Consider the following 60948-nt stretch of genomic DNA (forward strand, 5'->3'; position numbering starts at 1 on the left):
AACCTTAGCAAAATGTTACAGTCATTGTCATCTGCTATCACTGTAAGAGCAGCCTTTGGCGACAAATGCCCGATGGACCGAGAAGAATTCATACCGGTTGTGCAGGAAGTTATAAGGATGATGTCCGGCCTTAGTATCGCTGATTTGTTTCCCTCTTTCAAATTGCTGCCAGTGATTACCGGTATTCGGTATAGAATCAACAAACTCCACAAAAAAGTTGATCATGTGCTTGAGAAGATAATCAATGGGCATAGAATCTCGAGAGCCGAAAATAGTATGGATGAAGATGTAGTCCATGTCCTGTTAAATCTTCAAGAACAAGGGAATCTTGAAATACCCTTTACAATCGACAGTATCAAAGCGGTTATACTGGTTAGTGTTTAATAAATTTGAAATTTCTTGCATTTTTGCGCGTGTTCTGAAACTAACAATCGTGGTACGCCCTGCAGGACATTTTCATGGCAGGGACTGATACGTCGTCTACAACTATAGAATGGGCCATGTCGGAATTAATAAAAAATCCAAAAGTGATGCAAAAGGCACAAGCAGAGGTTCGACAGGTTTTCGACAGTAAAAGAATTGTTGACGAAACATGTATCGAAGAATTAAAGTATTTAAAGTTAGTTATCAAAGAAACATTAAGATTACATCCTCCTGCTCCGCTCTTATTACCTAGAGAAGCTCGCGAGCAATGTCAAATCAATGGATTCGACATTCAAGCGAAAACTAGAGTTTTTGTAAATGCATGGGCAATCGGAAGGGATCCGAAGTATTGGTTTGAAGCCGAAAAGTTTTTTCCGGAGAGATTTATGGAGAGTCCAATCGAGTACAAGGGAGGAAATTTCGAGTATTTGCCATTTGGTTCGGGAAGGAGAATGTGTCCAGGCTCATTATTTGGCCTGGCGAATATGGAGCTTCCGCTGGCATACTTACTATACAAATTTGACTGGGAACTCCCCAATGGCAAGAAGATGGAACAACTAGACATGGCTGAAAACTTTGATTCTGTAGTCAGAAGAAAAAATGATTTATGCTTAATTCCTATTCTGCTGTAATTGTTTTTAAATTTTAACTTTTGAATTTTATTTTATTTCTATGTTATGTTATGTTGTGATTTTAAAATAAAAATCATATTTCATTTGGTCCATGAGCTGTTTAAGTTTGATAATGATTAGGGAAATCTACATATTCATTTAGAATAAAAGAATATTAATAAATTTTACCTTAATACGGAGAAATTAAAAAAAAACATCACGTTTTTGATGTTTTTATTCTCTATGTTTAAAAAATTCACGATTTTACTTCAAACATATAAACACATGCATTATGACAATACCTGATCTTTTTACCTCTTTCTTCTCTTACCATCCAATAATCGTGTAAATTTGCATTTTTCTTTAGACCATATGATATAGATTAATTAATTGATTTTTTTTTTCATTTGTTAGTTTACGTAGAAATACATAACAAAGGACTTATTTGGTTCAGCTGTTTCTTATAGCTGGTAGCTGTTGCTGATAGCTGATTGACTATAAGTGTTTAGAGATTTGATTATTTATTGTTGTTTATATATAAAATGATCGTAAATAACTTTTTATTTATTAAATTATAAATATACTATATAATGTAATATTTAATAAAAATATTAATAATGATTATTTTCATATAAGAAGCAACATTTAATTTAAACTTATTTAAATATATTTTTTTAATAAATTTATGATTTATTTTAAAAAATTATTGAATTATAGTTGTTTTAATATATATAAAATAATTTTATATAATTTATAAATGATTAGAGTATTTAAAGAAACGATATATCCTACTAGGAGTAATTTTATTTAAATATTTGAAAATATTGAAACAATTATTAGATGTTGGCAAAAAACTCTAAAATAGAGCTTTTCCAACAGCAACTTTGAGGTTAAAAAAACTCTTAAAAAAATCCCACCAAACGCCTTAGTGGAGCTGTTTGAAAAGCAAAAACTAAAACGTCCACCGAAAAACTGAACTAAACACCCCAGGAAAAAAAAATTGCCGAGGAAACCAATGGAATAAAAACAACGTCGAGAAAACCAGCGAAATAAAAACGACGTGGACGTCGAAAAGAGAAATCATGATTCCGTCAGTGAATTTTCATTGCTTTCGAACTTCATTCTTCGCACTAAGCTCTTACCATCAAGTTTGGTGCTCACAACAAACCTAACAAATTGTTCATGTGTTATCGACTTGTAATTGCCTTTATTGTTCTTCACAAGCTCTTCCAAAGGTCCTATAATGGTGTTCATATTTGGACTGTGAAATGCTGCAATTGAAAGGCGTTCCTTTTCTGCATTCACAACAGCTCTGTGCTCAATGCTCTTATACTCCCCATTGCTCATTATCTGTTTCCAAAATATTTCCATTCAATTTTACACATAAAATAACAAGAAAAATGTTATTTCGATCCATAAATTTGTTTGACATGATCAATTAAGTTCAATTTCATCCATGAGGGTAAAATAGATCCAGAAGTTTTTAATTTTAATTCAAATAGATTCAAGTTTTTTAAAATTTTATCTCGATTGGAATCTATTTATTTTCGTCACGCAAATTTATAGATCAAAATAAAGTGTATTAAATTTTTGGAGCCACTAAACTTTCGTGTTATTTAATTTTGGTTATGAAATTTTAATATTTCAATTTAAACATTGAATTTCACAATTATAAATGAACATAGTTTGTGATAATTTGAGGTCATATTGAATTTATGTACCAGATCTGCACAACTTCCAACATTTTACCATATTTTTAGAAAATAATTTAGATTTTTTGATACGTCAAATTTTGCAAATTGTGATAAATATATCGAACCTTCATTTTAAATTTATTTTCCGACACATAATTCTTTTTAACCGGTTCAAATTATTTATTAGAAATATATTTGGAAAAATAGTATAAACAAATTTTTTGTCAAAGTAAGATAACCTCAAAATTTGACAAGTTTCTCATAAAATAACATTAATGGATCAAATTGACTGTTAACTTACCTCAATGATGTCCCCAACATTGACTATGAATGCACCTGGAATGGGTTTGATGGGTACCCATTTACCATTATTCTTGATTTGTAATCCTTGGATTTCATTTAGTTGAGTTAACAAGGTTAATCCAGTGGCATCAGAATGTGTTGTGAGGCCCATAACCTTGTTGGGCTGACTGCATGGTGGATAATAATTCATTCTTATTCCTTGTACACCATCTTCATACATGCTCCCAATATTTTGGGGATCAACTCCTAAGTTCTTGGCCATCAATTTCAGAATGCATACTGCAACTCTTTGTAGTTCAAATGAATACTTTTCAATACTTGCCCTAATACAAGTAAAAATGCATTAGAGATGTTAAAATTATTGTTTTGGCCACCTAATAAGAGCTGTTTGATAAATCGGGTATAAGCTAGTCCGTCCAGATCTAGCTCGCTTGGATTTAATCGGATTTGGAAATTTAATTTTTTCCTTAATCCTGATTCAATTTTGAATTCATATAAATACAACAAATATTTTCCCTAAAACAAGTAAAATAAATGTAAATATTTGAATCCGTGATTTGGTTCCATATAACTCATTTTCAACCATTTTGATCAATTAAGAACTTATTTTTAGGTCAGTTAAACCAAACTTCAGTCATTTCGGTCTCTGAACTTGTTCATATTATATAAGTTTGTCCTCAGCTGATCTAAAAATAGAGAGTATTGTTCTTAATTGCTAAAAAATGACCGAAAGTGAATTATTTGATCTCGTGTCATAAGTTCAGAAACCGAATTAACCTTTTACTACGTTTTGTATTGTTTTAATTGGCTACAATTGCAACAAAACAAATCAAAATTTGCTACAAATGACACCATTGAAAAATTTGGATTTAGTTAGTCACTAAACCTTAAAATATTGGATGGAAAATGAGAAATTACCTAAATGATTTAGGAGTGGTAGGCCAAAATCTAAGATTTCTTTGGAATGTAGGAAGGGAAATAAGGAAGAGCATGTCACCCCAATCAAGCTTTTGGTCATCAGAAACAACAAAAGCTTGACCATATCCTTCAATATTATTTGGTATTTGACCAAACACCATCTTCTCCTCTAATGGCAATCTAAAGAATTCTTCAATGTACTTCTTCATATTCTTTATCACTTTTCTTTCCACCCCATGATTTATCAACTGTCTCAAGAACATATCATTCACAATTAAAATGTGTAACCAAATCAAATCAATAAATTTGATACATTCTGCTTCGTATTAAGTTTTTTTTGGTTCGGATAAGGTTATAAAAATAAATAATCGAGTTAGGTTTTGATATAGAGCGAATCGACCCATAAAGACCAACTGAACTAACTAGTTTATATTAATGCCAAATCGTTAATCTTAATTTAGTTCAATACCGAAACTTCAACTCGTATCGAAGTGTTACCGAAAATTTAGTTTATATTTTCGGCAATAGTATTTAGACAAATTTTTGACAAATTAAGAATAACATTAATATGGATTGAAGTTCCGATATGAAATTAAAATTAGAGAGAGAAATTTAGGGTACTTGATTAGGGGTACTATATTTTTCTACTTTTGCAGTTCTACCGTATTGTTCCTTTAATTCAGTCAATTTATGCTTCAATTTTCTCTCAATTCCGCATTAACTATACAAAATCAGAGTGATCACACCTTTTTACCATGTCATTTTCCCAATTCTTCTAAATTTGAAATTTTAGAGTTAAATTCAGCTGTCACATAGATATAAATTGACGGGGATTCATCAAAAATCTATGGGAGTCACTAAAAATATAGTACATTAATCAATTTGTTACTTTTTGAAATTCGGTAATTAAATCGCAAAAATGAGAAAGTACGGCAAACCCTTGAATCAATAACCCTAAATTTTTTGATACCATGCCAACTTATAACACTACTATTTACCTGAAAGAAGCCCCAGTTTTTACATGCCATATGCAGCTGAGCCAACTCATGTGACTGATCTTCCTCGAGCTTGCTCATATCGATGATCGGTATTTGGAGAGATTCATCCGTCGAAAGCTCGCCGAATTCGAGCTCTGGCCTTATATATCTGATCGGCAGTTCTCTTAAGTTGTTGGAAGAAAGAGCCTGAACATTCTCAACTGGAACAGAACCACCCAAGTCCTTAAGTTTATTCTCCATTAATTAATTTCTCTTCAATACTTTGGTCAGTCCACCAACATATATATATATATGTTACACATTTATTTCGTCATTTCCAATGATAGAAATTGTAATAGTATATGAAATTTTGAAAGTGATGCGAACTTGTTGGCATACGATTTATTCATCTCTATTCCATGAAATGGACTATTAATTATGCCATTTTCATAAATCATTATGGCCGGCAGCTTGCTTTATGAATTTTATAATCTTTTGATGGAGTGAAGATCTGAATTATTATAAATGAGAATTGTGTTTTTGATGTTCTTTCAATAACAATTGTTCAAAGATTCAATAGTCGGTTTGTCATTTAAAACAACCATTGAATACCGCTAAATTGTATAATTAAAGAGTCCTGTCTACGTGATCGAAGAATATCGATATTAATTCTTATTATTTGATTGAGATTTTAATTTCACACTTCTTAGAGGTGTTTTGTATGTAATTTTGAATCAAGTTGCATCTTAATTTTTTTCATTGACGAAATCTCATTATCAACGTAGAAGACCTATGCATAACCTTCTCTCTAAAAAAATCATCCTCCTTCTCACTAGAAACATAGAACCTAAATTATAATGATCTTTAAAGATGTAGTCTTTAAAGAACTCAATTTTACAGATTATATGATCTGTAGCTCCAGTGTCTAATATCCAGTTTTCTCTATAGCTTTTGGATGAAAAGTAGCAGGCATGAATAATACCTTGCTCCTCTGCCATTGGCTTGAATGTTGATGATAGAGAGTTGACATGTGCTGTGGTCTGGATTTCACCATCAGTGTGAATCAAGGACATTATTTTCTGGTACTGCTCAGGAGTAAAGGGGAAAATCTGTCATGTATGCACATTTTGCTGAGAGAATGTATCTGGCCTTTTATGCATAAATTGCTGAGATTGAGAAGGCAACTCTTGTCTGTGACTCATAAACTGCTGGGATTGAGAAGGCATATCTGATCTGTGACTCATAAATTGCTGAGTTTGATCAGTTCTATATGTATTCTGCTGTGGAATCTGTTCTTGATTATTCATATACTCCTGTTCCTCAAGCTGAACATTGTTAGCATATCCACTGTTGTTGGCATAACCACTACTCTCTCCTTTGAACCTTGGTTGAAAACCAGGAGGATATCCATGTTTCTTATAGCAGTAGTCAATGGTGTGGTTTGTCAATCCACAATGTGAACATAATTTCTGCTTAGTAAACTGATTAGGATTGTAACCACCTCTTCCTCTAAAAGCTCCCCCTCTATAGTTATTTACACCTTTACCTCTAGCATAGCAGACATTAGACTCATATCCAGACTCATCATTTTCATAGAATCCTTTTGCCATAAAGACATTGGAATCACCAGGCAAATTATTGCCATTATTATGCAGTTGCCTCTCAAACTGAATTACCATGGAGAAAGCTTTATTTATCTTTGGAAGTGGTTCCATCATTAAGATCTGAGTCTTAATGATGCCAAAATTCTCATTCAGTCCTTTCATAAAACGAATAACATGATCATTATCCAAATTCATCCTGTAGTTTGCTTTTTTGACTTCCAAGAAATCAAGGATGTACCAAGAAAGATACAATAACCTGAGATTGACTTCCTTGTATTAGGACAGGTGCCCCAATCTGCATCTGAAAATGCTGCAAGTTTAAGTTCAGAAGAAGATGAGAAGAATAAGCCTTTCCCTGGAGCTCCTTTTAAGTACCTTAGTACTCTATGTGCAGCAAGTAGATGAGTCTCTGTGGGGCAATCTAGAAACTGAGAAAGCTGTTGGATAGAGTAGGATATGTCTGGCCTTGTGTTGCATAAATACAACAACTTTCCTACAAGCTTTCTGTATGCAGTATTGTCTGAGAGTAAAGAATTTTCATCTTTAAGCAGTTTTTGAGAATTGAGCATTGGAGTAGGAACAGGTTTGGAGTCTAGAAATCCAGAATCTGTTAAGAGGTCTAATGTGTATTTCCTCTGTGTCAAATGAATGCCAGAAGAAGTCCTAGCCACTTCTAGGCCTAGGAAATATTTAAGAACACCTAGATCCTTAATACTAAACTCAGTATGCAAATAAGCCTTAATATCTGATATTGTTGAAACAGAATTGCTAGCTAATATGACATCATCAACATAAATGAGCAAAGCAATGAATGTTGAACCTGTTTTCTTGATTAACAATGAAGGATCAGAATGAGCCTGATGAAAACCAATAGATAATAAGGCACCAATCAACTTAGCATTCCACTGTCTGCTTGCTTGTTTGAGGCCATACAAGGATTTCTGGAGTTTACATACTTGATGTGGATTGACTGTTTCAAAGCCAGGAGGAATGGTCATGTAAACCTCCTCATTGAGATCACCATGTAAGAATGCATTGTTGATATCCAGTTGGTGTAAATGCCACTTGTTAATAGCAGACAAAGCTAACAGAGTTCTGATTGTACTCATTTTAGCTACAGGAGAAAAAGTGTCAAGGTAATCAAGACCTTCTTGTTGTGTGTATCCTTTGGCTACAAGTCTAGCTTTGCATCTCTCAATCTGACCAGAAGCTGTGTATTTTATTTTATATACCCATTTGCATCCAATTGGCTTTTTTCCTGATGGCAAGTCAGTGACAATCCAAGTGTTGTTCTGTTCAAGGGCATCAAGTTCTAATTTCATGGCAGTTCTCCAGCATTCAAACTTGACAGCAGAATTGTAAGTCTTAGGTTCTACCATAGTATCAAGGGTAAGGACAAAATGTTTGTGAGCAGGTGACAGTTTATCATAAGATAGAACTGTAGATAGAGCATGAGGAGTGGTGGTTGTTTTAGTAAGAGAGGGAGGTAAAGTACATTCAAAATCATTAAAATGTGCAGGCATGTGTTGTACTCTTGTGGTTCTTCTTAATGATGGGAATTCTGTTTCTGAACTGAGAGGAGGAACAGAAGAAGAAATGGAAGCTGGGGAAAAAGGATTGATGTTTGGTAATACTGGTGGAGAAGAAGTTGTGTTTTCAAGGATAGGTAAAAAATGATCTGAATCAAATATTGAAACAGGTGAGTCTTTTTGAGAAGTGACTGATTGGTTGTTTTGGTAAGGAAAGGTAGATTCATGAAAAATTACATTTCTAGATATGAGAATCTGTTTTGTATCTAGACAATACAAAATGGAACCTTTGGTAGTGGAAGAAAAACCTAAGAACACACATTTGTGAGCTCTACTGTCAAATTTAGTTCTCTGAGCTGGAATTGTAGCAGCAAAGCACAAGCAACCAAAAACTTTTAAATGATTGAAAGTTGGAGGTTGTTTGTAGAGCATTTCAAATGGAGTATATTCTGATATAATAGGTGATGGTGTCCTATTTATCAAATAGACAGCATGAAGAATACAGTGGGCCCAAAAATGAAGTGGTAGAAAAGACTGAAACCTGATAGCTCTTGCAATGTTAAGAATATGTTGCTGCTTCCTCTCTACAATGCTATTCTGCTCAGGTGTGTAGACACAGCTGGTCTGATGAATGATGCCATGTTGATGATAAAATGATGTACAAGCAAACTCTCCTCCATTGTCTGACCTGACAACCTTGATTCTCTTTGAAAACTGAGTATGAATCAAAGTAATGAAGTTCTGCAAGTGAACTCTTGCTTCTGACTTGTGTTTCATCAAGAATACCCAGGTGTATCTTGAATGGTCATCCACTAAGGTAAGAAAGTAGTGAAAACCATGAAGAGATGGTTTTGCTACAGGTCCCCAAATATCAACATGTAACAAATCAAATATTTCTTTTGATACAGAAGAACTAACTGGGAAAGGAAGTTTTTTCTGTCTTGCAAAATGACATATATCACAGACTTTATGTACAGATGTCTGTATTGATGAATCAAGCTTCTGCAAAGATTTTATTCTATGATGTGATAAGTGGCCAAGTCTATAGTGCCAGATATCAAAGTCTGTATTTTTCTTAGAAACTGAAAGTATTGAATTACATTTACTTTCTGTTACTGTTTCCTGCATGAGCTGATATAGACCATCTCTTTTTTCAGCTGATCCAATCCTCCTCCATGTCTCCATATCCTGAATAAAACAGTGATCATGGTATAGGATTAAACACAAGTGCCTGTTGTCTGTCAATTTGCTTGCAGAAATCAAATTGAAGCTAAACATAGGAACAAATAGGACATTGTCTAGTATGAGATCAGCATTGAGTTGTACTGAGCCAATGTGAGTTACTGCTATGAGTTGTCCTGTAGGTAGCTTTACATGAACATTATGCACCTGTTTATAGTCTTTAAAGAACTCAATTTTACAGATTATATGATCTGTAGCTCCAGTGTCTAATATCCAGTTTTCTCTATAGCTTTTGGATGAAAAGTAGCAGGCATGAATAATACCTTGCTCCTCTGCCATTGGCTTGAATGTTGATGATAGAGAGTTGACATGTGCTGTGGTCTGGATTTCACCATCAGTGTGAATCAAGGACATTATTTTCTGGTACTGCTCAGGAGTAAAGGGGAAAATCTGTCCTGTATGCACATTTTGCTGAGAGAATGTATCTGGCCTTTTATGCATAAATTGCTGAGATTGAGAAGGCAACTCTTGTCTGTGACTCATAAACTGCTGGGATTGAGAAGGCATATCTGATCCGTGACTCATAAATTGCTGAGTTTGATCAGTTCTATATGTATTCTGCTGTGGAATCTGTTCTTGATTATTCATATACTCCTGTTCCTCAAGCTGAACATTGTTAGCATATCCACTGTTGTTGGCATAACCACTACTCTCTCCTTTGAACCTTGGTTGAAAACCAGGAGGATATCCATGTTTCTTATAGCAGTAGTCAATGGTGTGGTTTGTCAATCCACAATGTGAACATAATTTCTGCTTAGTAAACTGATTAGGATTGTAACCACCTCTTCCTCTAAAAGCTCCCCCTCTATAGTTATTTACACCTTTACCTCTAGCATAGCAGACATTAGACTCATATCCAGACTCATCATTTTCATAGAATCCTTTTGCCATAAAGACATTGGAATCACCAGGCAAATTATTGCCATTATTATGCAGTTGCCTCTCAAACTGAATTACCATGGAGAAAGCTTTATTTATCTTTGGAAGTGGTTCCATCATTAAGATCTGAGTCTTAATGGTGCCAAAATTCTCATTCAGTCCTTTCATAAAACGAATAACATGATCATTATCCAAATTCATCCTAATTCTTTCTAATACACCACAAGAACACTTAGGTTCACAAGTACAAACAGGTAGATTCCTCAAACTTCTCAATTCATCCCAAATAGTTTTCAAATGTGTATAGTATTCAGTGACACATAAAGCATTCTGTTTGTAACTATATACTTCTTCTTGAAGATCACCTATCCTATAAGCATCTCCTTGAGAAAAACGATCTCTTAAATCAATCCATATATCTAATGCACTGTCAAGACTAGAAACACTATCAGCTATAGTTTGTGTTACTGACCTATACAACCATGACATCACGAGAGTATTGCATCTCTCCCAAACTTCATAGTTAACATCATCAAGATTAGGTGTAGTTATTGTGCCATTGACAAATTTGTATTTGTTTTTCGAAATTAAGGCCATACGCATAGATTTATACCAAGCATGATAATTGCTACCATCAAAGAGATTTGAAACAAGTACAAGCGAAGGATTTTCACCTGGATGCACAAAGTATGGAGATGAAATTGATTCCTCTGTTCTGATAAAATTGTTCGCCATTGATGATAAAAAATAACTGCTACTATCAATTTGGAGAAGACGAAGTTCAAGAGCAAAACAGCTCTGATACCATATCAATTTTAGAGAAACAAACAATCTTTATTAATGAAAAATCTGTTTGTTACAAGTTACAAAATCAGCTTATATACTTGCTGAAATGTATTTCTGTTATTAAAGAAAAGAAATAACTGCTATTCTAACAACTTCTATAACAAACTCAGATCACACGCTTCTTGCTTTTTCTAACTGAATGCTGACGTGGCAATCCTTGCAATTAATCCTGAGCTGATGTGGTAATCCAAGTGAATGCAGCTAATTGGCTGTTAGCTGCTGAACACAGTTTTATCAAACTGTGTTACTTCTTAGAGGTGTTTTGTATGTAATTTTGAATCAAGTTGCATCTTAATTTTTTTCATTGACGAAATCTCATTATCAACGTAGAAGACCTATGCATAACCTTCTCTCTAAAAAAATCATCCTCCTTCTCACTAGAAACATAGAACCTAAATTATAATTTTGAAGAGGTGATTTTCCGACTTTAAAAATTCAACAGTCGGTTTGTGATTTAAGACAATCATAGGATGGAGTATATATAGCCAAATAGGACAATCAAAGAAATCTGTCAATGCGATTAAAGAATATCAATATTAATTTTTATTATTTGATTGAGATTTTTATTTTGTACTTTTGCTGTCTTTTTTTTTATTTATGATATGAAGGAGTTATCAAGTGGTGGTTGAATCGGGTGATGTGAGTTTGCGGATGATGGGTGATGGATGAAGTTTGATCGAAAATTGATTGAAGACTGCATTTAATTAGCGAAACAGTTAATAATTTATTTTATTTTCGTAAGTAAGATCTGCGAATCAGACAGCATGTTGTCTGTTCCATGTTAGATCATCGAGTTTCGTTTTTGAATTATCCCGAATTTCTTACAAATGTAACCGTTTTATATTTGATTTAATGAGAATTGATAAATTAAAAAAAATTGTAATCTTGAATCAAATTGTACACTTATTTATTCGTTAATGAAATTTCGTGATCAATGTAAAGACCAATGCATAACCCTTTTTCTAGAAAAATCATCTCCCTCGCTTCTCGAAGAAGATGTGATTTTAGCCGAAAAAAATTATATTTCGTTTGTCTTCTCAACGAAACTTAATCTTTAAAGGTTTAAATAGCCGAGGGAACATACAACCACCTCCTAATTTTTACTAATGTTTTTTTTTTAGAAATTTATAGTTGGAGGTTTTTTTTCTTCTTCTTTCGTTACTTAAAATTTCATTTAATTTATTTTTTTACTAAAATTTCATTTTTAGAGGTCCCTCCTTCTTTAGATGGTCAAAGGATCATATTTAAAGGATGTGGTTTTATTTTCCGGAAAATCACATTCTAGTTTTAACTAGCGGTTTTATTTAAATCGATTTAAAAGACCATTAGTCCGACCAAGAAGGTTGGGAGGTTTTCTTGATCAGATGAAAATCCTTAACTTAAAAAGTAGATTTTTTTAAATCTATGTGGTTGGATTATTTTTAATGATAGCTTTTGACGCTTGAGTTTGTGTTTTATTATATCTAACCTTTTTGGATTTATATTGAAATGAGTGCTTTAAAAGCATGGCGTTTCAAGGATCAAGTGATTTCATGATCTAATCGAACGTAATTAACAAAATTACGACCCACTCTCACGGAACTATGTTCATCTTTTATTTCTATTTCGATTAAATTTTTTATTTGTATCTTTGTAATTTCATATTTATTTTATTTGTTTGATAGATTCAAATTTAAAGGTCTACAGGGTTTGTTGTTTTATGACTTTGATTTCTTTAATGTAACTATCTTTGAAAAAAAAACCAGTATCATCGATAAAACATATAAAAATGAAGAGTGATACATATAAACATAAGATTAAAATCTTATTTTAGAATTAATTTTTTTTTTAATCCATAAACTTTTATTAAATTTTTCTACAAGTATTATATAATATTTTTTTCTTTTCTTTTGTTGGATTTTTTCCTTACAAAATTTTATTAATTAGATATGGAATTAAGAACACAACAACATATCATCATAAATTTGTTATAATTCAAAAAGAACAAATCCTAGCCGTCTCTCTCTTTGAGAAACCTCTCAAACCCTAGTAAGTTTTTTTCTTTTTGTCATTTGGGAGGTGGTTTTTGGCCATTTTTGGCCTAAAATCACCTCCCTAATCTCTCATATTCAGTTTTTTCAGCTTTCTTCATAGTTTTTATCTTTAATTTTGAATAAAATTTCTTTCTTGGCCATTTATGGTCTAGATTTAGAAATTATTTTTTATTCTAATATCTTAATTTCATTAGATCTGATCTAATCGAAATTAAGAATAGTTTATTTTCATCGTTAGAGATGAAATTGTTTTTTGCGATGCAAGCGACTTGGATCTCTAAAACAATTAGAGCCACCATCTTACGACGGATTTCATCAAATATCGGTATGTTTTGCGTCAATATCGATGATGTCTTTAATGTTCAAGAGAAGAGATATGTCACAGAAGATGTGATCAGAAACTTTAACGATGAAGTTATAGCTGCTAGCTGTAGCAGTCGTGCGATTAAAGGTAGTATTATCATGGCGAGCGAAGCTAATCTAATTCCCTTTATTTTAAAGGTTGTAATGGATGTCTTCAACAATAACTCTTTGCTTTGTAATATTATCAGTTTAATAGCACATGACTACTTTAGCTTAATTGAGATGCATAAATGTTGTTTTAATAGAAAATCTCATGTGATAGCATATGGCTATTTTAGTTTATCTAATTGGTTGGGGCATGTCCCTCCAATTATCAAATTCTATGTATTGGCTGATCAATCAGCTTTTGATTAATAGAACTTTTTATCTCAAAAAAGATATGGAATTAAGAGTACATGTTTTTAATAAAAATGACCTAATTGTTGACAAACCTACAATTTCTTCTAATTTCCCCTTCACCATCCATAATTACATTTATATTCCCCATCTTAACCATAGAATTCACAAATGATTGAAAAAATAAATCTTGATTAGAGGCATAATCCCATATTTGCTTAATTATTTCTCCTTCATCATCTTCAAAAACCAACACATTATCAGAATTTAACAACCCTCTTCCTTCAAGAATGTTTATGAAATAATTATTGTCAAATCTTGCTGGAGTCACATAATCAAGCGGTGCTAATTCATTGTCTTTCCCTGATCTGGGGCATATTGACCGTAGGATTCTTCTGAATGTAGTGTATCTTTTATACTTGTCATAATTTTCTTCAGGATTTTTCACTTCATATACTCTTTGCTTAAAGCTTAAACATCTTGCTTTTCCCATTGTGTGACTACCTGTTTTCACCCATCGTTTTGCTTATTAAAATTTAGGTTAATGGCAAAAATTATCATGAATTTTAATGTGTTTTGCAAATTATAAAAAGTCTGATGGTGAAAAAAAAACTAAACTCTTAAGACTATTGCAATTTAATCGAATTTTTTTAATTTTTAAAACATAGTCAAATTGCATTTTTTTGTTGTAATAATAACCAAATTGCACTTTTTATGCAATATTGTTTGAGTAATTTTGATTTTTTTACCACTTTTTATGATTTTTAATATATCATTATTCGTCAAAAAAAAAAAATAGTCTCATAGTCTAATTGAAGATAACAAATTTGATCATCAATTTGACCAGAAAAACGCAGTTTGCCCATTGGTGGTCAAACAAGCCTTTTTTAATGACTGTTTTTTGGTATCGTCATTTATTTTTAGAATGACTCGTGAAATTTTATTTAAGAGTGATTTATTCTTATACTTTTAATTATTCTATCAATGAATATTAGCTTTTGACAAAAAAAAAATAGCATATATTTAATCGTTACGGTTTGGAGTGGTATTGATAATAGATAAGAACATTTGCATTGAATAAAATTGAGCAGCTGGATTAGATTTAACCTGATAAAGCAATCAAATCTCCAATGTTGAGACCTTGTTGCTTAAAATTGGCAATGAGAGTCTCTAAAGATGAATTTGGAGAAGGAATAAAGTTGTTGGCACCATCAAAACTAGATCTCAATGAGTCCTTTCTGCCTAGCCATACTTCCCATCTTGGCCCTCCTCTCTTTTATTTGAACAAAAAAAAAGTGAATAATAAAATAGTTTAGTGATAGAAATATTATTTAAGTGGGTTAAACGCCTTGATCGTACTGAATTTTTTATCTTAAATTTCAATTTTATATTGTAACGTAAATTTTTAATATCAAAATTAGTCTATATGACAGTTCACGATAATGTATTTTGAAAACATGTACGTCAGATGGTGATTAACATAACGAGCAGGGGTGAGGAAATGATTGGTTCGGTTGAAAAGCGACCAATTTGACCAAAATTATAATCATAAAACTAGCGTATCTCTTTAATCAAATCAACCAAATTAAATAAAATTAGATTAACCTAAAATTTAATAATATAAATTCATACGGACAAATTAGTCGGTTAATTCGGTTAAACCGATTAAATAAAGCAAATAGAAGGACATACAGAGGCAACAGCATCACGAGCGGCAATGGCTAAAATATCAGCACAAGAGACAGAAAGTGGGCAAGCTTCTTCTAAATCGTACTTAATTTTATCAATAACTTCAAATCCACGTAATGAATTTAGGTTAGGCCCTGCTTGCTTTTCACTAACCATATCTCCGTAGCCGTCTAGCAGAACTGATGCATCACAGCCCTGCACTTTTTTTAACGCACTAAATTAATCAATAATAAATATTAAATTTAAAGTAGCCTCTCGGGATTAATATGTAGAAAATTCAATTCAATTGGATTTAATTTAAATCCATTTGAATCTGACCTGCCTGATCACTATATATGTTAAAAAAGTTATTTCTATATATAACACATAACGATTTAGTCCTTTGATATAAAAATTCTAACTCCATCATCATAGATGTGAGACTAATTAATCAGAAACAACATTTTCCGTTAAAAAAAAACTTAAAAATGAATGATCTATCACAAACTTAAAATGCAATAAAAAAAAAAGTTAAAATTGAATGAAATTTATCAGGCATCATAAAGAAAAGAATTAAGGACAAATAAGTGCATGAAAATGAAGGAAGAGAGGGTCTAACCAAAACAAAACAATCATGAAAATGCAAGCGAAGTAAAGAGGCAGCCATTCTAGGATCTTTAACAACAGCAAATTCAACATTATTTCTCACTATTTCTTCTGCTTTTGGGCATTTTTCTTTGTAATAATCCACCACAAGAACTTCACTATTTCCATAGCCTTGCAAAATCAAAGCTAGTAAAACCAAGACATTTTTAATGCAACCCATTTGGAAAAATCAAAATTATTTGATTTTGATTTGCATGAAAGTTACACTTTGGTATGCATTTATAGGTCCAATCCAAGAGCTATGATTTCTGATTTTTATAGTTTATTTGATGTGTTTTCAAACCAACTTATCCTCAATAAATTCCTTTTGGGACATCCTTAATCAAAGTTGATACAACTAATTCAACCTAACTTCTTTATTTCATGTCACTAAATACTAATAATTACCCATAATATATATAAAGTGGACAATTACCTATCAATTATCATACTATAAGACCAAATGACACTAAAATGTTATTTTTTTTGGTAAATGGTACATTGAGGTGTCCGGAATGAATTTCACTCGTGATACAGTATCTTTAACTTTTCACATCCAAGTTTAATCTGCACGGATAGATCTCTTGCAGAAGACAACTCCAATTTCAAATTTTTATCGACTGCATACATAATTACAGGTTGACTACACGGCCTCATTTATGTTAGAAGAATATACAAACTCATTTCCGCCTTAAAAATCTCAAATGTCATTTTTCATCAAATATTGTGCTTTGATTTTAACAAGTCAATGTAACATTCCATTTTAATAATGCTATTTTGCATCAAGATTGGCTCAACAAAATTTGAGAAAGACCTATCAAGCTAAAGAATTGACTAAAGTATATTTTCAAAATAATAATAGAGAGAAACTAAATGAGTACAACAATAAACACAAAAAAGCATAAATAGTTATAGATTAGTATAAAAACCCCATTGAAGACATTTTATTTTTTTGAGGTTTTCTCAAAAAAGAAAGAAAACCCACAATTCAAGCTTTGTACATTAATTGGCAACAAACAAGATCCAAACTGCTATATCAGTATAAATTAATCAAAATAAAGAAAATGTAGTTTGCTCAAGATATATTTTTACATACATTTCCTATTCCTAATATATCCCAAAAATGTAAGCAAGCAAGCTGGCATGATTATTGCATCACTGGCCTCCTATTATTGGATTTTGAGGGCATTTATGTCAAGGGTTGTTTTTCAGGTATGATACCAGTACTTCTACCCTGTTAATTTTGTCTGTAATTCCCTGTTTCAAACATAATTACAGGTTATTAGAACCAACAATAAGCTCATCGTTTCCTATGTTGCACGGAAACGGAAATGCATAATTGGAAAACAGTGAAATGATATTCTTTTTATAAAAATCGGTCAATGAAGTTTGGAGTTTGAAAAGTGCTTCTGAAAATGGAAACGGAAGTTTGAAACATATGACTCGATAAGTTTCCGTGCAGTATAACTTGACTGGTTCCTAATTTGTGTAATCACGATCTGAGATTCAGGGAAGTGTCATTACCTTGTATTTGCTACGGCTTTATTCGTCCTCTTCAACGAGGAATGCTACCGGATGTACTGCTGCATTATTGACATTTAGTGCCTTTTGCAGCTTCCTATGATCTAAGACTTCAACTTCAACCATAAACGTAGAACTAACTGGACGATGATCTGAGAGTCTTAGTTCTGTTCTATCGTAAGAAAGTTGTTTTATACCTTTCCCGAACCAAAGTATTCGATCACACCATGCTGGAGATCTTTTCTTCTCTCCTTCTTTAGGGTTCTCGCCCACATATCTATCCGAATTTATCTCATATTTGTAAGTGGGGGGAAATTTTATGAACCCCTCTTTCCATCCATCAAATACGTGCCCGGTGCGAAGCTCTTTAATTAGCTGCCAAATGTGATCATTCCATTTATTGTTACTTGCATTACAAATTTACAATTGAAAACATGCATGATACTGGAAGGTAAGAATCTCCATTAGTTAAGAATGACTTTAATGGTCAAGTTGAACTTAAGGGTGTGTAAAAACCGAACCAAACTGTAAATTTATTTGGTTCGGTTTGACGTTATAAAAATCGTGTTTTCAGTTCGGTTTGGTTTTGGAAGTAACAAAATTCAGTTCAGTTTCGGTACAAACTGAACCGAAACAACCAAACTGAACTGAGTTAAAATAGCTTCATCATTAGATTTGGGATGTAGATTAACTGACAGCGTGACGATTTAATTTTGTTCTAGATTAACCATGATAAGAACAACAGTAAAAGACTAAGCACAGGCTGGATAGCTTAAGAAGGTTGTCCAAATTCTTTATTATGATTCTCACCTGATCGTTGTTGAGGAGTTCATCCCATTGCTTAAGTGCCACAGCCTTCCTTATGTCGGAGTCCAACATATTGAGACGATAATTCAAATCTCCGAACCAGAATATCTGACTGCACACAGATATCATATAATCAAAACATACATACTTTTAAGTCATACATGCTCCAGACAGATTTAGCCGGATTAACAGTCGAACGGATTAAGCTCCATGCACAGTAAGGCAAAGATGATGAAATGCATAATCGAAAAGGTTACTTACTCGTGGGATGAGATTGTCTGTGGTTGATCCGTGTCAAATAGCGATGAGAATTGGGTACGACGGATAATTTCATAGACATCGGAATTACGCCTTTGTTCAGCCCCATCTTTCTGACCTGAGGTCAGATGAGAACAAACAAAGCACATCCTTGACTGGAACACAGACATGCTAATAGAAATAGAACCCTGCATCAGAAACCTTCATTGATACATATTGTGATAAAAAAAAAATGTTTGTGCATATTCAGCTGAACCTTACCAAAGCAAGAAAATGAAATTACCTTGTTTCCCATATATCCCATGAGTCCAACTCCAACAGGAGAGACCTTCAAATTGTTGATATGTCTTCTCAACCTCTTCCGCACCCAAATCGATACATATATCCCAACCATTTGTTTGCTAACAATACGCATATATTTGGGACGGTACGTTCCCTTATCCATGTTATATTCGTCATTGTTTTGCTCTTCCGGTACTTCTGCAAAAGTATCATGTTCTTCTTCAGATAACCCATCAGACGCATCAGAGAGAGAATCGGGAACTTCAAGAGCTTCAGGAAGTCTCGGAACTTCAGGCCTCTGTCGCTGCTCTAGCCATAATGAGCTTAGATTGCCAGAACTGTGGTGAGATCTTCTCATCCCTTGGGTATTCATCGAAAAATTCCGACTATGTATTAAAGAATCTTCTATCAAACCAAACCCCATCCTCGCAGAACTGCTTGATACTCTTCGAAGCTTGGATTTGGTCGATATAAATTGTGGAGTTGCTTCTAATGAATATTCAGGCCAGTCTAATCTACTGTCACAGTCAATCCCGTATATTCTCTTCAAGTGTAAATTCTTTCCAAAGCCAATTACTTTATTGAACTCGTCTATTTTAACATTGCGACTGTCAGTAGCTTCTGCATATTCCACGTTCATCATCTCTAATGGCAGAGCATCAACTTCATCTGCAAGTTCATCCGCAACAGAAGAAGTCCGCATTACTGGAGAGGGTGGAGCGCTATAACATTTGTGTTTGGTTTCAGTATGCGCGGATTTATTCAGGGTTCTTCTAATAATTCCCTCCCACTTTGGAATTGGTCTACTGCTTTCCGCTCCCAGTACATTTCCAGCATTCAGAGGAACAACTTCTTGGAATCTGCAGGTGAAAAAACATGCATTAAACATTAAAACCCATCATACAAGGATTAAAACTTATTAGCAGCCAACCCGTCCACGGCAGATGAGAAGTTTCTCAGCATCATGTACATAATTCAGAAAACAGGACCATAAATATATAAAATAGCCCATCCATTCGAGTTCTTCAAATTTAGTAAAGCATTTAACGGTTTTTGAAGTTTGGATGTTCAGAAGATGGCAATTTCAGAAACATCCAACTTCCAAGGTATACATGAGCATGCGGTCTAACATTGGACTAGGCAATTAAGATAAATTTTTGTAATAGCTAAACGACAACAAAATGCAATTCTGATAAACTCGAACCTGAGGTAGTTCAATCTTTTACAAGAAAATTCTGACAACGTTCCGTAATAAAACACTCTCAGCAATCTTTATCAAGGCTTATAAGACCCTACGTTTGTACCTCTACTTATCATGTTTTGCACACATCGTCTTTAATGAGTTAATGCTGAGTAGAGGTACCTACTTGTTTATGTCTTAATTGAAATATGAGAGAAGTTCAAGATTCTATAAACATCAAATCAACAAGAAGTGTACTCACAAAAGCAACTACTGCATACCATTCATTCAAAAGGCTAGGCCATTTATGAGTTGAAGACACATAGAAAGAGAAAAAAATTATTCTCGAAGTCGGAATTTCATTGGATCATACAGATAAGATTTTTCACATTTTATCTTAAGAAGAAACATAAAAGTAATAAACCAGGGAAGAATTACTCACCCGATGACATATATATCTACTGGTTCTTCTGTAGAAAGTAAGTCATCAATCTCAGGATCGTCATATGGAATTTTTCCAGCAACATTCCATGTGCATATTTTCACCCTATAAAACCCGAAAAAGAAATGGTTTAGTATAAATCATAGTAACAGTAACTTTAGGCTATCGTATTATCAAGAATGAGCATTTCACAACCGAACCTGACATCCTTGGTATTTATGTACTGTGCACGCAGAGTTTCAGATTTTCCTCGCCTATGTCTCACTGAATAGCCTTTGGAAGGAGCATCTGAATATCAAATCCCATAAATTTACAGTTTGAGATTGATAAACTTGATGCAGAAAAGCATAAAGGTAAACATTCTTTGAGATATGTAATCTATCAATTTTCACCAAGAATCTCGTATATCTTATTACGATCTTAAGAGTGCCTTTAAAAGTACTCTAGTCACGCACTTTTGATCAATTGAAACAATTTAACAATTAATACAGAAAGGATAATTGCCTGAAATTTGAATCTGGAATGAAGACTGATTCAGTTGAGTCCTATGAGCATGATCCTCGTCGACATTAATTCTTTCATCTTTAAGAGAGCAAACTGATACAAAGACGCCAGAAAACACGTTCAGCCACAGAAAGCATTAAAAAAACAAATGGATTAGAGTAACCAAGCTAAGGATCATACCGTCGTCTTCGCTCTCATTTTCCGTGTACTCATCTTCACTAAAATCATACACCTTGGGCTTTATGTTCAACCATTTCTTCATCACAATGGAAGGCCAAAACGCCTGCAACCAATTGCATCTCTCCATCATAAGCATCAACGAAATTACGACTACTCAAAAAGCAACTTACATAGACTAAAGCAACACCAAGGAGCATCAAAGAATACCTCAGAACGTTTTCCTCTTCCAGCCCTCATTATCTCGAGCACAAATGCTAAAAATGGAGGCTCAACAATCAATTATATAGCAATATTTCGATCAGCAAGCACACGTATCGGATTTTTCACCGTCCTAGGAGATTAGCATTTAAATAAGATGTTAAGATTAGAGCCCTTTTATATAGAACTTAAGAAAGAATTCTAAAAGGCTGCTCTGAATGGTAGGCTGGTTTTCTGATGCCAAACACAAGGAAGATTCAAGTTAAAGAACAAACAGAAAGGACAGAAAAAGTATGGACATTTGTTTAACACAAATCCACAACCTCAACTTGCAAAAAAGGAATAACTTAATGGTCCTTCTACCAATTTTCTGATAGAAAATACAGTCTAGCATAATAATCATTGAAAATTCAACAAAATCAAAATTTTAATTTCCATGAAAAATTTCAAAATTGTCACTTTCAGCTGACCAAACCCCATATTTGTCATAAACAGTTCCTAATTTATCAACTCATGCCACTGCCATTACATTCAGCAATTAGCAGCAAACAGTAACCTAAAACAAGACATACCCATTAATCCAAAACTCAAATTTAATTAACCCAAAATCCTAAAAACATAAAAAGATTAAAAATTTCCAATTGGGTATCTACCATTTTGCAAATTAATGGCTCTTAATCACATCTAAACACCAAATTAACTTGAACCAAGCAAAGTGGGCCATTGCCTAACACAGATGTAAAACACATTTCATTAGATTTTCTATGAATAAGCCAAATTTTATAAACACCAACTGATTGAGACTAGCAACTATCAACTTTTTTTTAAATTGCAATCACAAGAGCTTAACTAATACACAAATATAAGTGACAGACAACATTCCGCTAAAGTTGTGAGTTCAATTCCTCCCAAAAGCGGTCTTTTTCGGGATAATAAAATTAAAAAAAAAACACAAATCCACAAAGATTAAAAATACTAATGAAAAACTGAACATACCTTGATAGCAAATATTTGCAGTAGAGCCCACAAATTGAAAATATATTATAATTATGGGGTTGACATAAAATATTGAAGTTTAAGTCAAATGGGTAATCACTAATCAGTGAGTAATTAAAAACATAATCTTAACGTTAAGGACAGCTGGTGAGTGATTGGTAGGACGGTGTATTAAGCTAGATTTCATAATTATAATTATAGAAATTGTTAATGAATTTGCATGAAAAATGACACTCCAAAAAAACTGATACAAGGGACCGCCAAAAAACAAGTGGGTCAGCGCACTATATGTGAAGTTGATCAAACTCTTGCATTCTTTTCAACTTCCAACTATTCAAAGTCCACTACTTTTTTTTATATAATGTCCAAATTAATTATTAGAATTAGCATGCACATCAAGCAAAATTGGATATTTGTGCTAACTCAAAAAAAAAAAAAATATATATATACTCTTAAGGACATAAATAAATGTACTATTGGTTCATTATATAGGTCGGTAGATATTATTTTCGATAAAGTTTATTTTGCTAGTGAAATCAGCATAAAATATCAATTGAATACAAATTTATAATTTTACATAAAAATGCTCAAAAATTGATTAATTTAACTCATATTATCCTCTCATTGAAGGTGACACAAAATAATTAAAGCACTAGTCGTATACCTCGCAGAAACGTATAATCACTATATATCTTGTTTTATTTGAACCCTAGTTTAAATTCGATAAATTTAAAAATATACAACTAATTACTCAACTAATAAATTTGACATCAATTTTCCGGACAGGCAGAAGGTGATAAGGGACTGAAGCGTCCGATGATGATTTTCAAAGAAACTCGTCCAAGTATTGAGCTAGCGGTCCGCATGTTTGAAGTCAAGCGGGTTAGATTAGTGCACAGTGACAAACTTGAGGGATTGAATTGTAATTAGCCGCAAATATCCCATAAAAATCCAAAAGGGTCACAAAAGTCTAAGAAATTGGATTAATTGATATGCCTGGGAAGTTTATGCGTCAATTTTCGAATTTGATGGACTAATTTGGCCATACTCAAACCCTAGTGGCCCGAGGAGCTCTTTTTGACACTTCTGGACACCAAAAAAGCCCTTTAGCCATCTTTTTCATGACATTTTTTAATTAATCCGAATTGAACTTGTATTTATCTCGATTAGCAATTCTAAACTTATCACTTCACTCACTTGTAGATTTCTAATCCATATCAAACTTCTGTAAACCCTACGCTGACCTGGACTAGACATAATAAACAAAACATACCATTCAAAAATACAAAATTCTATGCTTCAATCTACTTAAGAACGCATTGCTGCATATAAAACCTAAGTTGGATTCTTCATCCGGATTGTCAAAAAATGAATGTACATAGGCATGAAAATAATGTTTAAACGCTTTAAATGTATGTTCATATCCATTTTAACAGGTTTTTATCAAGATAATCACGTTAATTAACTTCAAATTAATCAAACCATATAGAAATGTTCGGACTGTCATGAAAATGTATATAATTAATGGTTATATAGAAATTCAAGATGACATAACTAAAATCAATCTCACATATACATTCGGTTTAGATTTTATGCATGCAAAATGAAAAAAAAATCCACTTCTATCTATTATATGCCAGAAACCCATGATTAGATGCTTTCTTAGAAGTATTTGCTACATGCTCACATGTCAATCCTGCCTGATTCATATGTGCGTCATGCATGTTTATTTTCAACCATCCATTTTCCAGCTTTTATATTTTCCACGACTATTAATCTACCATGACACCTGAGTTTAGCCCCCCAATCACAAATCCCCTAAGTTTTAAAATGGCTGGTAGCCCCCTTAAGTTTTATCTAACGGGTAAGTAAACCCTTTTTCCTTCAACTACTCTAAAAAAACCGCCACAAACCCAAAAATGACCAAAATACCCTTAAAATCTTAAAAACAAAATCAAACCAACCCCATCCAATCAAACCTAAACTCACCCAACCAACCAAATCCAACATAAACCATCCACCCAAGCAAATCAAACCTAAAATAATCTAATCAAACTTAAATTCGATAATCACCCACCTGCCGAAAACCTGCGACCTCTAGTCAAAAAAAATTCGATTTAAGTAGCAATTTGCCCCTTCAACTTGTAAGCAATGGACAATTAACACATAAATTAACTTTGTTGGCAAATCAATACACGAACTTGGTGATTATGGGCAATTAGCCCATTTTGGCAAATTAACTTACAAGTTAAGGGGACAAATTGCCAATTTAGGATACAATTGACTCACAAATTAAAGGGGCAAATTGCCCATAATCACCAAGTTCGTGTATTGATTTGTCCACAAAGTTAATTTATGTGTTAATTGCCCATTGCTTACAAGTTGAGGGGGCATATTGCCACTTAATTCAAAAAAAATCTGACCAATCCCGTTCGTCTTCTTCGATTAAAAAAAATGAAAAAATAATATTTATTCTAAAAATAAATATTTTTTTATTTAATTATTTAAGATGTATAATAATTATTTTAAATATTTATTTGATTTTTGGACGTATGTTTTTCCGGCAAAGGATGGGTGACGGTGGACGGAAAAAGGTGGTGGCCGTGGGTGGCGGTTTTCGGTTGAGTATTTTGATTTAATTGGACGGATTAGTGATTTATGTTTGATTTGGTTGGATGGACGATTTGTATTTGATTTGGTTTGTTGGGCGTTAGTTTGGTTTAATTTTAATTTTTTTAAAAATTTTATGAGTATTTTAGTCATTTTTGCGGCTGGGGCAGTTTTATGGGACGGTTTTGAAGCAACAGATGTTTAATGGCCCATTAGATAAAATTTATGGGGTTTACTGATGTTTTTTTTTTCTTTTAGAGGGTTTTGTAATAAGGGGCTAAATTCGAGTGTCATGGTTGATTAATAACCTTTTTCTGAACTTGTTTAATTTCCAGCAACATATCATTTGCACTGTCATGCTTGTTAATATGAAATATTCCGAATATGTCTTTTAAATTGGTTTAATCAATAAATGCAAGTTAAGAGTAAGGGGATATCTATGAATCCGATCTTTCACGGTTCCTCATCTATAGGCATGAGAGGTTAACCTAATCAGTATAAAAAATATTTCCTAGTTGAGTCAGCCATGAGTTTGGACGAGCACCCTCCCGAAACCCGCTCCGCTCACAATCATTTTTGTGTTGTTGTCCAGTTTTTGCAGGTACCGAATCAGTTCTATGTTGTTGTTTTAAAACTCTTATGTTCTTTTTGCATACTGAATTCCTTAACCAAATCATCACATGACTTATCTTTTGAAAATTGAACTTGTTCCTATCCCTTTTTCCAATATTATTTCAATAGGTTTAAAATTTATGTCCTATAAAAAAATTAAGTTAATTATATAGAATTGAGATTCTCTTAAGTTCAAATGAACTTGAAGGGAACATGTTCACGATCTACACCGTTCATTGTAAAATGAATGGTGTAAATTAATTTGATTAAAATTGTACTTTTATGATCGACACCGTCCATTTTACAATGACGGTGTAGATTTTGAACATGACCTCCTCAAGTTCAAAATTAAACTTGAGGGAATCTCAATCAATTATATAACAATTATAAATCATGAACAGAAACATAAGTGTTAGTGAGAAATACATCCATTTAGGACACCCCATTACATTATGAACTCCAACAACATCAAAATCAACCTACGAAGGCCCAACCAGACATGTCAAATAAAGGACATGCACGTATATCCCAACTACCCTAACTAAGAGCAAGATTAAAATTGTCCATATAAAATAACTGTCAAGGTACAGTGAATTTTGTAGACGAGCAAGTTAAAGACTCTCAAACATATATCTTAAAACACAATTGAGATACGAATATAACTTATAATACAAGCATGAATAGGTGTAGCTCGGACATTTCTTGGCTAGGAAAATTACCAGAAGCCACAAAGATTTAATGACACACGAACCATTTGATACTTAAATCCCAAATGTAACCTTAGAAAGAGGTGAATATGTTGTTTTAAGAAAAAATTAGAAAGTTTAGATGTTTAGGAAAATTAACAAGAGAGAATTTTAGAATGGTTCGGTTTAAATCAAAACCTACATCCACTACTCAATTAAAGATTGAGTTTTTCAACTCACTAAACTTGGATCGGATTTGTGTTTATAGCTTAACACCTAATTTACAATTAGAGTTTTTTTAAAGATAACTCAAATTTATAAAAATAATTTTTCAAGGCTAATTAAGAACCCACAATAATGATGATCAATAAATGATTCATCAACAAACACAAAAGCAATCAATACAATTGATGCACAATAACTGATTTTTTTCTAAAAGTAGTTGATAGCTTTAAGATATTCTAAAGTTTGATAGTTTTTGTATCCTTAAAACAATTCAAGTAAGTGTCGATTTATACTCACCAAAGACCCTATTTTTCCCTTGAATAGTATACAAATTTTTGTTGGCATAGGCTAGGTAGTACCCTCAACCAACGGGGGTCGTGCTCGCCACCTAACTTTTAAGTCTGGATTCTTCAACGATCACTAAAACGTGATAATCTTTCATTGGCGGTATTCAAACATATCCAATGGTGTAGTAGGTAGCGGCGGTGACTTCCAAGGTTCGCACCCCGCGACTCTTTCCTCTGTTTTAGAGTTTCGAATGGCTGAAGGTCACACCCGTGACAAATGAAATTCGCCCTCACGAACTAGGGGTCGCACTTGGGATCTCTGAAGGTCGACCTCGCAAAAAATCTTTTGTTTCTTAAAAATTTTGAATTTTGAATTTTGTACAACTCAATAAATAGTGTAATTTTTTTTGAAGAACATCTCAATGGATCCTACAATTTTTTTTTTATCAAAAGATCTATCCAATCTTTAGGCACCAAGGAAAGAATACAATTCATTATAAAGAAAAGAGGATAAAAAAAAGTCTCAGATTCTTCCTATAATTAATTTAATTTCTATTTTTTAATTTTCGCACAAATTCAATTATGTCTATTTTTATGGAATGGAGGGAGTATATTCTTAAACAGACATTGAATGTTGATGTGTTTAAAATCTATAATATGTCATCTTATCTCTAATACTATTTTCTCAACCTTTTCTAACTCTTCTCTAAATCTGTTTTTTTTTTAAGAAATTCATTTGCCGTCCATGTGGTTATATATCATTTTAATATTTCTAATGATTTTAAAATATGGTTATATATAAAATAATTATATATATGAGAAAATAAAATACAGTTAAAAAGTTAGGCAATGGAGTGTACGAAAGCTGTACTATAGTTGGCTCCTTGATGCGCTACAATATAATCCATATTGTACACTCATAGTTGGACACAGCAAAACATTACCCAAACTTACACTAAATGCCACCATTTGAATTTGACGGTCCACAAATGAATAAATTATCAAGGGAGCGTTTGTGGAAAAATTTAAACCTACGACCTAGCAGTTTACTGCCAGCAACTCGATATTAAACTATGTAGGTCCCCAAACTTTTCTCAAATTACAGAAAGGTCACTAAATAAATTTTTCTTATAAAATGGTCATTAAACTATACCTTTTATTACAAAAGAGTTCACTCATATAAAACATACCGTTTTCACGTAAAAACACAATATTTTTGCTTATGTGGCACATAGTTCAGTGTTCTTTTTGTAATAAAAGGTATAATCCAATGACTTTTTTGTAATTCACGTAAAGTTTAGTATTTTTTTCGTAATGATAGAAATATTTTTGTAATAAAAGATATAGTTCGATAATTATTTTGTAAGAAAAATTTATTTAGTGACTTTTCAATTTTGAAAAAAGTTTAGTGATCTAGAAAATTTAATATCCGCCTGCAACTATTTGAATTATAGCTAATGGTAGATCAAACCTACTCGAATTAGAACTGCTATAACAATGCAGATCAAACCTAATCCACTTTATAAGAAGAGCACAAAACTCCTACATAATTATTTCATTATTCAATATAAATCATTATTTAGTTTTAGTTATACTATTTTAGATTAGTTTTTATTATTTATTAGATTAACCAAGATTTATTATTTAGTTGAGGAATGGAGTGTGAATTTATTTGTATATTTTATTCAAAACTATTTCAGCCCCGTATTAATTTTTTTTTCAATTTTTTCTTCTATTCTTTAATTATGCATTATACTATTTTTTTTTTATTGAATTATCTTTAGCTAAATTTCTTAATTTAAGATACTATGAGTAGTATCAGATAATAATTTAATTGATTAATAGTAATATTTTCTTTCTCCATACAATTTATTTCATTAAACTTAATTCTAGTAATCACATGTTCAATAATTACTTGATGCTAAATTGATTAGTGAGTAAGGAATCAAAAACGCAAATCACTATAATTTTTTTTATGTTTTTATCAATTCTGATTTAAAATTAATAAATTTAAATATGTACAATTGATTACTTATAACAAAGCATATTAACAAAAAATTGAAAGCCTATTTAGCGGCGGTGGCGGTGGCACCAAGTGGTAAAATAGCTCTATTTTATAAGTATCCGATCATGGAAAATAGCTCTTTTTTGGCACCATATTTTCGACACTATTTGTGACGAATTCAAATCCATCACAAATTTGTTGGTAGTATAAAAAAAATTAGCCTGTTTTTATTTTGTCACTGTTGTTTATTGTAGCTAGCGATGGATTATAGCTCATCAATACACTTGTTTTCTAGTATTATATTTAATAGATAATAAGAATTTTACGATTAATATAGTTCTACTCGTCTTGAATATGAATTTGTCCGCGTCTAATATGAAGATTCGAAATCTATCAAAAGAACTATAGCTTATCATGTATAGAATTAATAATTCACTATTGATTATTAATAATCAATGACAAACGATGGTTTGTAACATTTTATATCCCCAATTGACTCAAATTATAGGGTAAAATAGTACAAATAAATAACTACAAAATCTCAAAATATACTAAAATAGTTGTCAACTTCGGTTTGAAAAAAAATAATCACTACAGCCCTTGTCTTAATCGATATCTAGTTGTTTCTGAATTGAAAAAACTTGACTATAAAATGCCATTGAAGGATGACCAATCAAATTGTTGGTGTTGTCACATAATAAAAATCACAAAGAGATACTAATATTTAGAGCAAAAAGCCAATTCGGTTTCTAAATTTGTAACTCGAGATCAAATAACTTACTATAAGCCATTTTGACAATAATTTCTATTGTAAATCAATGTGAAACTATTATCTTTATTTCTATATAAGTTAAAAAAAATAGATCATTTCCGGTCTTCGAATTTGCTCATATTGTATAATTTTATTTTTAATATTACCTAAACATAAAAACTATTGTCCTTACTTGATCAAAATAATTGAAAGTAAATTATTTAATTCCGAGTCATAAACGTATAAACCGAATTGACCCTTTATTTGTAATTTATATTTACAAAATAGCAACAACCACCATCTCATCTCCACTATGCAATAGTATTTCATGTATATCTTTCTCTTCAAATATTATCATTATAATCAAATCCAACCAAAAAAATCCAAAAAAACAAGCACTGAAAATGTACTTGCATTACAAGCCCACTGAGAAGTCCTAATCTAAGTGTATAGAATTTTCACTTCGGACCACATGATTTGAAAAAAGAAGAAGAGTTGTTATAGCTTTGGAGAGTGATGGATAAAACTATAACACATTGAATATGACATGCACTATATGAATGCAGCTAACCACAAATTGCAACTAAAGATTTTGTGTCTACATTTTGAGTGAAGATTTGCACAAAATATGAAATTAGGTTCATATTTTGGTGATACTTCAATACTCTTTATATACAATTTTCAATTTTAGCAGTTCTGTAGTAGAAGTTCTGTAGTAGAGATGGAATTGATAAACAACTATCAATTATAATCCCAGAAGAACCCGATTCCATAAACAACATCGAGTAAGAATGAAAGGAATAGCTTTTTGAGGCATGCGCTTTATATTCGCTTAGAGTTCGCTCCAAAAAAAACCCAACAAATCAATATCATTATCTCTTGGGCTGGGCACACAAATCCCTCAAAAAGTCAATTGGTTTTCATCCATACCTCACATAATAGATATATGCAGAAATTTCTCGAAAAAAATTAGAAGTTCTCATATATACCTCAAAACCCAAAATAAGCTGATTTACTATTTTATACCCCTTTCTTCTCCAATTTATCAAAGAAGCAAACCATCAGATACGAAGAGAACGAACCAGTAGATTAAATAAAATACATAATAATTTTGAACATCAATCTCAGTTCATAGAAAAAGTTGTTTTCAGAAGATAAGAAAAGAAAGATTGGGAATTTATGGAACACCTGAACAATGTCTAATTTACACACTTAACAACAAAACTCTCACCCCTCTGTCCATGAAAGCTGTGCATTGAAGAAAATCAACCCAGATTCACAATTGCATCACATGATGATGCATCGGCTCCTTTCTTCTGTAGGCTGAGTGGACACTTGCTGGAACCGATGAGACTCCGATGGGTTGTATGAAAATTCGGAAGTATCAAGACCATACTGTATTTCAATCAATAAAGAACAATGAATTGGTAGAGTTAGGAACTAGACGCTAAAGAAAAAGGAACTCAATAACTCGTCTGCAAACAAAGTAAGATAATTATAATAACAATAATCCTTTAATAATAATAATAAGCTTAATTGCTTTAAAAATCACGAACTTTAGCGTGTATTGCAATTTTAACACCAACTTTTGAATTTTTGAAATCAAAACACCGAACAACTTTTTGTCAAAAAATGCTGATATTGACACCGGAACAGTGTCTATTCCGTGTCAAAATCGGCATTTTTTTGATGGAAAATTGCTCGGTGTTTCGAATAGCAAAAAATTAATAGTTCTTGTATTAAATTGCAAAAAATGAAACTTCATGTTAAAATTGCAAAACACGCTAAAGTTCGTGACTTCTAAAGCAATTAAGCCTAATAATAATAATCACAACATTTGCTGGAAAAAAATCTATACCGCTTAGAGTATAAAGCAAACGGCCAAGTAAAATTACATGACACACCTCAGAATTTTAGCTTAAGAGAATATCCTCATGATTCTATCATTTAGACATTAGAATTCGAGCACAAAATGAATTTGTTTCATGTTCTGTGTTCATATTAAGAACTAAACCAAATGGAAATGTTGCTACATCCATGATAATGCACATAGATAATTCCGGATATCAAGGAAATAACAAAACCAAACAAAACAAACTTATAATCCTCTCATGTTCTAATAAGCATGACAAATCAGGCTAAGTTAATCTACACACTCTCTCAAAAAATGAAAGTTAACGATGGAATTAATAACGTCATTAATAATTAGTTTACTTTACATTAAATAGTCATTGCTTCAACCTTAACATTTTATTTTTTAAGATTAAGGCATAGATTACTTATTACAACCAACCATTTTATTAGAAATGAAAAGATCCGAACCCAAAAAATAAAAATAAAAGCAAGTCTCATCAGAAACTGGATTTCGTACTGCAGTTAAAAAAAAAAATCACTGATTTTTTAAAAAATGCAAGGAAATTAAAGTATTTTTTGGATTGTTATATGATAATAATACTAATAAATCTAACAAAATCCTGCAGAAGGAAATTGTTATCATGTACAGCTTTTCTGATGGTTCAATTAGAAAGTAGAAAACATGCAGGATGGACAGATGTATCAACATGAACATATATACTACATATAAAACAAAAGAAAAAGTTTAACACAAAAGCTTTATACCTTTTCCCGCATACGTGCGCTCCAAGCATCATTTCTGCTAGGACGTTGATCAAGGGCGCCGGCAACAGGTGTACCTGTTGCTGGACCTGGTGGCCTGTTGATCAATGGTTGTCGGACCTGTTGCCTTGGAGCAATGAGCTCATCATCACTATCATAATCTACAGGTCTATTTGCCGCTCTAACCATAAGGGCTAAAACGAAAAGTAGGGCCTGCAATTGAATTTTTCACTATAAATGAGAGATACTGAGAGAACTATAACAAAGATTCATTCTAATAAATTTTCAAAACCTAAGAACACGAGAGAGGGTTGATTAAAGTCACATATCCACTATATGGCACCAATTCCATAATGACTTGCATGAACACAGTTTAGTAAAAACTGCCAGACAAAATTTACAAATATTAAATAAATGAATGGTCACTGGAACTATAACTGGTTCTATTTTCTTTTAATTTCGACATGACTCATTCAGCATAAAAGTAAAACAAATCAAGTCACTTATTACACCACCTCCCCAGTTCATATAATTCAGCAATAAGCATATCATACAAGGACATGTGACTAGATGAATCATCAACAACAAAAAATTCCCCATTAAATTATCACAATAATAGACAATTTAGTCAAAGCCCAATACACTTAATATGTATAATCTGCAGCTAGATAATTACATGTCTCGTGAGGAAGAAATTAATTTTTTAAAACAATTCAAATTTTGTCGTCATTATGGAACTTGTCCCAGAAAAAAATGCACAGTTTAGTCGAATAATTAGCCATGACTATATAAGTGTTGAGAAGAAACGCTTTAAACAATTTAAGAATTTATCAGAAAAATTCCAGGTACCATTTAGCATAATCATGACAGAGTAGAAACTTCTCAGATAGCATGTAACGAGAACTTCATACCATATAGCATATCATCTTGCAATTTTTAAGAATCATAAATCACTCCGGTACATTTTAATTTTTCCATAAAAATAAGAAATAATAATAAACAAAATTATCTGCAAAAAACAAGTTGAAAACCTGAACATGGATTACAACGTCAAATATTCATGAAAGCATATATAGACCGTCTTTTTATTTTACTTGTCTTTATTATTTTTGACTGCATTTGTATGTGATTTTAAAATAGGAAAATCATCAATGACATGTGCTGTTCCGTTCAAGTTGTATGTCTTCCTCTATTATCGATACTTTACAAATGCAAATTTTTTGTACATACCTCCAAAATAACTAATCCAAGTGCAACCCATCTGACAATCTTCCAGTTCTCTTTCAAAAAGTCATATAACATGTCAAAGTTTCCAGTTTTGTCGGTTGGGATTTCCTGAAGAATAATGTTTCAGAACCATTTACTTGACATTAGATAACTTGAAGAACCAGTTTCTCAAAATAAAAATTTACAAGGAAAAAAAAGAATTGGGAAGAAGGAAAAAAAATGCTCACTTCCTTCCAACTTTTGTCAAAGTAAATGAATGCTACACATCCCAATTCAATCAATATCAGCACGATAACCAATACTGAATACTTTACTGGCTTAAGGAAAGCAGTCACTATGACATGAGGTAAAAAAAGAACAGGAAGCATACAGATGAAATAAGTATCAAATGTTCTAATAGTCCCATAAGAAATTTGTTTCCTGAGAGCTTAAGTGTTTATCTACTGACAGTTAAAGATTACAATATTTCAAAAGAGGCTCACATGGTGTTCTGACTCTTTCACAGTGAATAAATTTTCTGAGGTAAATTTAGATAGGCATCCATTCATGGACTCAGAGGTAATAATTTTAACTTTGGTTTCTTTAATGCATAATCAGCCTGTAATCATGGGGAAACATGGGGTAGAAACAAGTATCTAAATATTATTTTTGCAAGGTAGAAAAAACATGCAATAAGGATACACAGCTCAGGCAGCATCCATTTCGTGTTACAGATCCAATGCAACCAAAGCAAGATATAACGAAGAGGATAGCTCCAGCACCAATAAATGCATAGATGAACCTGCACAGAAAATGATGGCAGAATAAGAATTTCGCAGTTCATGTACAATCTATGATTAGAGGACAGCAAACTGAACTCAATTAAAAGTAGGTTTATGTAGGCCCTTTGGTAAAATTAAAAACCACATAATACGCATCTAATAGTAACCTACAACCTTTCTGGTTCACTACACTTCACTACTCACAAAATTAATTCAACCTCTTTTAATGAGGGAATACCCTTTTATCGGACAAGCATCTATATTCATATTTCTAGAATCCAACTTCTCAGGTTCACAATTTCAGAAGGAAAAAAAAACATCGACCATCTATATGTAAAATACAATATTTACCTAATAAACGACACAATAGCCATCATCCTCACTAAGCGAGTGATAAATGGAAGTATTTAAATTTAACAGGTAAAGGATGCACAATTTTAAATGGTAGTTGCAGTGCTTCTACATGGAGTAAATTGTTTTGCAAATGCTAAGCTATTCTTCTGAATCATCCTTAGTTACATGATTGAGATGCTTCGATTTATGCAAAGAACACCAATGGAGCTATTATTCATAAAGTAGTTCAAAGAAATACAAAAAGAAACATCAAAACATAAACTAAAGTTTATTAAAGTGAAAAATCTTGAAATTGTGTTTGAAAATGAATAGAAATCAAAGAACAAAATTCCATGTTCAGTTGACCTGTGCAGTCAAAGAAACCAAAAAATAAAATAAAATAAGAAGTGGGCCAAAGCAAGTAGTGGAAGAAGCATATAAGGCATTGAGCAAACATGGAAGAAACTGAATCTGATACTCCTAATACACAGGAGCAGAAACACTAAAAATAGGCCAGGTAAAACTCTTTCGCACCATAGTAACTAAAAAGGTCAATTCATACTAAAAAATAGAGTGTTTCTACCTAACTAAATATCCAATGACATGGAAAATCCGCAGGCTCAAAATTCAATTTCAGAAAGATTGGAAGAAAAAGCTTCTAATAAAACAGATGAGCAATGACATTGCAAAATTACGTAAGGTTCCAAACTCAATAAAGAGATTCAAGGCTTTCAAGAAGAGAAGCAAACCAGACCCCTAAACCGCAAACTGTTAAAACAGCGACAAACACTTTTCACATCGCTTCCTAAGCTAACTAGTATACTTTCCAGAACAACTGCTTTTCAATAGATTTTGCACTAGACATACTCTCTTCAACGGAAAATTACCACTTTAATCTTATAATCCATGGAGTATATACAAACACCTGGTGGACTAAGTTTTCTACCATTGACTGTAAGGCTATTAACAATTCTAAATCATTTACCAAGTTACTAACAACAATATGTATAGCACAACTCAAGCTACATAAGATTAAACAAAGGGAAACAAACAAACATACCAAGCTTTTGGCAGCTTATCAAGGAAATTCTCGGAAAGCGAAGCAGTCATAAGCAGCGGACGACCAAACTGTATCAAAACCGAATCACCACTCACAGGAGGCAATGCCGCATCACCTCCAGCAGCTCGCGTGTACTCGACAAACAAGTAAATGCCATAACCAACCATAGCCAGACCCAGAAGGGTCAACAAGAAGTTGAGGAGCTTTAGTATGCACTCCAAACAGCCTCTACAAGCCATTTTAACGAAAACCAGTAATGCTTTCTCAGATCAGCTCCTATTCCTCAATTCAAAAAAGCACCTTCAAAACCTTCATATAATCCCAAAATTGAAAAATTAATCATACAATTCAATGATTATATGGCAAAAGGAATGGATTGGTTTCGAATAATTGAGGAATTGTTATCGATTATTATTGAGGACCCAGTTTAAAAATCAACAATTAAAAGGCAAAAAGAACAAAAAAAAAACAATTGATAGAACAATAATATCACCGTTAGATAATCAAATTAATGAAATTAATGAAACAAAAACAGAACTTACAGAATTTTTGGGGGAATTTATAGCATCGGATTGCGAGCTGTTTCGTTAATTTCGTTTAATTTTGTGTGGAAATTGAAAAGGGTAAATAAAGTAGGAAAAGAAAGTAAGAGGTGATATCTGTCATTTTGTGTTTGCTTCTGACTTGGCATTTTCTTTTCTCTCTCATTCTCAAATTATAATAATAAAAAGTGATTATTATAAATTTGATGGGTGAACTTGTTAGAAAATAACCATTTACGTCCAAAATAGTGTCACTGTTTTATAATTTACATTTAAAATGGTGTCACCATCTTATTTGTAAAAATTAAAAAATTCGCGTATTTTTTGTAAAATTAAAAATCTATATTAAAATTTTTTTGGTACATTTATACTTAATATTTATGATATTTTTCTAATAAAATATAGACCAAATGTTGTAAAAAGACCAAACCTTTTATAAAAGTTTCACAAAAGTCCTGACCTTTCAATTTTGTCGATTTTGGCCAAAAATTGATTATTTAGTTTCACAAATGTCCTGACCTTTCAATTTTGTCGATTTTGGCTAAAAATGGATTATTTGGTTTCACAAAAGTCCCTGATCTTTCAATATTTGGCATGCCACATAGGCGTCACATAGGCAAATTGAAATCAAATTGAGAGTTTGCCATAATTGAAACCAAATAATTTGTTTTTGGTCAAAATCGACAAAATTAAAAGATCATGACTTTTATGAAATTTTTATGAAAGTTTTGGCCTTTTTACAATATTTGGCCTAAAATATATCATAATAATTCAATAATAATATTATAGAATATTATCATGAAAATACATTATGATGATGATGATAAAAAGAGAGAAAATTGTTTTAGATTTTCTAACACTTTACTGAATGAATGCATGGAAAATTTATGTACCGGATTTAGGTAAGAATTTCCCGTTTCGCACTTCTATGCAGGCAGCGATTTGAATCTTGAAAGAGGGCATGTAAATTGATTTTACAACCATTCTATTATTTTCGAAGGCTGATAACTGACATGGTCTTGTGTTTTATGACTTATGTAGCGGAGCAGACGGCTGAAACCTCTAACCTCACTAACAAGCTAGTAATAAAGGCAGTGGCACCGGAAATCCCAATTTCCCCGAGGAGCTGTGAGTTCTTTTTTATAGTTTTGATTCATAATCGTCGTCTTGTCTTGTATTGTATTGTATGTTCCTTAAAATTCTGAATTTGGATATAACTGAATTAATCATTTCTAATTGAATTGAGTTGAATTAGGCAACTGGGTTTTGTTGATAATTGCTGATTTAGATTGTGGATCAATCAACATTGCTCAAATTTTTACATATTGGATTTTAATGAAAAATGTTAATTTGTTTGTTAAATAGGTAGTTAAGTGATTTTGTGTTTGAATAAGCTAGTATGACTTAATTAATTCATTTTCTCTAGTATGTCATATTTTTTGGAAAATGCTTACCTTACTCGAGAGCTTATTTTTATAAATGCAGCAAAGGAACTAGATTGCACCTGCTTAACTTGCAAAAATATTCTCATGTAGTTTCGACTTTTGAGAGAATTACCCCGGAAGGTAGATTATTTAAGGATTTGAAGGTAAGATATCGACTTGAGCATGTAATGTTGTTCATTTTCGGTAGCTACTAAAGATATCATATTTGATGCAATTGCAAGTAACACATAATGCTTTCTTAGTTAATTATTTATATGCCATGTAAAGTTTGTGTTGCTTTTCTTCTTACTTGAAGGCTATATAATCATGTAGTACGTAGTATATAATCAGTTAATAGTCGGAGTTCTAACCAAAAATAAATAAATGCTAGAAAACATTGAAGTGTATAGTACTCGTAGTACAAAGCAGGATCTGGACCTACTCTGTGCCATAAAAACAATTATTGGGATTTTTGTTTACCATTTGAATTGCAGTTCAATAAATAATCATGTCCCACAAATTATGTTGTTAGACCAGGATATGCTGTAATAATAAATGCATGCAGTAATAGATAATTGTGTTTAGCAATGTCACTTGTATGTACAATGATTCTAGTTCACTCCCTTTTATGCAGAAATGTCTTTAAGAGCTGTGCATATATTATAGTTTCATATTACATTTATTGCCAAAAACTATTCATCGCGGTTGTTTAGCTGACTTTTCTGTTTGTCTATGATACCTGCAGCTACACAACCGGCAAGATATATGTAAATTCTGATAAGAGTCAAGTGCAGCGTGATCTTCTTGCTGAATCAACAAGGTAATTCTGCTTATTGACATCTAATAATGAGAAATCTCTTCATGAAATTTTCAAATGTTCGTTGTAATTTTTGTTTATTCGTATATCGTTTCTGTTGTTCGTTGTTCATATGTAAAAATTTAACACTTAAGAGGCTTCTAATATGATTGGTAAATTGGTGTTGCTGCCTTTAGGCTAATACTGGCTTTGGTTTAAAGTTATGGGATGCGAACACAAAAACGTGCTCTTAAAGTGATGTAGGAGTAGGAAAGGTTAGGGTAACCTATCCTAAGTCACATGAAAGAAAGCAAGGACTCATCCTTGCTGCCTTGAATGGGCACAAGATCAGAAGGCAAATGAAATTTATTGAGAGCTGATTTAACTACACTGCCTCCTCCAACAATGGCTGTTGTTGATATTGATGAATGTTGGTGATTTATTGTTCATCTTTTTGTTTCCCTAATTTCCCCCATAGGATAAGAGGCGGAAAATATGACTAATTATCATCACTCAGATTCATTGGAGCTGTTTGCAATGCGAGCAATGATGAGAAATAGGGAAAATTACAACAGTGATCCTTGTTATAGTGAGGCACACATATGACCCTAGTATTTCTTTGAGGACAAAAACATTGCTTTTAAATCTCTGCTGTCACAGGGGGTCGTCCCTTTTTTTTCTTTTGGGTTTGTTAATAGCTAAACTTAACACCCCTTACTTAGTAGTGGCCTGGGTGCAGCTTGAATTGGAATCAATATTATTTAAATTCAGATTAAAATTGAAATTGATAAAAATTGAAACCAGCTTGAAAACTTAAGGAAGAGGCTCTGATGTGGCTCCTTCTAATATGGAACTGGAATCATTGGTTGCGATTCATAAAATAATATTCTAGTAATTTTTTTCTCCTCTTAATTAGTGTGTAATGTATAGTTCCATATGCATTTTAGAAATAAATATTATAAGATTTTTTTAAATATCTCATTTAATAAACTTATGCTTTCACACCATAAAACAATGCATCCTCTTTATTTTGTTTATAATTATTCATTTTTTCTATTCAGTGTGAACCCAAATGATCAAATTGAAGTGAAATTAGGTTTCGGAAACTGTAGCTTGATCACAGCCTGGCTAAAAACTTAGCTTAACATGGAACTTGAATGTGGCTTAGTGAACCCGTATAATAGAATATATGTTCCAGTTTGTCTTAAAACCTTAATTTTGGACCAAAGGATGATCTGGGTGATAAGTTTAGTGACCAAGTTTAGTTTTGGTCCAACTTTTAATTGCATTATAATCTCCAAGTAATTCAATCAAAACTAGTTGGCAAAAAAACAAAACGAACAATCAACACTTAAATACCAGAAATGAATCTATAATAAGATTGATTTCTGCTTTCCCAACTTGGATTTAATAACTATCCTTGTAATGTAAATGCTTAAGGCAGGTACAATATCCTCTCTCTCTCTCTCTCTTTATCTTTTCTTTTTATTCTTCCTTACACCGTTCACTGGATCTAATGATGATTTGGTGGTTGGTCTCTATGTTTGTTATTGTTAAACTTCTCAAAGAAAAAACAAATGTTCTTTTTCTTGCAAGAGATGATAAACTATTCTTGTACTGCCATCAAAATTGTGTTAAGTTTAATGAATCAGTTAAAGCTTTCTGTTTTATTTTTTCTCAGCAATTATTTTATATGGGTACTATTTTTTCCAACTATGTTTCAGTTACTCTATGGGAGCCCAGCATGGGATTCAGTCTAATAGTTTTCAGAAGATCAGAATCCTGTTGGTGGTATTCTTCATTGGCGTTGGGTTTTTAAGCAACGCGTCTTCTTCATCTTCGAGTGATGTTGGTGGGAATAATGTTAGTACCTGAAGTTTCTCACTTAATTATTACTGATTGTGTAAAATTCGCTACGAAAAGATGTTGCAACTTGTTTAGACTTCGTGTAGTGATAGTTTTAACATGTGGTAACTAATGCTTATGTCCATTCTTCCCTTTTTAGTCATATACTATTTTGTCTTGGAAATTATTATGCTAGTAAAATATAACATTCTCCTGCATAACCCTATGAGTATCACACTCAAAGTTTTTTGTAATATGAATATCTGCAATTCTGCTATGCGCTCGTATTATAAATCATGAAAGTTGCTAATTGTTGCAAAGCTTGAAGCCTTATAAAAAGGTATGATTTGTCATTTTGACCATAAAAATAGCACCCTAAACAGAAATTAGATGTGTCTGATAGACATATTTTTCCACTAGGCTAGTCTTTTTGTGTTCCTTGTTTTCATGATGATTATAGTTGAGAAGCTGATCAAGATCTAGAAAGGGCATTATACCCGATGTTGTAAATTTCATCGTTTGCACAAACAAGTTGTAATTTAGGTTTCTCATTTGTCTTTTTTCATTTTCAGGTGATTAGGCGGGATTCAAATTCTGTTTCTGACAACTTGAACATCAGAGGTTGTGTTATGAAGAAATACATTGTGGAATCTTACTTTGAAAAATATGATAGCTTTGTTGATTCGAAATTTCAAGATTTCATGGAAGATGAACTTCTCCGGTACTCATGCAAATCGTTGCCAGATAATACAAATGATCTTTTGAGACTTGCGGTTCCAAAGCGCCTTTTGATTGGTGAAGGTTCTCATCGTCATTTGTATTCGAGTATTAGATTCCATTTCCAGTCAGAATCTGTATCTCAGCTACCCAATTTCACCAGCTGTAAGGTTATAATTTTAGAGAGACTTCCCTCTGGTGTCTTTGCTGATCCATTTGAGCTCCAGCACCTTCTTCAGCGTGGTGGTAAAACAAATATATTTCCTTCAACTACCATATTCTCAAAAAAATTCTTATTCCAGCATTGCTCCCACATTTAACCTTTGTCATTCAATTATTACAGGTTTTACTGATATCGCTGTTTTTGGAGATACGAATTTGGAATCGCCTTCTTTTACATCCAATCGGTCAGTTGTGGAGGTTCACATGAATATTAGTCCCAACATGGTGTTTGGACAGACAAATGAATTGGAAGTCAGCATAGATATTCCCTTGCATGTGCGATATCCAGTAAGTTATTTACATTCTTGTCCTTAGCTTGCTCCAAATTATGTTGCACACGTAGTTCTATCACAAAGAGAGGGAACTGCCAATTGACTACCAGCATCTCTTATTCTACTATGCACACCAAAAAATCTTTTGTAGGAGTCCTGTCCATGGCTCGATTTCTGCTCAGAGGATGAGCGAGTCAATCGGTCTAAAATCTAAATGACATCAAGTTGCCTGTTAAAATTGAATTTCAAGTCATTATGGCTGTCTTTCATTATTTAAGACACTGTTAGAAAAAAATATTCTTACAGTTTTTGCATTTCCTTTGTCAATTTTTTGACTGATCCACAAAACTAGAAAATGGTGTAAATAAAGTAATACATGAGTGGTTTCATATGCAACTTTATTCGACCTTGTCTTAAAAGTAGAAAGATAGTGATCAAAGCTCTGTAGCAAGCACAGATGGCTTGCATACCAAATGAAGTTCCAGTTAACCGAGTTACTTTTTCTTAACAAAAAACCGAATGGACATACATATTACTTTGCAAATAGAAAGCAAAGTCGGCGTTATTTTCTGTTGTTAGTGTTTACTATTTTTAGGATTAGCTGAGTAACTGCAAGATTTGACTTAAAGTTTCACTATTTTGCAGCCATTAGGTGAAAGTGGTTATGCGGAGATTGAATTCCGCAAACCTGATTTGTTGATGAAGTGCAGCATGGAAGGGAATTTGAGCAACCAAAGCTGTTTATTTACTCCAACCATTGTCTATGTAGAATCAAACAGCAGTACTGTTTTATGGAGAGTGCCTTCCGCTACGAGGAGACATGCCGGTATGGTATCTGTTGTAACCTTTTTAAGTGCATTTGTATCAACTCTTGTAATTGTCATTACTGCCTTGTTTTATTCAGATACGAGTTCTGCTAAAACATTCAAATCATCCTAGTTTTTTTAGAAAGGTCCATATTTGCTGACATTTTCTTAAGTTTTAGATTGATTATATGCAATCTTATGAGTGCCCTTTCTTGTAAGCTACGAGACGTACAATTCTGCTGCAATCACATTTTGATCTCCTGATTATAGAAGTGTGTGCTTTGATCATGTGTGCATTCCTAATTAAATTTGCCCCAGTTCTATAGGCACAATCTTAGTGGTAGATAACCTAAAAGTCTTAATTTTGGATCATGATGAAAGAAATAAATTGCCTTAGAGAACTACTCATGCCCTCATCAAATATTAGGCAGTTCTTGTATAATCCATCAAATAGTAGTCTAGCTTTAATAAGTATATGTACAATTATAAAAATAAATTACCTATTTCAATTATAACTAAACTTGTTTTTTTTTTCTTTATGATCAAAATATATTTAATAGAATAATGCTATAATTTATAGACATATCGAAATGTACTTGTTGAAAATTAAACTACAATTGATAAAGAAATTTAAAAGTTAGTCCATAAATAAAAATAAAGTATATATATATTTTTAAGTTATTAAACCTTTAAAACATTGAAAGTGTAATATATAATAATGAAAAAGTCCAAAATAATTACGTTTAGTCTTTTATGTATGCAGTGCAGCACTCCCAGAAAATGTTAAGTTGGAAGAAAAGGATGTTTTCAACTGCTTGATTAGCAAATTAAATTCAGATAAAAAGAAAAGGATGAGCAAACAAAGAATTAATAACTTATATAATTACTAAAACAAATTGAAAAGAACGATTACACACCCCTTGAATAACCCAAAACACAAATACAAAAAGAATAAAATAACTGATCATCCTATTCAAATGCAAACAATACACATATATATTTATATACCACCACCCTCTGACCAACCAACAGTGACACACAACCGCAAGTCATTTTTTCTCTTGAAAGGACATAGCTATATAATAACTACTAAATAGATCCCGATCCTGCTTGCCACTTGCCAGCAGAAGCACTTCGACATGGAGAATCATCGCATCTGGATAATCATGGAATCATGCCGCAAGTACTACGATAACGATGAGCAGGACAATCCCAAAAATCACCAACAGCAAGCAGGACTGCAAGGAGAAAATAACAGGCTAAATTAGAAATGTAATTTGTACAAATGCAAAAATGACAGTTCGACACAGGTCGATACACAAGCTATTTGACAGGACATAGAAACAGAACAAGTTTCAGCATATGAACAGTATATAAATTGCTTTTTGATATCATCATCACATCTTTCTAAACAATTATAGAGAGTTCGATATTGAAAAATACAATCAGAAAATAAAAATACTAGTAAATATTGTATTTTACAAAACATAAATATAATAAAATTAAAATGATAAAAAAGAGAACAAATAAAATTCTGTACCAGAGATGAATTTGATCTTTGGGTTTTTGCAGCTTTAATAAGATGTGCTTTTCCCTGTGCAGTTGCTGCGTGGGAATTTTCAATATGGGAGCCAATGTCATCTGCAGCATATGCATGAAACAGATATATGTTATGGGAAGGAAAATAGAGACAAGATACATTAAGCTTTAAGCAAAAGGAGAGAAAGTTACCAATCATGGTTCCTTGCTCATGAACTAGAACAGCAAGATCTTTAAAAATCTCATTCACCTCGCCAATTTGCTGCTGAATTTCTTGTATTCCCTGCTCTCTTTCATCAATAATTGCTTCATTGAAAGCAATCTCATTATCCAACAACAAGACCTCTTGTCTGCAATAGAAGTTCCTTAGAGCTAATTAGACTGTTATTCATGTAACTGATAAGCCCAGTTCTCATTCAAATATATAAACATGATTGCATTTTTTATATTCTGGTCATACTATTAAAGCAAAGCAACTCTTACATGCATCTATCATTGCAAAAGCATTTTTCTGTGTTGACAAACGAAGACCTAAAGCTATGAAATGTAACAGAAATATTCATTTTTACAACGCAAATACGACTCACACTTAAACCTAAATCTGTATTTGGCCTAGGGTAATGACCACTTTACTAATCATTTTAGGAACATTTGTATTAAAAATATTCAGCTTTTTAGATGAATGATCTCGCCTAAGGTCTTTAAAAATTCTTTGATCGATACTTAAAGTGCAACAAACAATTATAAATCAGTTTCAAAAACAAACAGAAAAGGAAAAATTTTAGAATCTGAGCTTGTATGAATAGCTGCCATGAACAAAGGGTATTTGCATAATTACAAATTTTCAACAAACAATTCAAAGCATGCCAATAAGAAGAATTACCTTCTTGATTCCACAAGAAGAGCTCGCTGCTCTGGACTCTTCTCAGAAGTTACATCTATCTCGCTGGCTGTGTAGCTGCACATATCATAAACAAATATGAAAGTCAAATTTATAATGATGATGAATAGTTTATGGTGAAAACCCGTAAAAAAAACACATGAACAACTTTTGCATAAAATTTGTATAGATAATTACATATTATAAAATTACCTATATTTTTACAACATATTCTGATCTAACAACATTTTATGAGATAATTATATGCTAAACTTCAATCTAGAAGGTAAATAAAATTCTCTAATTGTTTGTATTGTACTGAGTAGATTATTACAATCATACTTTGTAATGAACATTAATGTTTGTAGGTTTAATTTATTATTATTAATCATACTTTGTAATGAACATTAATGTTTGTAGGTATGATTTATTATTATTAAGAACTCATACTATTAACTTACTACATAGTACATACAATTGACGGTTACCCTTGAACCATTTTTGCAATTACATTGTCTACTTACAAATAAAAGGATATGAATTTGACATATTGTCCCACAGTTGCATTGGTATGAAAAAGAGTTGTGGATAAGATACGGTTATGGTTATCTATATGAGGAGCGTCAAGAACTTAAAAACAATCTAATAGACATCCACCACATCATTCTGTATGTTATTCAATGTAATATTTACTTATTAGTCAATTTGGATACTAAAAAAACATTCCAAAGCATCCTCTTTTTGCCTCACTTGATCACGACCTCACTCTAGTAGTCATTTGATATTGAGACAAAACCAATATTACCAGGCACATATTGCTACAGCCTTTTTGAATAAATGAAGTAAATCTATAACGAAGGTTTAAAAACAAATCAATAGTTGCATCAAGCATGACAATGTTAAGTCGTATATAATTGATGACGATATACGAACGTAAAAAGGAAACTTTCAAATGGATAACAAGTGCAAAACTAATCTACCTTGAAGGAAGAACTGCCTGGGGAACAAACGGGGTATATACTTTTTCTCTCTCAGCCGATAGCCGTTGAGCCTTTTGAAATTCTTTCAAAACTGCTTGAAAGTCTTTCGCAAGTTTAGCATCGGCAATCTTTTTGCTTTGCTGCATTTACAAAAACAAGCTATCTGGTCAGAGTAGGCAATTCACTGAAAACATTACTTATAAAATGAACGAATCACAATAAAAATGAAAGTAAAATAAACAACCAAGAACAAACTTACACTAACTCCGGCATGATGATCTGTTTCACTAGCCTGTTTAAGTTTTGCTGAAGTTTCCTTCACTAACTGCCCAATATGTAGCCTTGTCTTATGCCTGCATTTCTTTCAACAAATACTCATTACACTATCCAATTAACAAACAAATAAACAATTCTGATCAAAACCCTATTATTAGGGCTACTACATCCCGATTTCGCAGTTCAAATAGAATTTTTCAAATCAATTTACATCCAATTGAGCATTTAATAACTGAAAACAAACGATATAAAACGACAATTACCAATTAAAACGACAAAGATAAAGAAAAACTCACAGCTTCTCCCGGAGCTCAGGCGTATCCTTAGGAGTACCGAGGGTATTAACGAGACGTTGAAAAGTGGAAACAGATGTTGTAATTTGAAAAATTCCAGAAACTACCCCTTGCGTCGCGTCTTTCTTGCCGTTAACCTTGTTTGAACCGCCGGTAAACGGCCGGCCGGCCTCGAGATCTTGAAAGCTCATAATTAATATTTTATTCGATTAACAAATTAAAAAAATGAAAAAAAAAATTCTTTTCTCAAACACTTTCTCGCGGGTGTTTGGGAAGAAGGAATCAAGAAATGGAAAAGGAATTAGAATTTTTTAGGTTTAGGAAAATTAAAGATTGAAGAAAATGGAATTATTATTTTTATTGTAATTAATGATTATTGAGCTGTTTTTCAGACTTTTGGAGGAGATGGGGGTATGGGATTTGTTCCAATGTTGTTGCCGGCACGTTCCTTGATGTGGATCGCTCTTGATAGCTACGCGTGGAAGGTGATTATTGGGTGGGGCTTTATATTTTATTGAACACATTACACATATGACCATTTGTTTAACACTTCCTAGTTTGACTCATTATTAACCTTTTTTTGATGAATTCACTATTAATTGTTATAAAAAAATTTACAAATATTTATATGAATTATGAGATTATCACTATGGCACCGTTTGGATTGATGAATTCTAAACGATGGATTCTAAACAATCCATGGATTTTGACAAAATCTATCTTTTGCCTAGAAAAAAAATTAATAGAATCCATAAATTTATAAATTCCCTCATTTTCTACAATCCATCATTTTTGAGGGTTTTGATTTCCCACCTACTAGGTGGGAAAGTCCAAATCCACCATTTTTTATACATGATGGATAGTTATGCTATTTATTATTTTCCATAAATAATATTAAAAATCCATTAATTTTATACTCAATCCAAACGATGGAATTTTAAAATCTATGGATTTAAATTTCATTGATTTAAAATCCATCGATTTTGCTAAAATCCATGGATTTTAAAAACCCTCAATTCAAACGGTGCCTATATCTATTGTATAAAGTTGAACCTAAATTGTAGGATTTCTTTTATACCCTTGCTAATTATATGAACTTCAACGAATAACAACTTACTTTTAGTGCCCTTATTAGCAAGTGTAAGAGCTTTTATGGAGTCTTTTTATTATTTCCCATTTATACCCTCATCTATCTTTTTTTATCAAATACTATTATGTTGCCCTTTTTGGAAAAATATAGTGGTCCCGCATATTTATTGATTTTTTGATTTCCTTTATGCCCCTTTTAGTTCTTCATACTTAATACAAATTACATTACCCTTTATAGAGAAAGAATAACCATCACATATCTAGAAACCAACAAAAATCTAAATAAAAATATTAGCATTTTATCTTAAATTTTTCTTTTTATCCCATTCCAACCTTCACCTATGAAACCTTTGAATTTTTTTACACTGCATACATGATTTAATATATGAAGTTAATTTTTAATTTATAATTTGAAATAGGATAGTTTAAAATAAATATAGAATAGTAAATTACAATTAATTGTTTAAAATTAACATTAAAAAATGACATAAAGGTCTAACTAATAATAAATGATGCTGATTTTTTTCTTAGCCAAAAAAAGTTTCTCTTTCGGATTTGAAAAGAAAATAAACTGAAAGTTGTGGTTGAGAGAAAAAATAAAATAAAAATATTTATATTAATATTATTGTTGTTGTTATTAAATTTATATTTCTACTTATACAACTTCAATATTAATTGATGCTTTATTACCATATTAAAATATATTTTCTTAATTTCATATTTCTTTATCTGTTATTTTTTCGTTGAAAAATGGCTCACCCGAAGCGAAGCGAGGGTTTCGTCCTAGTAAGATATAAGATTGGATCCCTCAAGTTGAAAATGAATTTGAGAGAATCAAATTTACTATTTATATTGTTTATTATTTTAATTAAATTAATTTACATCGTCCGTTTTCTAATGAACGGTACAGATCGTGAAAATGACCAATTATAAAATATAAAAAACTTATTTATTACAATAATACTAACTAATAAGTAGTATTTGAGGGCTTAACTTATTGGCCAAATCACTCAGCTGAATATAAAAAGGCCAGGGGTTTAACCCTGCCTCTTCTCAGGCCGTGATTTGCCCGTTTAATCTTGAAAAAATACATACTAACTCCCGCTAACAACTAGTTTAAAATAGGTCTATCTCATATGAAGAAAAAAAAAAGCTAATAAGTGATCTTTTCGAAGTAATACCTAAACTTAAGGGGCTGAAACATGTATTTTGCCAAAAGTCTAATGGCTACAGAACCATAGTTTATGGTTTGACCCAAAAGAAATTGAACAAAATCATCCCAATTCTGAGGTTTAACTTTGACACGCTCTCCTCATTCAAAAACACGTTCGTTTGTGCTTAAGAAAAATACTACAACACCGTCATTTTTTCTTCTTCAGAAGCAAATTCGCCATGTCGGTGAGTGATTTTTCAATTTGTTGTTGATTTTCGGTTGAGATTTATTTATTGTTAGGTTAGATCTGTCAATGTTGTTATGCTTATGATTAATGTTTCTGCTGTTTTTTTCTGATTGATTTGGTGCAATTGAATGTTTAAATTCTTGATTTCATTTCTTCGTGAACCAATTAATTAATGAAATGTCTTTAGAATCGGAGTGGATTTAACTTGTTTATTCTGTTAAACAGATTCAACAGAAATGATAAATTTAATTAGTTTTTTTTAGTTTAGGGAAATGATCAGTTTGTTTTTTTCATTGAGATTTTGTATTTTCCTTTAGTTAGGGTTTATGCTTGCTCTTGAAAGAGAAGAGGTGTTAGATACAAAAAAATTGATAGCTTATAGAGGAATACACCTAATAGTAGCACGGACATTTTTATTCAATCAATATTTTCCGTTTTGGGAAATGTGTCGGAAACTCGATGTTTCAAGCACGAAACTTCATTTTTAACGTAAGAAATCAGAAAATAGCAACATTTTTCCGTGTCCGGGCTAGTTCAGCGGCATAGTTACATTTGTGCTTATATTTTTTTTTCTTAGACAATAGTGACTGTTTGGGATGGTGCAATCTTATGAGATTGGTTCTGTTGCGTTTGGTATCTGAATTATTTGTATACTAGAAGCTGGAAAACGATAGAAGTGATGGATTGGTTGTAAGTCATAGCATTTGTCTGTTATATTCCCTAGTAGATTTCAGAGATTGTCTCATTTTTTCAAGAAAAATGAACTTTTATTATAACCAAACGGAAAATTAATGTCGGGAGGATTCACTTTTTAATGTGAAATTTTATTTTTGGTGTGGGTGAGTGAGTGCAAGAGAGAGAGAGAGAGGAGAGTGATTGAATATCTGTGATTCAGCACTCAGAAATTGCATTTGTCCCTCAAGGTTCCATAAATCACCAATTTTTAATTTGTGTGCAGGTAACAACTGTTAAAGTAAGCAATGTTTCTTTAGGAGCAACTGAACGAGACCTCAAGGAGTTCTTTTCTTTTTCGGGTGATATTGTATATGTTGAGGTGCAGAGGTATTTTACTATGCAATGCTGTTCTACTAGATCTCTATTCGTCTTTCCTTAGTTCCATAATTGCCCACTCCCTTTTTGTTTTTCTTCTCTTTTGTCTCTTTATCTGCATGTTCTTCTGCATACTGATTGTGTCATGTGCACCTACAGGGATAATGAGAAATCTCAAATTGCATATGTTACATTCAATGATAAACAGGGTGCAGAAACAGCTGTTCTTCTTTCGGTAATTGGCTCCTCCCTTCATTACATGTCTCCAAATTATTTACTCTTTCCCTATATGCTTGTTTGCTATGAGTGCGTTAATTCGAGATTTATGACTTTCACGTAACTTTACGAGATGACCTACAAGTGGATCAAAGCATTATTTATTTATTTATTCAGGAGGGATTCTTAGCATTTTTGATATCTAGGTTGGATTAGTTTACAATTTTTACAATGGCTTATTTGGTGTGAGTTATTTTGGTTGTTAGAGCTTGAGGATTTTCATCACTTGCAAAATCCCTGTTTACTGGTATAGGATCTGTTTCCTTAATGAATAAAAAAGTCATACCTGATCAGAGCTTAATCTCTTGGAATGTACTTTATTATTGAATCTAATTCTAAGTTACTATCTTGAAAATGCTGGAGACATATTTGCAACTTCTTTTAGCCAACAAATGTGAGCTGTGACTTCGTGGGACTCTATTTTGTATTTCTTGTGTCAATGCATCAATGTGCTAATTGAAATTGAATTTTTTGTTCTAACATGTTTATTCCACCTATTTGGTTTAGAGTCATAGCTGTAAGCTATTGGAGTTTTTGCTGTATAGGTTCAATGCTTCATGAATCTTTGTTTGGAGTATTTGCTTTACAAACACTTCTTATACTACTTTAATCAACATCACAAGATACCTTTCCTTTTAATTTTGGCAATGTAGAGGGCTTGTCTCACCTTCAAGTCCCAAAGAGAAAGGGGAGGAGATAAAGTCATAATTGTTGAATGCCGACTAACCCCCATTTACAACACCATCTTCTATTAATAGGAGATGATTTGTAAAAACTAAGAAAGCACAGGGAAGTGGATCTCAGTTTTATCAATCATCTTCAACTAATAGTTTTACATTTTATTATAATATTTAACATTTCAGTTTCGTTTGGTTCAACTGAAACTTTATGCTTAAGGCTAAACCAAACATGCTGACTTTCGCGTTCTATATTTGAACGTGAGTGAACCTGTTGGTTTGATTTTTCAGTTGTCGTTCACCTTTACTCACCCCAACAAAGGGTTTATTCAAAAGAAATTCCAAACAGGAAGTTAGACTCATAATTTGCTGGAAGCTAGTGTGGCATCTGCTCTTTTAGCCAAATTTTTATAACGCTTAAGGCTTTTCATTTAGGAATATGAGCTGGGGAACAAATAATGACGGTTTTCCCTTATATGTGACTACATCGCAACAATTGTCTTCCTTTTCTTTTCTTTTCCTTTATTTTCTTCTTTTATTATATCAACTTATTGGCAAATTTTAATTTCTCATGTTAGGGAGCAACAATAATAGATCTGCCAGTTACTGTTACTCTGGATCCAGATTACGAGCTGCCGCCTGCAGCTTTTGCACCTTCAGTAAGAATCTGGCATTTTTTTTTGGGAAAATCTGGCATTGATCTTCTATCATTTTACATATTGCAGAACTTAAAACATCTGATTATTGTCTATACTTCTGCAGGCAACACAAAATAAAACTCCTGGTGGTGCTGAATCTGCCCTCCGGAAGGCGGAGGACGTAGTTACTAGCATGCTTGCTAAGGGCTATATCTTAGGCAAAGATGCAGTCAACAAAGCAAAGACTCTTGATGAAAAGCACCAACTAACTTCAACAGCCTCAGCCAAAGTTGTTTCTCTTGATAAAAAAATAGGGTTCACCGACAAAATTAGCGCTGGCACAACTATTGTGGGCGACAAAGTCAGGGAAGTGGATCAGAAATTTCAGGTTTCCGAGAAAACTAAAACAGCATATGCAGCTGCTGAGCAAAAAGTCAGCAGTGCAGGATCTGCTATTATGAATAACCGATACGTTTTCACTGGGGCTACTTGGGTAACAGGTGCTTTCAACAAAGTTGCAAAGGCAGCCGGGGAAGTTGGTCAGAAGGCAAAAGAAAAGGTCGGAATGGCTGAAGACGAGCAGAAAAGAAAAATTGTTGACGACTTCGCCCAGGTTCACCTATCCGAGTCACCAAAAGCTGCTGAAAGTGAGCACCTACCTTCAAAACCTGCACCCGTTCAAGGTTTGATCCTTTGATTTGAATGCTGTAAATTGTACTCTATTCAAATTTTATGTAGGTTTGTTTCTTTATTACTATTTGGAGTTTTTCCAGCAAAAGTCGCAAATGTAGGTCAGTTTACCATTTACTTCGATATGATTCCGTGTAATGTCTTGTCTTTTAAAGGTCAATATACTGGGAATTTTTTATGGCTTATGTGTTTTTTATTGTCTCCATTTGAGTTGCTGATGGGTGGTTAACCAAACGTCATCCTTGTATAAAATTTAACGTCGGAGATGATCTTTGTGTTTGTCGTAAGGAGCGGAAAATTATTGATCGCATCTTTAAAGATATATTGTACTGATGCATGAATGACTAGGGATGATAAATGGGAATTAAGTTACACATTTCTGTTCATAAGTCGCACATTCTCTACTATATGAAATTGAGTTTAGCATGTAAGCATGGAAATTAAGTTATCTACAAAGATTGAAAATTAAGTTTTCAACTTATTCACTTATTATTAATTAATTACCAAAAAAGTTGCACGTAAAAATAAATAAAATTAATTACTATCTGATTAGATTTTTCTTTCTTCTACCCTCTTTTTTGTCTACACAGTTCTCTTTTGTATTTTATTCTTTATTATCTATCAATCCTATTTTTTTAATGTTTTATATTCTTCGAGTTACAACCACCATTTTTCAATTTTAAATCTCCAATTGTTTCTTTCTTTACTTAATAGCCAAGTTTCCTATTGTTGTTAATTTTTTTATTGCTTTCTATAACTCTCTTTTTGTTTTCTTCTAATCTAATTTTATTATGGCTTTATAATACTTTAATCCCTTAATGCAAGTGATAATGACATACTTGTCCCAATCCATGCATATAAATTGATATTTTTACTGGGGGGGGGGGATATATACAAAACAGTTGAATATGAAAGAGAATCAATTGCTACCATTTAAGTAGCACAGAAAGTTTATTCAATTAATATTTTCTACTTCAGAAACTTGTCAGACATTTAGTGTTTCGGATCATTTTTAACTTAGATTACTTTTTACTGGTGTCTATGTCCAAGTGTCTCGTTTTTCTATGTTCGTGTCTGTGCCACATAGGCCACCATGTTATCCATATGTCAACATGGTTGAACCAATTACTTATTAATGTATAATATATAAAATCATCATTCTTATACTAAATTATAATTTTATCACGATTTTTAATATGGATGTCAATTTTATTTATCACATTCTAGTATGACCGCTCTATCAAAAAATATAAATAAAATATATTGAAAATTGATGTATTGTAAAATGATGTATTGTAAATTTGTATTATGTATAACTAGACATAAATAATATAAATAAGTTATACCAAACATATAAATATTATATGTTAAAGATATACTAAAAATAATATAAGGACACTTGACATTTTATACAAAAAATATAATGGACTGCGTGGCCGAAAAAATGTAATGAAGACTAAATTTTGTTACTGTAATGCTTTTTGTTTTTTCAAATTATATGATACATCTGATTCCAATATTACCTCACATTCCATTTTCTTGAGTGATCCATCTCTTTACGTTGTCATTTTAATTGAATCTTTTTATAAACTTTTTGAAGAGATGGAGCAGGTAATTCATTAAAAAAAACGATTAAAAATGATAGGCTTTTAAAAAAAGAAAAAAAGAAACAAAAAGGTGTCAATTCGAGCCAAGAATGAGATAATAAAAAAATGACACCGATTTTAGTTTTCATAATCAAAGAGTAACAAATAATAAAAAATAGGGATTTTTAGACAAATACCTATAAAACACCTAAATATTCTCAAAAATACCTTTTGACCAAAATTAGTTAAAATTTACGGTTTGACCAAATATTTTTATAAAAATATTTTTTTTATTTGCAAAAATACGATTTCAGTTTACTAACGGTTTACCAAAAATCTATTCACTATAAGTTCACTAACAGTTTACTAACAGTCTGCTATAAGTTCACTAACAGTTTACTAATGGTCTACTATTAGTTTATTTAAAAATCAAATTATTATTTTTTATTTTTAAATTATAGAATGCTAAAATAAATTATTACTTAATTTACTAAAATTATTGGTGTGCTATTAGTAAATCATTGGTTAACCAAACAACAAAAATATTACAGATACACAAGTGAAAAAAAAATTATATAAAAAAACTGAGAGCATCATAAAAACAATAACTATAAAATTTACCAATGGTTAACTTAAGGTTTACTAATAGTATTACTAAAATTAAATTTATTGGTATACTATTGGTAAACCAACAACGAAATCATTACATAATTTACTAAATTTTTTGGTGTACGATTAGTAAACCATTGGTTAACTAACAAAAAAAACTATTGCACATACACAAGTGAATAAAAATATTGTATAAAAAAATCAAGATCATCATAAAACAATAATTATAAAATTAACACCGATTAACTTAAGATTTACTAATGGTATTACTAAAATTAAACTTTAGGTATACTATTAGTAAACCATTGGTAAACCAACAACGATATAATTACAATCATTAATTACAAAATAAAATCACAAAATATAATGTTTTAATTTTTCTAATTCGGGCATAGACTCCATCTTTCTTCCAATACGGAGGTCCTATACTATATCATTTTTCCGAAAATCCTTGTACTGTTTTTTTAATTATTCTAGTCCCTCTAGTTATTTAATTTTTAATTTTTAAGGTCTTTTTATTTAGTTTTTTCCATCCCTCTACTTAATATTTTTTCCCAATCAGGCATAACATCAAAAATGAAATTAGTAAAAGGAACTAGAAAAAAACAATCTTTTACCATAAATAACACTTGCACTAACACTCATACTAACACACATATGATTGGCATCACAACTTAAATGTATCCATTTTATAAATTTACCAATGGTTGGCTATCAGTTTACCAACGGTTGCCTATCAGTTTACTTAAAAAATAATTTACTATTGTTTTTTTTAATTATTAAATATTAAACTTATGAGTTATATCGGTTGACTAAATATAAGTTTACCAACAGTTGACTATCAGATCACCAAATGTAAAGACAAAAGGGTTATAATGTTTACGTTAAAATGTAAAAATTAAGCAAAAGTGTGCAAAGAATAGGCAAATAATAAAAATATGGTTAGAGCTCAATAAATATGAAAACTAATTGAACCTTTGAGTAACTCTAGCCATAATTATTTCACATTAATATGTTTCTTGCATTGTATTAACCACAACTTCAAAGTTATATAATAAACACTTTAATATATTTTGAAAGTGAATATTAATAACTTGAAACACAGTAATACATTTTGAAATTTTCTTGTTACACTTGCTACATGTATAATTTCATATTAATTTAAGTAGCATCCAATATTAATGACTCTGCTATTATTATTTTTTTCTCCATTTCATTAAGTGAATCAAGGACTTTCCCATTTCATTAAGTACATAAACAATATAAAAATCTCTCTCAGACTTTTCATCAAACACTTTATGTGCAACTTTTTTAACTCTTCCATTGAATTCATTCTTTTTATACAGTACCCATTTTATAAAAACAAGTTTCAACAATCAAATCAAAATTATAAATTACATGAAATTATAAGTAAAGCACAGCAGTAGCAACTCGTTATCGGGAATTAGGGAAGATTACATAGTTTATTTAGGAGTAGATATGTTGATTTCAATTTAACTACAACTGAATCAACCCAACATCGTAATCCTTAGCCAATTCAACGAAAATTTTGCATCATGGCCGGAAAAAGTCTCAGCGAATTTCTATTCCGACGACGGATTTATCATCATTGGCGGAGAAAACGGTGGTTGTCGGGGCCATTTGTTAGATTTGGATATGAAGTGTAATACCCCAAAATATTTAATTAGCTAATTGGACCACGTGTTCAGTTTTGATTCGCCAGAGTGGCGAAATCGGAAAGATTTTGATAAAATTAAGATAAATAAATTTAAAATAGGTCGGTTTCGGGAAATTTATTATGAAGAAATTAAGGTTATATTTCAATTCTAAAGTTAGAATTGAAATTAGAAGGAAAAATATTAAGAAAAGTCCAAAATAAAGTACAGGGACCAAAGTGGTAATTTAGCCACTACGTCTCAAAAATGGAAATTTATAAGTTTGACGGGAAAGTGTTAATATCGAGCTTTGTATTATTTATCGGATATAAGTAATACGTATAAGTCGTAATAAAAGAGTTTAACGATTTATCTACGGACTAAATCGTATAAAAGAAAATTTTAAAGGATAAATAATAAGAAACAAAAAGAACAAGGACCAAAGTGAACCTTTAGCCATTCAATATAAGAGGAAACCATTTGAATGAAGGAAGGCATCAGAGGGTGAGAATCCAGAAGCTTCATTTTCCATCGATCAACTTCGTTTCTTTACGGTTTCTTCGTTCGACGTCCGATTCAAGCGATTTTCGCGTCGATTTCTTCGGAATCGAAGACTCTATCTATCCTAAGCTTCAAATTAAGGTAATATTTCGAAATTTGGTGCTAAAATCGGATTATATGGGCTGTTGTAGTTTATGATTGAAAAATTTATGATTTTGGCTCGGTTTGAGCGTTTTGGTGAAAACGAAATGATGGTTTTGGTGAGATATGCGGTTTTTGGAGTTTGTACTAGGTCGGGTTTTGGCGAAACGGCCCGGAAACGAAGTTTCCGGGGTGTGCGGGGCGGAACCCTGCTGTGCGCCCGCACAGCACAGGCTGTGCGCCCGCACAGCCTGAGCAGGCTGTGCGCCCGCACAGCGCAGGCTGTGCGCCCGCACAGCCTGGGCGAGCTGTGCGCCCGCACAGCTATGGTGTGCGGACGCACGGTGCCCGTGTGCGCCCGCACAAGTGAGTCTAAAGGACTAAAATAGTAATTTTTACCCACAAGGGGTTAAAGTGGACTTTTAGCCAAGGGACTAAAGTGGACCTTTAGCCGGGGGACCAAAATGGACTTTTAGCCAAAAAGAAACGAGATTTCAATATTTTGAATATTAAACTTTAATATTCAATTAAGGGTCCCGATAATTTAAAAAGTGAATTTTAGCTCGACGTTTTACTCGAGCTGTAGTTATGAAAAATGTTAAGGAATTATATGGTTTTCGAATACAAAGAATGGTATTTAGTTAGTCGTGGATACGACTAAGAATTCTGGAATACATAAATAAAACTAATACTTAAATTATGAAAATGTTATACGTAGTAAAGTATAAAGTGCACGCCTAATCATTAACGATGTATCAGACGTGTCAGCGAGTAGTGGAGTCAATAGAGGCGGATTAGCGAGAGCGTACTATCAGATCGATCATATCATTTCTTGGTTTGCGGTCACTGTGAGTTGTACTTTTACTTTCATGTATTATATATATTAAAATTATTTTATGAAAATATATATATATTGTTTTCATGCATCGCATTATATACAATTGATTGGATGTTATATGTTTATTTAATATCTATATGCGAGAACTAGTATGCGATCTGAAGAAACTAGCTACCTATTGGGTGTCAATAGGCTGTGTGATCACCAGTATCGAGTCAGTCTAGTATGTTTGCATTGAGAAATGACTTGACACAGCTGGGAGCTGTTGATGAATATGATATTTACGATTGGGTTATGATTTCGATACGCAGAGTGAACTCGGCTACGGTGTAGCCTGGAAGTCCCCGTATCTAGTGGCTGGGCCACCAGCGAGTTGGACTCGCAATTGATATTTACGATTGGGTTGAATGATATATGATTATTCGAGAGATGTGTCGCATGCTAGGATATTAGTTTCGTGCGGATCAAATACATGTTTATATGTTTATATTAATATTTTCTTGAGATGCGATGCTATGTTTTTATATTAATACTGTTAGTAAATGTGTACTCACTCAGTATTTCCCAAATACTGACCCCTCACCTTTGATGTCTTTCAGGTGCTTAGTTGGTGGACCTAGCTAGAGGCCAATTTTGAAGTCCAGAAGTCAGCTGTATATGTTAGTTTCTGACTTCTGTGAATGCTGCAGTAGTGGTCCTGTGTCAGTAGTATAGTAGCCTAGCCAGCAGTTCATTTTGATTGTATATATTAACTGCTGTCATTGTTTTATATGCATTTTGATAGGCTACGTGTTTGGTATATGATCCACGGCCCCAGATGCCGGTGAGATGTTTGAAACACTAACTGATGTATATAGTACCGCGAGGCCAGTTCGTACAGGGTACGGTAACTAGAGCCCGCGAGGTTAACAGAACAGTTAGTGTAAATGTTTATATATATATTATATATTTGCTTCTGTTGTGTTACGCTGTTTGTTTATATTATTTGCGAAAAATTAATTGTGATTTTAGGATTGCTACGGGTTCCGGAGCTACCACTCCCGTTCCCTAGCGCCGGTTGCGGCTCAATATTTTGGGTCGTGACAATGTTGGTATCAGAGCAGTTTGGTCCAGTTACCACTGCAAGTTTGTTTTAATGTTTGTTTGAGAGCAGTTTGGTCCAGTTACCACTGCTAGAATTGTATGATTGCTTATTTGACTGGGAGTATTTGTCAGTAAGTATACCTAGGAACTACTGCAGCAAGAGTCAGACCTTGGTTGTCTGTAATTGTGTTATGTATGCATTAGTAGTACGTGGCATTACGCGCGCGAATCAGGACTATTAAGTTAGTAAGTGAATAGTATTTGCTTCTACGGACGACTAAGATGACTAAGTAATTGTTTCTTATGTTAAGATATAGAACGTGGTATATATTTGCAAATTATGAACGATTGAGAGGGTTAAGTATTTGCTATTTCCACTGAGATTGTTAAGTGATTATTTGCTTGCGAATTTCGTACAGTTGGATTAAATGCTAAATGTTTACAGCATTGTATAAGTTGATACTGGAATTGCGTGTAGAAAGGAACTCAGATGGTTGCTTATGTTTAAAATTGTTTCTTTTCAGCATGTCTGGGCAAAACGGAGCTCAGTCGCATGCTGATGAAGAACGGGAGGAAGCGCCTCCTATATTTCAAAACGGGTTTCATAATGAAGTGGGCGAACCATCTGGGGTCCATCAGAATGGATTCCACGCAGATACTAGAACATCGCCAGAAATATATCAAAATGGTTTTATGTCTGTGTCGGAGATAGGTAGTTCTTCTAGAAGCAGAGTTAGAGTGCATTCACCGGAGATAGAATACAGCGAAGAAGAGGAAGAAGAACCGGAGGAAGATCCGGAAGAGGATTCTGAAGAAGATCCCGAGGAAGACCCTGAGGAGGATCCTGAGGAGGATCCAGAAGATGAATTAGAAGAAGAAGCAGAGGAGGAAAGTCCTCAGGAAGAAGAATATGAAGAAGAAGAGTTAGATGAGTTAAACGTCGAGGAATACAGAGGTGACTATTTCTGGTCAAGTGTGCGGAGATACCGCAATTTGAGGGAAGATGCAGACATAGCTAACGGTCAGGCGCAAATAGCCCTAAATCAGGTTAGAAGGCATATGCGTTCATTTTCTAGAGGGATGCTGACTGTAGGGGCGTACTCTACTGATTTTCTGCGAATGGCAGAGGGAGTCCCTAATTTGAACGAAGATAATAGGACCATTAATCGTAGATATGTCAGGGGTTTAGGACCTCAGTTTGATGAGCTGTATGAGCACGTGGACGAACATTTCAGCACGCTTACCACAATGGCCCGTAGGATTGAAACAGAGCATGAATGGCCGGGTGATCCGATACGACCTTATTACTTTAGACGTGAGTACCACCCAGATTACGTCAGTACGTCCTCCAGAACTACAACCAACCCTTATTTTGTCCAAATAGGTGGACGAAACTCAGGTAGAACAGTTAGGGGCCGACACACTGGCATAGTTATTAGGGAACCTAACGTTCCGCACCAGACACCTCCAGGTATTAGTAATTTATATGCTTTAAGTAATTGTGTTTATGTGTTTGCATTATTGTGTTTATATATTTGCTGCATTGCATAGTAGAATGTCAGTAATAGGTTTTGCCTTTTGGGATAATACCTTAGAAAGCGAGAACCTATAAGAAGCGTTGTAGTTAAACACACGCTTAATAAAATAACATATAAACATAACTCACAAAAACAATAATATAATATATACTACATAATACATCTGTAGTGAACGTAATTCCTATATTACGTTCTAGAAACTATAAAGGTAAAGAAAGATTATTACAAAAGGAAAAATCAATGTGGAACATCGACCCTTGCGTTGTAGTTGACGTAGTACAGAGTATTGCAGAAGTGGATATGGTGACTACAGCAATAGAGAATTTTGAATGTGATTAAGATATTGGAAATATAAAGAGAAAAGGAATGTGACAGAAGAATAATTTGTGAATGACAAAAAAATGACAGCAATACAAAAATTTGAAATATACCCAATAATTATAAAGAAAGCCGTTAATAGTCGCAGAGCATATAATCTGGAGTAAACTTACGACTTTATGAGAATTCTGAAAATATTTATGATTTTTCCAGGTATAATTGTGCTCAGACATCGCATGTGATATTGCATAATCACGATAGGAATGCATAAGAAATTGATTTTCAAAATATAGATCATGCATCATATCGTTATAATAATAAAGGAAATGTGATTTTGAGCAACTCCTTGGTGATGAGAGATGTCATCACTCTGAGCAACAATTGTACTAACGATTTTAAATGATTTATGAAAAGTAGTTTAGAAAGAGCTGCGCAGCCAAAAGAAATTTTAAAGTCATTTTGTTTAGTAAGTAAACTCAGATATAAAGCCCTGCGACAAATAATAAAAGATTCTTAACAAATAAGAATAAAAATTGCGAAAGAAACTCCAATAAAAGAATAAAGCCATGTTAATAATTATTGTAATTAGGCCAATGAAGCCAAGGGAGAATATGAATAAGGAGTATTCGCCGGGGAGCATGTGCAGATAAGCTGC

The 60948-nt window shown here is 32.6% G+C and overlaps 7 protein-coding genes and 1 pseudogene across 13 annotated transcripts; 3 read left to right on the top strand and 5 right to left on the bottom strand.

Moving 5' to 3' along the window:
- Positions 1-1145, top strand: part of LOC126680739 (desmethyl-deoxy-podophyllotoxin synthase-like) — a 1765-nt pseudogene extending 620 nt beyond the window's left edge.
- Positions 1146-1803: 658 nt separating this feature from the next.
- Positions 1804-5610, bottom strand: LOC126680740 (S-norcoclaurine synthase 1-like). The gene is made up of 4 exons (XM_050375921.2): positions 4948-5610; positions 3950-4197; positions 3030-3354; positions 1804-2384 (listed from the first exon to the last, which is right to left on the bottom strand). Exons 1-4 carry the CDS (start codon positions 5185-5187, stop codon positions 2115-2117), a joined length of 1083 nt encoding a protein of 360 aa, XP_050231878.1. The 5' UTR covers positions 5188-5610; the 3' UTR covers positions 1804-2114.
- An 8192-nt stretch (positions 5611-13802) lies between these two features.
- LOC126680741 (peroxidase 20) lies at positions 13803-16322 on the bottom strand. Its single transcript, XM_050375922.2, has 4 exons — positions 16046-16322; positions 15451-15642; positions 14866-15031; positions 13803-14262 (listed from the first exon to the last, which is right to left on the bottom strand). The coding sequence occupies exons 1-4, from the start codon at positions 16250-16252 to the stop codon at positions 13838-13840; spliced, it is 990 nt and encodes a 329-aa protein (XP_050231879.1). The 5' UTR covers positions 16253-16322; the 3' UTR covers positions 13803-13837.
- Positions 16323-16957: 635 nt separating this feature from the next.
- On the bottom strand, positions 16958-22194 carry LOC126680738 (type I inositol polyphosphate 5-phosphatase 2). The gene is made up of 10 exons (XM_050375920.2): positions 21453-22194; positions 21246-21348; positions 21066-21158; positions 20762-20849; positions 20562-20666; positions 18941-19799; positions 18661-18845; positions 18403-18511; positions 17596-17967; positions 16958-17328 (listed from the first exon to the last, which is right to left on the bottom strand). The coding sequence occupies exons 1-9, from the start codon at positions 21480-21482 to the stop codon at positions 17614-17616; spliced, it is 1926 nt and encodes a 641-aa protein (XP_050231877.1). The 5' UTR covers positions 21483-22194; the 3' UTR covers positions 16958-17328; positions 17596-17613.
- An 8487-nt stretch (positions 22195-30681) lies between these two features.
- Positions 30682-36295, bottom strand: LOC126682893 (tobamovirus multiplication protein 2A). 2 transcript variants are annotated; one of them, XM_050378661.2, is made up of 7 exons: positions 36155-36295; positions 35613-35888; positions 34140-34239; positions 33686-33766; positions 33462-33566; positions 32235-32444; positions 30682-31010 (listed from the first exon to the last, which is right to left on the bottom strand). In XM_050378661.2, exons 2-7 carry the CDS (start codon positions 35849-35851, stop codon positions 30903-30905), a joined length of 843 nt encoding a protein of 280 aa, XP_050234618.1. In that variant the 5' UTR covers positions 35852-35888; positions 36155-36295; the 3' UTR covers positions 30682-30902. The 2 variants fall into 2 exon arrangements, with proteins under 2 accessions (XP_050234618.1, XP_050234617.1); XM_050378660.2 differs by having other exon boundaries at positions 35613-35921.
- A 664-nt stretch (positions 36296-36959) lies between these two features.
- On the top strand, positions 36960-46827 carry LOC126681487 (uncharacterized). Of its 6 annotated transcripts, none has more exons than XM_050377029.2 (9): positions 36960-37056; positions 37196-37282; positions 37640-37742; positions 38324-38398; positions 40099-40237; positions 40792-41182; positions 41280-41446; positions 42076-42256; positions 46597-46827. In XM_050377029.2, the coding sequence occupies exons 5-9, from the start codon at positions 40106-40108 to the stop codon at positions 46671-46673; spliced, it is 948 nt and encodes a 315-aa protein (XP_050232986.1). In that variant the 5' UTR covers positions 36960-37056; positions 37196-37282; positions 37640-37742; positions 38324-38398; positions 40099-40105; the 3' UTR covers positions 46674-46827. The 6 variants fall into 6 exon arrangements, with proteins under 6 accessions (XP_050232986.1, XP_050232984.2, XP_055961770.1 ...); XM_050377027.2 differs by having other exon boundaries at positions 37690-37742; XM_056105795.1 differs by lacking the exon at positions 46597-46827 and adding an exon at positions 43839-44247.
- LOC126681488 (syntaxin-22-like) lies at positions 43089-46590 on the bottom strand. Its single transcript, XM_050377030.2, has 7 exons — positions 46208-46590; positions 45895-45988; positions 45636-45775; positions 44659-44733; positions 43968-44125; positions 43777-43877; positions 43089-43474 (listed from the first exon to the last, which is right to left on the bottom strand). The coding sequence occupies exons 1-7, from the start codon at positions 46393-46395 to the stop codon at positions 43409-43411; spliced, it is 822 nt and encodes a 273-aa protein (XP_050232987.1). The 5' UTR covers positions 46396-46590; the 3' UTR covers positions 43089-43408.
- A 1709-nt stretch (positions 46828-48536) lies between the features above and the next one.
- LOC126682900 (binding partner of ACD11 1-like) lies at positions 48537-52209 on the top strand. Its single transcript, XM_050378664.2, has 5 exons — positions 48537-48691; positions 49652-49755; positions 49903-49978; positions 51275-51355; positions 51459-52209. Exons 1-5 carry the CDS (start codon positions 48686-48688, stop codon positions 52029-52031), a joined length of 840 nt encoding a protein of 279 aa, XP_050234621.1. The 5' UTR covers positions 48537-48685; the 3' UTR covers positions 52032-52209.
- The last annotated feature ends 8739 nt before the right edge of the window (positions 52210-60948 follow it).

This window comes from Mercurialis annua, linkage group LG5 (genome assembly GCF_937616625.2).
Source record: "Mercurialis annua linkage group LG5, ddMerAnnu1.2, whole genome shotgun sequence".
NCBI lineage: Eukaryota > Viridiplantae > Streptophyta > Magnoliopsida > Malpighiales > Euphorbiaceae > Mercurialis > Mercurialis annua.

Bases quoted from the DNA above. Each gene is read 5' to 3' on its own strand.
- LOC126682900 (XM_050378664.2), top strand. The intron at 49,979-51,274 runs GTAATTGGCTCC...TTCTCATGTTAG, and splicing joins AAACAGCTGTTCTTCTTTCG to GGAGCAACAATAATAGATCT. The intron at 51,356-51,458 runs GTAAGAATCTGG...ATACTTCTGCAG, and splicing joins CTGCAGCTTTTGCACCTTCA to GCAACACAAAATAAAACTCC.
- LOC126681487 (XM_050377029.2), top strand. From the start codon at position 40,106: ATGGGAGCCCAGCATGGGATTCAGTCTAATAGTTTTCAGAAGATCAGA. The intron at 40,238-40,791 runs GTTAGTACCTGA...TTTCATTTTCAG, and splicing joins GTGATGTTGGTGGGAATAAT to GTGATTAGGCGGGATTCAAA. The intron at 41,447-42,075 runs GTAAGTTATTTA...ACTATTTTGCAG, and splicing joins CCTTGCATGTGCGATATCCA to CCATTAGGTGAAAGTGGTTA.
- LOC126682893 (XM_050378661.2), bottom strand. From the start codon at position 35,851: ATGGCTTGTAGAGGCTGTTTGGAGTGCATACTAAAGCTCCTCAACTTC. The intron at 34,240-35,612 runs GTATGTTTGTTT...TTTTCTGTGCAG, and splicing joins GATAAGCTGCCAAAAGCTTG to GTTCATCTATGCATTTATTG. The intron at 31,011-32,234 runs GTATAAAGCTTT...ATTGAAATACAG, and splicing joins GCGCACGTATGCGGGAAAAG to TATGGTCTTGATACTTCCGA.
- LOC126680741 (XM_050375922.2), bottom strand. From the start codon at position 16,252: ATGGGTTGCATTAAAAATGTCTTGGTTTTACTAGCTTTGATTTTGCAA. The intron at 15,032-15,450 runs GTATGTCCTTCT...TTCAAATAAAAG, and splicing joins CTCGTGATGCTGTTGCCTCT to AGAGGAGGGCCAAGATGGGA. The intron at 14,263-14,865 runs GTTAAATCTAAT...GGGTGAAAACAG, and splicing joins AGATTTGATTGCTTTATCAG to GTAGTCACACAATGGGAAAA.
- LOC126681488 (XM_050377030.2), bottom strand. From the start codon at position 46,395: ATGAGCTTTCAAGATCTCGAGGCCGGCCGGCCGTTTACCGGCGGTTCA. The intron at 45,989-46,207 runs GTGAGTTTTTCT...AAAGAAATGCAG, and splicing joins CCTGAGCTCCGGGAGAAGCT to GCATAAGACAAGGCTACATA. The intron at 44,126-44,658 runs GTAATTCTTCTT...CTTCTATTGCAG, and splicing joins CTTCTTGTGGAATCAAGAAG to ACAAGAGGTCTTGTTGTTGG.
- LOC126680740 (XM_050375921.2), bottom strand. From the start codon at position 5,187: ATGGAGAATAAACTTAAGGACTTGGGTGGTTCTGTTCCAGTTGAGAAT. The intron at 4,198-4,947 runs GTAAATAGTAGT...TTCTTGAGACAG, and splicing joins AAAACTGGGGCTTCTTTCAG to TTGATAAATCATGGGGTGGA. The intron at 2,385-3,029 runs GTAAGTTAACAG...TTTTGGAAACAG, and splicing joins ATGTTGGGGACATCATTGAG to ATAATGAGCAATGGGGAGTA.
- LOC126680738 (XM_050375920.2), bottom strand. From the start codon at position 21,482: ATGAGGGCTGGAAGAGGAAAACGTTCTGAG. The intron at 20,850-21,065 runs GCAATTATCCTT...TTTGATATTCAG, and splicing joins ATTCCAGATTCAAATTTCAG to ATGCTCCTTCCAAAGGCTAT. The intron at 17,968-18,402 runs GTGAGAATCATA...CACATTTGGCAG, and splicing joins AACTCCTCAACAACGATCAG to CTAATTAAAGAGCTTCGCAC.